The 62,272-nt window shown below is 51.5% G+C and overlaps 5 protein-coding genes across 9 annotated transcripts; 3 read left to right on the top strand and 2 right to left on the bottom strand.

Moving 5' to 3' along the window:
- Positions 1-2,268: 2,268 nt before the first annotated feature.
- On the bottom strand, positions 2,269-9,050 carry PFKL (phosphofructokinase, liver type). The gene is made up of 22 exons (XM_030029108.1): positions 8,909-9,050; positions 8,282-8,355; positions 8,103-8,180; positions 7,827-8,016; positions 7,466-7,631; positions 7,332-7,376; positions 7,137-7,245; positions 6,704-6,799; positions 6,531-6,623; positions 6,043-6,168; positions 5,865-5,929; positions 5,617-5,680; positions 5,384-5,530; positions 5,204-5,274; positions 5,002-5,089; positions 4,706-4,858; positions 4,387-4,551; positions 4,112-4,173; positions 3,638-3,749; positions 3,458-3,557; positions 3,218-3,323; positions 2,269-3,115 (listed from the first exon to the last, which is right to left on the bottom strand). Exons 1-22 carry the CDS (start codon positions 8,994-8,996, stop codon positions 2,968-2,970), a joined length of 2,346 nt encoding a protein of 781 aa, XP_029884968.1. The 5' UTR covers positions 8,997-9,050; the 3' UTR covers positions 2,269-2,967.
- Positions 9,051-9,756: 706 nt separating this feature from the next.
- On the top strand, positions 9,757-12,160 carry PROCR (protein C receptor). Of its 2 annotated transcripts, XM_030028452.2 has the most exons (5): positions 9,787-9,913; positions 10,033-10,269; positions 11,229-11,495; positions 11,583-11,715; positions 11,748-12,160. In XM_030028452.2, the coding sequence occupies exons 1-4, from the start codon at positions 9,859-9,861 to the stop codon at positions 11,693-11,695; spliced, it is 672 nt and encodes a 223-aa protein (XP_029884312.1). In that variant the 5' UTR covers positions 9,787-9,858; the 3' UTR covers positions 11,696-11,715; positions 11,748-12,160. The 2 variants fall into 2 exon arrangements, with proteins under 2 accessions (XP_029884311.1, XP_029884312.1); XM_030028451.2 differs by having other exon boundaries at positions 9,757-9,913; positions 11,583-12,160.
- Positions 12,161-19,397: 7,237 nt separating this feature from the next.
- DNAJB11 (DnaJ heat shock protein family (Hsp40) member B11) lies at positions 19,398-31,548 on the bottom strand. Its single transcript, XM_030028450.2, has 10 exons — positions 31,346-31,548; positions 31,076-31,232; positions 27,454-27,551; positions 26,215-26,347; positions 25,122-25,264; positions 24,483-24,565; positions 23,812-23,869; positions 23,128-23,239; positions 22,564-22,723; positions 19,398-19,785 (listed from the first exon to the last, which is right to left on the bottom strand). Exons 1-10 carry the CDS (start codon positions 31,513-31,515, stop codon positions 19,721-19,723), a joined length of 1,179 nt encoding a protein of 392 aa, XP_029884310.1. The 5' UTR covers positions 31,516-31,548; the 3' UTR covers positions 19,398-19,720.
- A 277-nt stretch (positions 31,549-31,825) lies between these two features.
- On the top strand, positions 31,826-40,913 carry TBCCD1 (TBCC domain containing 1). 3 transcript variants are annotated; one of them, XR_003925418.2, is made up of 7 exons: positions 31,826-32,305; positions 32,395-32,544; positions 34,303-34,669; positions 35,660-35,846; positions 35,997-36,494; positions 36,893-37,032; positions 39,600-39,725. XR_003925418.2 is itself a non-coding variant. In XM_030028389.2 (7 exons), exons 1-6 carry the CDS (start codon positions 31,949-31,951, stop codon positions 39,517-39,519), a joined length of 1,617 nt encoding a protein of 538 aa, XP_029884249.1. In that variant the 5' UTR covers positions 31,826-31,948; the 3' UTR covers positions 39,520-39,524; positions 39,600-39,692. The 3 variants fall into 3 exon arrangements, 2 of the variants coding, with proteins under 2 accessions (XP_029884249.1, XP_029884248.1); XM_030028389.2 differs by lacking the exon at positions 36,893-37,032 and adding an exon at positions 39,462-39,524 and having other exon boundaries at positions 39,600-39,692; XM_030028388.2 differs by lacking the exon at positions 36,893-37,032 and adding an exon at positions 40,377-40,913 and having other exon boundaries at positions 31,829-32,305; positions 39,600-39,763.
- A 103-nt stretch (positions 40,914-41,016) lies between these two features.
- CRYGS (crystallin gamma S) lies at positions 41,017-50,238 on the top strand. Of its 2 annotated transcripts, XM_030028392.2 has the most exons (3): positions 41,017-42,762; positions 47,634-47,876; positions 49,911-50,238. In XM_030028392.2, the coding sequence occupies exons 1-3, from the start codon at positions 42,742-42,744 to the stop codon at positions 50,181-50,183; spliced, it is 537 nt and encodes a 178-aa protein (XP_029884252.1). In that variant the 5' UTR covers positions 41,017-42,741; the 3' UTR covers positions 50,184-50,238. The 2 variants fall into 2 exon arrangements, with proteins under 2 accessions (XP_029884252.1, XP_029884250.1); XM_030028390.2 differs by having other exon boundaries at positions 41,017-47,876.
- Positions 50,239-62,272: the final 12,034 nt, after the last annotated feature.

Raw genomic sequence — 62,272 nt, 5'->3', positions numbered from 1 at the left:
CCTCAGGGATGGTGACAGCCCTGTGTCCACAAGCCTGTTTACTTGACCTTGGTGGGAGGGGGCACAGTTTGACACTCATGGATTGGGTGAAGATTGCTGATGCCTTTAACTCCTCACATGACCTAGTTCTTGCCTGTTGCATTAAACCCAGCTGCATTTAAATGGCCAGTGTGATTTATAATAGACCAGACTTCCCTTGACAGCCAGGGCCCGAGAGACTTACCCGTCATCTTGTTTGCATCTTGCACTTGTGCTGAGGGCAAGTCCTCTCCCAGGCTCTCTCGGCAGCCAGCTCAGTGGCAGAAGTCGCGCCTGTCTGCCTTGTCAGGGAACAGAGGGGAGCTGCAGTTTGGGTGTGCCAAACCCCCCAGCTTTGCTGGGAGGAGAGTGATCAAAGCAAGCGTCATCATTTGTCATCGGGGCTCGTTCGTGGTGAAGGTGGTTAATGGAGCAATCGCTGTGGCCTGAGGCTGCTCCCCTCTCTACTGGAGAAGTTGGGCTGTTAATCCCCGATGGCACGACAGTGCCTGAGCAGAGCTTGCCGCCTACGTGCCATGCTCGTCATACTTGGCCGGTGCTGGTGGTCCCGCTGCCAGGCAAGCTGCCCTTGATGCTCCCGACCACTCCTTGCAGGGTGACCCTGCGGCATCCCACTCGCTCTCGGCACAGCCCCGGGGGGGGGGCTGGCCCCTTTGGCTCACACCTCTTCACTCTGGGGACCTGGCAGCCTTTCTGCTGTGAGATGCTCATGGCTTTTTGCTCTGCCTTCCCTCTGGGGACGAGGGGAAGCCAGGGCTGGGCTGGATGTACCGGGGAGCCTGGGTGCACAGTCACCATGTCCCCTCCTGCTCATCCTTGCAGGGCACGGGGTGGTTACCCCCCATGGAATGCAGGGGCTGTGCCTATCCATCTCCCCCCAGGAATTTGGCACTCCAGGATTTTTTTTTTTTGGGTGGAAATGAGGTGTTAGGGCTGCAGTGATCCCTGTCCCCAAGTGCATGCAAATGTACAGCTGGTCTGAGCGTGGGGACACCCCCTTCCCCATTCACACCCTAAACCTGGCTGCTGGAGGGCTGGAGAAAAGGCATTCTGGAGAGGAGCCGAATGCCCAGGGCCTGCCAGCTGCACCCAGGCATGAGGCTCCACCTGGGCTACAGTACAACCGCAGGGCTTTTTGGCATGACCTGCTTTTGCCCTGACCTGCCTCAGCGGGGGATATGGAGCGGGAGGGCAGACATTTCCCGGTCATGGAAAATGCCAGCGGCTGTCTGCCCACGGGCACAGATCCAGCGCGACTCATGTTCAAACCATCCTCAGGGACTCCCAGAGGCCGACGGTGAGGCAGGCGTGTGGGACCACCATGATGTGGCAGTCCGTGGCTGATTGGGGTGGGTCTCACTTGGGAGCTGGTTGGGGATCCTTGAGAGCAGCACATGGGATGGTGGAAGAGCCCATTTCCCACCCACTGCCTTCCCAGCATTGGGATGAGCAGCCAGGTCTGTGCCTGGGGTCCCCAGAGCAGACACTTGTCCAGGAATAGCAGCGATGCTGCCTCCATAAGCAAGGTCTGCTATTTCTCTGTGTGTCCAACTCTAGCAGGGAAGATAAAATAATTATAATCTTCCTCCAGAGCCTAAAACATGTAATGTGGTCAGCTAGAGGAAAAGCACCGAAATCAAGGGGGTCTTGTCACTTGGGGACAACTCCAAGGAGGTGAAGAAACAACTGCACGTTCAACCCAAAAGACCGTGACACGTCCTCATGCTGGCAATATCCCAGAGGCTGGAGCCGTCAGCCGAAAGCCCAGGAGGAAAGCGGCCTGGGAAAGGGGCTACGCACAGCCGTCTGGCATTGGCCGAGCGTGGCGGAGCTCAGCCAAGCCCAAGTGCTGCACGCGGGAGCCGGCACACTTGGCAGCCGCCCTGAGAAACTGCCTTAACAAACAAACACATTGCCTTGATAAATCACTTCTGCACTTTCTTTGAAGGTGGGAACCAAAACAAGGGAGAAGCAATTTTTCTCAGGGATTGCGAAGTCTGCCCACAGAAGGATGCTGACCTTGCACCCACTGCTGCCCAACCAGGGAGAGGGTGCCCATGATCCCACTCTCCCAGGCTTTGAGGATGCATTAAGCAGATCCTGGCCCGGCATTAATCTGGCTCTGGCAAACCATCTGGCTTTGCTCATCCCCATCCTAACCCCAGGTCTGTCCCCCCATTCCTCCCCATGGGGACTCGGCACGCAACGATCACTCTCCAGCAAGGCAGGTTTGGCTCCAGCAGGTTTTATCTCTAGAGGAGGAGAGCAGCGCCGCGAACGGTACAAGATTTGGGGGGTCACAGAGCAGCCATGAGATGATGGGCATGGCCCCGTCGGTGGCACCCGGGGCCGCACAGTGACAGTTGCAGCCAAGCGTCATGCGAGGTGGCCAGGGAAGAAGGGCTTGCCAAGGACCGGTGCTCTGCGCTGAGCCCTCGAGACACCCCACTGAGCAAACGCCATGGGAGGATGGACCTTTACCGGGGCTCACGGGGCAGCCAAAAGCCCTCGGGACCAGCCCTTACCCGCTCTGGGACAGTGCCGCATCCTCCTCAGCTCCCCTCCCACACGCAGGGCGGGCAACTAAAAGCAGCAGTTGGCTCAGGCAGTCAAGCCGCTAGATAAGGAATCAAGATACCCCATCATTAAATAATAGGAATAAACTGTTAAGGGATGATTAAGGGTCTGGGCTGTGCAGCTGGGCTCTAGCAACATATCTTTTCTGCATCTGCACAGGGACCGGATCCCGGACCAGCGATTTGGGGCAGGATTGTGCTGTTTTGGGAGCTGGGATCAGGCTCTGCCTGCTTTAAGGGGTCGATGGCAAAGCTACAGGGCTACTGAGAACAGGGGGGGACCCGGTGCTCCCCGAGCAGCACGTGGGGATGGAGTGGACGCGGAGGGGGGCTACAGCTCAGGCTGGCGGAACTAGAAGCCCTTCTCGATACTGAGCGTGCGGCGGGTGACATGCTCCATCTTCCCCGAGATATACTCGGTCAGGCTGATCTGGTAGTTGGCGAGCATCTTCAGCATCAGCCGCAGGTTCAGCCACCACTGCTCCTGGGGCAGCCTGTGCCTGTGCAGGGGGGGATGCGGCTCTCAAGTGACCCTGGGGATGACCCAGGAAGGTCCCCCCAAGGACCTGGTGAACTGCTGGGGCATGGGGACAGGGACTTACTCGAAATCAGTGACTTTCTTGAGCTCTGTCACAGGGCTGAAGGCTACCACCTTCTTCCTGAGCCCGATCACGCAGGCAGAGTCACCCGAGTTGGCAAACACGCGCCCTGGGAGGGGGACACAGCCGACCATAGCCACCTCGCCGGGGGCCGAGTGGCCGAGCCGGGAGCAGCAGGGGCTGCTGAGTGCCACCAGCCTCCCACCCCCCACCCCACCATGGGACCCCCAGCCCTCAGCTCACCCTTGCGGTAGACCTCCTGCAGCTTCTCCGACATCCACAGCACCGCCTTCACTCCCAGCTTGGTCCCATAGTTGCGGTCAAAGGGGGTTGGGGCTCCTCCCTGGGGGCAGAGAAATGGCGATGTCAAGCCCACCCAGCTCTTGGGGACAGTGGTTGCCCGTATGGCCCCATCCCCCGTACCTGCTGGAGGTGGCCCAGGACATTAATCCTGCAGTCGAAGATACCTTTGCCCTCGGAGGAGTAGAGGTTGTAGAGGAACTCTGTGGTGTAGTGCTCGTGGCACTTCTCGTTGCTGGGGGAGCAGAGGGAAGGGATTGGGGGGGCTACTCCTTAATCTGGCATCCCCAGGGGGTCCCTCCATGCTCCCCTAAACACCTTTTTTTTTGCTGTTTTGTAGTCCTGAGGCCCAGAGCTCCAGCCCGTCTCCCCAGCAGGACCCTGGGGCCGGGTTGGGGATGGCAGCAGAGGCAGCTAGCGCAGGACTGTCCCCCTGGCTGAGCATGCCATCCCCAGGCGGGATGCCATGCGCCCACCATGCTGAACCCCACTGCGCCCAGGGACCCTCTCTGGCCACAGGAAGGGCTCAGCTCTGGCCTCGCTCCCCGCCATGGGGCTGGGTTTTTCAGCGAATGTCCCCAAGGGTCCCCAACTCACCGCAGCACCAGCCCTCTCTGGATATCCGTCTTCATTTTGTCGGTCAAGTGCTCCACGTTGGCCTGCAAGATGAACACCAGGATGCTGGCAGCCATCCTGGGTCCCTCTGGTCCTCTCGTTCAGATGCAAGTGCCACTAACGTCAACCCAGCGGCTTCATGGGGCTTGGCCATGTTCCTCCAAATCCCGCCCTGCCCCAGAGTCCTCCCTTTCCCAGTTTTCCTTCTTATTTTACCCAAAACAATGCTGCCAGAAAGCAGCTGCTGCCCCGCTTACCTTCAGGTCGTGGATGGTGAAGGGATCTTCATAGACGTAGGCGGCATCGGCGCCCACCGCGATGCCGGTGACGGTCGACAGGTATCCGCAGTAGCCCCCCATTGTCTCTACAATGAAGACGCGGCGCTTGGTGCCTGAGGCTGACTGCTTGATGCGGTCACAACTCTGTGCCGGGAGAAGGGGAGGTCACACCAGGAAAACCCATCTTTGCTGCCTGGGATGGGATGCTGGTTCATTCCCACATGTCATCCCAAAACACGATGGGAGCTGGTGGAACGGGATGACCCTGTGAGCTGTCCCTCCCAACCCTGTCCCTCACCTCCATGGCCGCGTTGACGGCCGTGTCTGAGCCCAGACTGAAGTCGGTCCCGGGCACGTTGTTGCTGATGGTGGCAGGGATGACGCACATGATGATGCAGAGCTCCTCGTACTGCCCGCGGGCCTCCACCAGCTGCAGCACCCCCTCGTACGCCTGCAAGCAGCCGAGGGCTGGGGACATGCTGGCCTTGGGGCCGGATCCACATCCCAAAAGGGACGGCTTGCGGTGCCTGCACCACCTGGGATGCCGACAGCCCGCCCCGGCCCCCACCAAAACGGCTGAGGATTCCCCCGCACCTCGAACCCCCCGATGACCAGCAGCCCCTGGATGTTGAATTTCCGCACATTCTCCACGATCTTTTCCATGCAGGTCTTGGGCAGAGTCCTGCGGTGGCGAAGGGGAGAAGAGACCACGGGGTAAGGACGGGGTCCCCACAATCCCATGGGACAGCGGCGTCCCCTCTGCTACATCCCCTTGCCCTCCTGGTGCTGTGCTTACCGCTTGGTGCCCAGCATGGACCCGCCACGTCCCAGCCAGCCTGCCACGTCGTGCCAGCCCACCTCACGGATCTGCAAGCAGCAGCGCTCAATTTTGGGGTGGGGGAGCACCCCACCCCCCCCAAGCCCAAACCCATCCCCCTGGGAAACCCATGGCACCCAGGCTCACCATCCCCCTCACCTGCCCCTTGGACAAGCCCTCGAAGCCGTCGCTCACTACGTAGACGGTGTGTCCCTGGCAGATGCCGATCCGCACGGCCGACCTGACAGCAGCGTTCATGCCAGCGGCAGGGGCACCCACATTCAGGATGGCGAGGCTGAAAGGGCTCTGCAGGGACAGGGATGGGGACAGCACGTTGGTACGTGTCCCCAAGGCGGAGACGGTGTCCCCTGCCAATCCCTATCCCTCCTCACCTTCTCCTGCGCAGGTTTCTGGTGCGCCAGCAGCTTGTAGATGTTCCAGTTGTTCTCAAAGCTCCTGCAAGGACAAGGCAGCATGGCCCCGAGGCGCACCTGGACCCTGGGGCGTTGCGGGCAGGGGGAATGTCTTCCCGGCTGCAGGAGCCGCTGGTCTCCCCCTTTGAGGAGAAGCCCCCATCCCAGCATGTCCTTTTGGCCACCCCATAGGGATGTCTCCCCCCATCCCAGTCCCTGCTCCTCACCTCCCACGGAGCTGGATGGCCTCCTCAAACCTCTTCTCATCCATGGCCTTCTGCACATCCTTCGTCTTGGGGTGGGGAGAGAGATGCAGCACCATGACACCCAGGTTTGCAGGGAGGGGAGCAGGACCCCCACCCAGCAGGCTGGCATGCCTGATCCCCCCCCAACCCTGGTACTCACCACCTGGACGCACTCCATGAGCGGCAGCCGCACTGACTGGTTCCCCGAGAGGCTCACCACGCAGGCAGGGGTGTCCGGCGTGGCCTCCAGCAGTGCCATCACCGCCTCCATCCCCATCTTGCTGCTCTGCAAAGGGAAAGGGGCACCCACCGCCCCCCTGACACCGGGGCCACCCATGCCAGCCAGGTGGGATGCTCCCCTAGGCTCACACAGGGATGCTCCCACGGGCTTGGAAACTGGTGCAGCTGCTTGCATGCCTGCTTTACAGTCAGAGAGCTGTTGCTTTTATTTAAAAACCCATGAAATTTGCAGCAAACGAGGGGAAACGGGCACATCGCTCTGCCCGGCACAGCGAGCCCAAGACCGCAGGGACCGTCTGAGCCTCATCCCAGTGGGCAAGTCCTTTGCAACGGGCAGAAGCAGGGTTCCCCAGCTGCCTGCTCCTTTCTGCAGGGTGACCCCCTCCTTGAATCCCCCCCAAGACCTACCAGCACGCGGTCAAAGGCTGACGGGGTCCCTCCGCGTTGCACGTGGCCGAGGACGGTGACCCGCGTGTCGAAGCCCAAGCGTTGCACCACCAGCTGCAGGGAAAAGCGAACATCACGCTGGTGACCCGCCGGCCACCGCGGGTGCCAGAGCAGGTTCTGGAGTGGGCGCTTACGTCCTTCACGTAGTTGGAAGAAATGGGTTTGCCGCTGCGGTCGATGGCGCCCTCGGCGATGATGATGATGTTGAGCCGCGACCCTCTGCTGCGTGTCTGGCGCGATGGGGAGGAAAACAGCCACCGTGGCTTAGCCAAAACTCACCAGTGGCCAAGTCTGAGCATCCTTCCCCCCGCTACCGGCTGTCAGCTGCTGCCTGGGGGGGTGGCTCAGGTTCTGGGCGACCAAGCCCCCGAGCCAGCACTGCCCCTGGCACGCAAGGGCTGGATTTGCGCTCGGCTGAGTGCCCCGTTTCACAGGGACAATGGTGGGAGCTCCCGAAGCTTCGCAGGGGCCAGGCACCAGCCGCGGGGCTCAGCCTGGGTCCCTGCAGGGACTCTCTGGGGAGAAAAGGGGGATGGGATTGTAGGACCCCCCCCGTCCCTGCCTCACCTCCCCGAGCCTCTCACACATGAGGTCCTCCCAGCCATCCTCTGGAGGGGATTCGGGGATGAAGAGCCAGTCGGCGCCTGAAGCCAAGCCGGACACCAGTGCCAGGTACCTGGGGGGGACACGGTGGTGGCAGCACCAGTCCCGAAACACGACATCCCGTCCCACTGATGGGCTTCCCCACGCGTGGGGTCTTACCCGCAGTGGCGACCCATCACCTCCAGCACGAACGTCCGCTGGTGGCTGCAAGGACATGGGTGGGAGGAGAAGGAGGGTGGGTGCGATGCCCAGGGTGGGTCCAGCACCTGGCACCCAGCCCCCAGCCCGCTCACCTCTGTGCTGTGGTGGTGATGGCATCGATCACCTCCATGATGCGGTGCAGCGCTGAGTCAGTGCCGATGGTCATGTCAGTGCCACAGAAGTCATTGTCGATGGAGCCCACCAGCCCCACGATGTTCAGGCGGCAGTTCTCCCGCGCCACCTCCTCGCTGATCTGCCCTGTGGGGGGGACGGCCGTGCCACCAGTCATTTTAGGGTGCTCCTGTCCCCCCCCAGCATCAGGCCAGATCCTCCAGTGGAGGAGCCCAGCCCTCCCTGGGGGTCACAGTGATGGAGTGGACCTCTGGACCTCAACATCCCTTGAATGCTTTCAGCTCTACCCACCCAGGGGTTTTGGGAGGGGGGTTCACCCACCATCTCGGACCAGCTCCTCCAGCAGCCCACCCCACTCAGAACGGAAGATGTCAGCGCCCGTCAGGCTGCCGTCCCCGCCGATGACGCAGAGGTTGGTGATGCCGTGTTCCACCAGGTTACGGGCGGCCCGCAGCCGGCCTGCGCGGGTGGTGAAGGCTTTGCAGCGGGCGCTGCCAATCACTGTCCCGCCCTGGAGAGACAGGAGGGGAGTACACAGTTCATCATGCAGGTTTGGGTGGGATTTGGGGGTCCCACGGCTGCACCGGTGATCCTCACCAGCTGGATGATGTTGGAGACGCTGAGCCAGTTGGCTTGCTTGATGTTGTCTCCCCCCTCCACCAGCCCCTCGTAGCCCTGCAGAGAAGTGGGGGGTGGAGGTGAGGGGTACCCCGGCACTGGGGGGGGCCATTCCCCCCTACCTGTGATGGGGCATGGGGAAGAGGGGGTACCCCAACCTCATAGATGAGGAAGACCTTGGCTCCCACATATATCCCCATGCGGGTGACGGCACGGACGGCGGCATTCATCCCTGGAAAGGTGAGACGTGAGCCGGGATGGCCCCGAGGGACCCTGTGCCCCACAGGGGACCGGGTCCTATAGGTGACCTCGAAGTGTCCCCTCGAGTGGGGGGAGGGGGAGGGCCCAGGCAGGCAGAGACCAGGGAAACTCAGTGCACGGGTGGGAGCTGCAGATGAGCAACTGCCTGAGAGCAAGAGATATTAGAAATAGCTGCTTATCCCCGGGTGGGGGGGACCCCACCGTGGGGCTTCCCCCGTGGGGCCCGTGACATCCCACGGACGGTGCTCCGGGGGGGGGATGGGGATGGGGATGGGGAAGCACCGCGGGTGGGATGCACCGACCCTACCCCCGTGGGGTGGAAACACGAGGGAGGGGTGTCCCCCGCCTGCCCGCTCCCCCGCCCCGGGCGCCCGGGGAGGAGAGTGGGCCGCGTTCCCGCTGCGCGCCCGGAGGCCCCCGCAGAGCCGGGCGGACACGGACACGCAGCTCCCACGGGGCGGGACCGGGGCCGAGCTGCCCCCCCGCCCTTCCTCCTCCTCCTCCACCCTCCCGCCGGACCCCACCTTGCGCGTCGCCGCCGCTGGTGAGGACGGCGATGGCCATGCCGGCCCCCGCCATCCGCAGCCGCTCCAGCTCCGCCGCCGCCGCCATCGTTGCGCTCCCGGCACCGGCGCCGCCGGCCACGCCCCCACCCCCGTGGAGACACGCCCCGCCGGCGGCCACGCCCCAACCTCCCCGGGAGGCCACGCCCCTCCCCCGCTTGGCCACGCCTCTTCCCGCAGTCGTGGCGCGCCATACCGTGCTATACCGTGCCATACCGTGCCATGGCAGGCGGTGCCGTGTCCGTACATGCCGCCCCAGGCTGTGCCAGGGGGACGAGCTGGATATTTTAATATAAACTTTGTATTCTTTAAATTTTCATCTCTCATTGTTTTAGGTGTCATTAAATCCAAACGTACGGAGCGAGCCCAGCCAGGGGTTTCTCGGTCCCAACCGCCCCACCACCCCTGCCCCAACCCATTGCGGCGGCTGCGGGGACGCTGCATCCCAAGGGTCGCATCCTTCTGGGGATTGGGGTCCCACTAGACCAGCACTTGCCGGGACCACGGGCGCTGGACATCTGCTCCCCTCCATCCCTCCCTTCTCTTCCTGGAGCTGTCCCCCCCGCCGCCCTGGCCTCGGGGATGGGGCCCGTGCCCAGCCAACGAATGGGAGACTGAGGCAGGCGCTGTCTACTTGCTCCCCCACTGGCTGGAGCGGTGCCGTACGGTGCCCCAAGCCCTGGGCTGAGCTCGGAGCCTCAACCCGCATCACCAGCCCCGGGTGCTGCAGGGCCCGGCACCCCCGGCATGTCCGGCAGGGAAGGGGTGCGGGTGGCTCGGGCTAAGGAAATGGGAGAGACCTGGCCGGACTCCCACTCTCCTCCTCCCGCAGCCCCACCTCCCCGGTCCTGCTTAATTCCCGCCAGGCCAGCTGTGGGGCCACCATTCCCATCCCCATCTCTGTCCCCGGGATGCTCCGGTTGCTGCTGCTCTGCGGGGCCCTGGGCTGCGGGGCGGACCAGGCAGGTAAGGCAAGGACACAGTGATGGTGGGGTTGGAGAGACTTGGGGTTGGCATGGAGGGGACATATGGCTTACGGGGAGGGGGATGGAGGAGCAGCGGGTGATGTCCAGCGTCTCTCACAGCCCCGCTCGCCTTCACCATGCTGCAACAGACCCACGTCTCCAAAGGCAGCTCCGTCTTCTGGGGGAATGCCAGCCTGGATGGGCGGCTCAGCCATCTCCTGGAGGGGCTTAATGTCACCCAGGTGCTGCCGCTGGAGCCCCCGGACATCTGGGCCAGGCGGCAGCAGGATGTGACCACCTACCTGTCCTACTTTGGCCAGCTGGTGAAGCTCTTCAGCAAGGAGAGGCCCATAGACTGTGAGTGGTAGTCCGGGGGGCATGGGGATGGGTCCCACTGGGGAAGGGGAGCCCCCCCTGCACTGCCTGTGCAAGGGACAGCTCTCTGGGGACACCTGGGCAAAGGGACGGAGACATGGCCACATACAAAACCTTGCTCTGGGCAAAAGGAGCCCTTCTGCAGAGCTGGGAATTTCTTACCTGGAGCCCACCCCAGGAACAGGGTGATGCTCAACCTCCTGCTGTCCCTTGGGAAAAGGGCTGGGGGCTGCAGCCTGGGGGAACAGTGAGGTGTAGGCAGCCTGCCTGAACACTGCCTGCACCCCACCTGCACCCTACCTGCATCCTGCCTGTACCCTGCCTGCATCCTGCCTTCACCCCACCTGCACCCTGCCTGCATCCTGCCTGCACCCTGCCTGTACCCTGCCTTCACCCCACCTGCACCCCGCAGCCTTTGCGGGAGGTGTGGGATGCTGACGGCAATGGTTTCGTGTTCCTGCCTGCATTACTCCGCAAGCCCGCGTTACCTCTGATGTTCCTGCCCAGGGTGTGTTTTACCTTCGTTTTCTTTCTTACCCCCAAACCAGTTTTGCCCTGGCTCTGCATTTCTTTACCAGGGCCTTGGGGAGCACTTTCTCACCTCGGGGTCTCTGGTGTGAGCCCCACGCCTCCCCTCGCCCCACACTCCCTGTGCCGCATCCTTCCGTGAGAGCGACAAATAGCTCGCTCTGCACGGAAAAACCTCCTGTCTCTATAAAACTGAAGCTGTGCTGTATGCAGATAAGGAAAGGAAAAATAAGCCTGGCCACCTGGCCGTCGTGGCTGCAGCTAAACCGAGCAAAAACAAAAGCTGTGGGTGGGTCGGGTGGCACAAGGCTGAGACCTTGCAAACTCAGTACATGGCTCAATGCTAGTGATGGCAATGGGCTACAAAGGGTGGGAGCGTGCTGACCCTAACCCCCCTCCCTCTGCCCCCGTAGACACCCAGAGCCTGGGCTGCCACCTGGGCTGCCGCCTCTTCCCCAACGGCACGACCCACAGCTTCTACGAGGTGACTCTCAATGGGACGGCTTTCCTCACCTTCCACGTCCCCAATGCCACCTGGGAGCGGCGCTGGCCCGGCAGGGACCCAGTGGCCACCTTTGCTGAGCAGGAGCTGATGAAGTACCCCAAGACCACCCAGGACCTCCAGCATTTCCTCAACACCACCTGCGTCGGCATCCTGCGGGCTCAGAGCGCCAGGACGGGTCCGTGCCAGGGCTGGGGTGGGGGCACACAGTGGCATGGTGAGGGGTGAACCCAGTCGTCACTTCCATCCCTCTCGCCTCTTGCAGGAAAACAGAGCAGCCGGTCGCATGCCCCGCTGGTGCTGGGCCTCATCCTGGGGACCTTCGCCTTGCTGGGCATGGCCATGGGGATCTTCTTGTGGACGGGAGGGAGCTGCTAGCAGAGCCGGCAGCCGTCCCACGTCACCCCGTGGAGGCAGGGAACGGACCCATCATCACCCTGTGGAGGCAGGGACCGAGTCCATGCCCTGCAAGGGATGTATCTCCCCAGCGCTGCAGGCTTTACTCCCAAAGGACACTGGTGGATTCCCTGCCTGCTCCCAGCTGGTTGACCCCCCCCCCCAGCAGCAGCACCTCACCCCAGGGACGGTCCCCACGCTAGGCTGGCGGGATGCACTGAGACTTAACGCAGAAATACACTTGGCATCGATGGAAAAAAATGGGGAAAAGGGGTGTGGGGAGAAAGTGGCAGGAGAAACAGCTAAGATAGCGTTAAAAAGATGGCATTGAAACCCTCATTTATCCCTGTTCCAGGGGGGATAAATGCCCAGGTGGGAGGATGTCACACCTTTGTGGCACTGCTTCCAGATGTCATGTAATAAAACCACCCATCAGCTCTCACAGCACATTTGGTTGCTCTCATTTTGCCCCAGCAGCACTGGGGCTGCAGATCCATCACGGGGGGCAGGCACAGAGTGGGGGGGCTGCGGTTGTCAGTGCTGGGTGGGTTTGTCAGTGTTGCCAGACCCTGTGTCGGACCCCAGGCCGTGCACTGAGTTTGCAAGGCCTCTGGAGAGAGGCTGGTGGGGTTTGCACCTCCTGAGCTCATTTCAATCTGCTGGTGGCTTTGATTTGACTCAATTAAGTCATTTTTCCAATGGCCGAGTGGCGACGCTTCATTGATTTTTCATTTCCTCATCTTTATATGAGACACCAAGGTTGAGTACTGACAGCTTTAATGGGACAGGTTTTCTGAGCAGATTAACGCATTCACCACTCTCCCATAAGGATGCTGCCCAGAGGGATGCGGGAGTGTGGGGACACCAGGCCAGGGGCAGGCGTGGGGCGATGCGCAGGGGATCCCAAGGCGAGAAACCGCTCCCCAAGGACCAGCTAAAGAAATGCAGAGCTGTATTACTGGTACTGTCCAGCAGCATTCATTGCTTTATTTTCCTTTTCTGCAATCTAGCTCTGAGCTAAAAACAGCTCTTTGACTGCTTAGACTTCAGTTATATTAATAAATTCTTGGCTGCGTTTCCCTTTCGCCCATAGCAAGATTTTGAGCATGACGCCCCTCGTCTCCACTGCCCTGAGGGCAGGAAGGGCTAGGGATGAGCCAGGAGCTGGCTTGGGCCACCAAAAGAGAGGACAGCACAGGGGCAAGGAGCTTTCCTGGATTAACTTCCAGCTCATTCCTTTCTAAATTCCCTTCCCTGCGGCTCAAAGCAAGAAAGAAAGGGTAGGCAGGGGGGAGGATGGGAAAAGAGATGCAGGACAGAAAGGGGATGGGAAGATGACATAGTGGTTGTCCTTAAGGCGGGACAGAGGAGGAGGTCTCTAAAGACCACATCTCATCACCCTGGCCACCAGCCATCACCACTGCCCCCCGCCCCCAGCAGCCCCCCGCCTCCACCAGGCTCCCAGGGCAGGAGCCAGGGTGCTTCCCACCCTTCAGCAGGCTCCTTTGCAAAAGGGAAATGGCAGCCAAGAGGTCAGAGGATCCAAAACAACAAGGCTGAGGCACATGAACGTCATTGCTTGGCCTCTAAAGAAGCACCCTTGGCGGGAGCTCTGCTGCAGGCTGAGCACTGCCTGTCCCCACTGCGGGCATTAGGGGACGTGAAGCTGATGCTGAAGATCAAATGCCGTAGGTTTGCTTCCCACGAAGGGATAAAAACACTTGTAGCCAGCTTCCAGCTAGGAGAAACCATTGCATTCATGGCTCTGCTTTGGTTTTCGGACTTGGGGCATCTCTGCTGCCCGCATGCGGAGGTAGATGTTGCATTGTGGTCCCAAGACCCAGAGTGATTCTGATGCCAAGTCCTGTCCCAGGGCTGCAGCTCCTTGCTCCGGCTGGGAGGGCAGAGCATGGATCCCACAGGAGAGCGATGCCCCAAGGCTGCGATGGTGTGTTGGACACAGACTGGCAGCAGGGATGGCACCTGGGCAGACCCGGGCTGGAGAAACTGGGGAGGTCTGGAACATCAGGGCTCGTTTTGCTTTACGCTTCTGAAATGCATCATCTTTTGGACAGATGAGGAAGTCTCTGCTTTAAACAGCTCTGGAAAAGCCTTTTTCCTGCCACTGGGCCCCCTGTGCGTATCGGTCGCAGCAGGAGAACATTCCAGAAAGAAGCTGACTTTGCTGCTGGTCTCTTGAGTCTCTGCCAGCGATCAGAAGGGCATGGGGCAGCACCCAGCAGCGGGGACCCCCCAAAATGGCAGGATCCCAAGAAACAGTCTCATCTTGAACCATGCCTGCAGGCAACATGCCCAAAGCTGCCACCCCCAACCCCATGGCCACCTCCCTGGTGGTGACCAGCACCAATGCCACGGCGGCCAAGAGCAAAGGGATTATGGCAATAGCATGCACCCCCAGCACATCGTAGCCCCAAAATTTCTCTTCCTTATGCCCAAACTGCCTCATCACAGGGCCACCAACACCTGGCCTGGTGCAGTGTGCTGGTGACATGTGGCCTGGTTACCCCAGCCCACAAGTAGGGCTCCCTCCCCACCACTGCTCCAACAGGCACCATCTCTCCAGCAGCTGGTAGCCACATCCATGGCCGATCCTCTCCCAAATTTGGCTATTCCGCCCTTGATCACAGGTTGGGACAGGCGCCAACACTTAACCGCATATCCTGTCAACCGAGGGTTGTTTTTAATTTTGTCCTTGGTTTTTTTTCTTTTTTTTCTTTGATTTCTGCAAGAGGGTGAACAAACCCGCACACAGACCTTTGGAGGCTTTAACCAACTCCCCCACTCCCCCCACCCCCACAGCATCTGCCCCAAAGCAAACCAGCCTGGTTATCCACACCGATTGCCACGTGAGGCTTTGCTTTCCATGCGCCGCATGGTTTCCATCACTCAGCTCTGCTATCGCTGGCTTGGATAAGGGTTGAGATAAGACGCCCAGCCTCGAACCTTGCTCCAGTGAGTAAGATGATGCCGACGTGCCGGGAACTGGTTTTCCCCTTTGCCCACGTCCCAAGGGTGCTTCAGAGCTGCAGGCACATTCCCTTCCTGCCTAGCAGGGACACGCAGTCCCCCCGGCTGCCTTTCAGACATCAGCTCCCACTGCAAGGTCAGCATCCCTGACAATGTCCTTCGGGATCTTCTGGCTGGTCGCACAGCATCATTGGCTCTGTACTCCAAGCGGCAGCCATGGTGTCCTGCCCATCCCCAGGGGCAAAGGGATGGATGGTTCCAGGAGCTGCCCAAAAACCACAGCGGTGGGGTCCTGTGCCTGCTTGGGTGGGGATGGGGAAGGCAGCAGCTGGGGGAAAAAAAAAAATGAGGCTGATGGGATCAGTGCTTATCAGGAAAATGGGTAGCACCAGATTTAAGTCTGGAAGAAGGGATTATCCTTGTAAACACCCCTTACGCACTCAGTGCCTGTGCTGGTGTCATCATCACTTTTCTGGACTAAACAAGCTCCGTTCTTCTGAATTCCCCCAGAGGTCACATTGTCACAGCCCCAGATGTTTTCATTTCTGGCATCACCAGCTTTGGGACACCCTTTTTAAGCTTGGAGGGTGCACTGGGATGAGGGGAGTTGCAACATGTGGAGCCTCTGGCCAGCCTTCCCTGAGCAAGGGATGCTTTTTTAGGGCAACAGTTTTGGGGGTGGAGGCTGTCGAGTATCTGCTTTCTAGCAGCCTCCTGCTCCCACACAAGAGTGAGCAGGTCCCTGGAAATATTTAACATGAGAGGAAAGGGCTGTGCTGGTGAGTCCCTCCTCGGAGGGCATATGGGTGACCAGGACCCCTCACTGCCCTCTTCCCTTTCCTCTCACCTCCCAGGTCAGCATGCCTGACCAAGACAGAGGAAACAGGAGGAGAAAACTGGCTGCTAGCCACAGCTAACACTGAGCAGGGCTATGCGGCAGTCAGGATGAAGGGAGGCTCCTGGGCAGTGGGATACCACCAGTCCCACCACACCTCCTGCCCTGCCCCAGCCAGGCTGTCCCCTCCCTGGGGACTGCTTCAGTTCGAGCAAGCCATCCCTTGCAAGATGCCCCACCACTGCTCATGCAATGCTGCTCATCAGCCTGATGGCGCAGGAGCAGAGATGGGGGCTGCTATCTAGAAATCACATTAAAGACTCCAGCCAGACATGGTCTTCAGACATTTGAGCAGATGGATTCAGGAACATTGCAAAGCTATGTGTCTTCAGATCAATTTTATCCTGGCACCAGTCACTTCTCCCCTCCTCTCTCTGCTGCCCATCTCTCGGAAGCAGAAAAGTTTAGATATATATAAGTACTTTAAAATAACAAGCTCTTTGGAAAAAAAAAACCCAAAAAACCAAAACCAAGCCAGCCTGCGCTGTACTCACAGAGAAGTTTCCATGGAGAAGAAACCATTGTTAGGGAACACTTTCACCCCCTGCCTGGACCTGGGGAGGAGGGGATGCTCTGTGCAAGCAGTGCCACTTGCTGTGGCGAGAACTAAGACAGCAGTGGTCCTCTGCATGGCTGAAGCCATCAGGAACAAACCACTCCCTTGGGCCAGACTGCTTCCCAGGACCCACGTACCTAATGCTGAAACTCCCACATGCAGCCCCAAAACTTCCACCATCTGGTCTGGGATGGGCAATGTGGCTTTAGATGCAGCAAGCCCAGACTGCGGGGGCACAGGAGAAGCAGACAAGGCTGCTAGGGCATGATGCTTTCTGGAAAAGCAGATGTGAACCCTGAAAACATCTGAAAAGCAAGTTTTTTCACACCCATCCTCTATCTGCTATGGAGTCCTCACCCCAACTGCTCCTTCACTTCCCCTGGGATGGGAGGGATCCAACCAAAGGGTGGTAACATAGTGCTGATGGATGCAATGGTATCTTAAAGCTGAGCCTGTGATGAGGCCCCAGAGGAACACACACAACTTCTGGAGGTGATCAAAACCATTCACTGCAGAAATAAGTCAGGATCCCATTTTAGCCAGGCAAGGACCATGTGCTTGTTTAAACACCACCTTCTCAAAACAGCAAGGACATCTAGAAACATGTTTCAAGGACAAGTGTTTTGCTAGAAGGATTGAACAACATGCCTATATCTAAACCCTCAACAATCCTTGACTTGTGCAAGGATTTAGGGTAAAAGGGGACCAGTTTTTTTTTTTTTTTTTTTTTTTTTTTTTTTTTGATCCAATTTGGGAACACCAGCATTGCTTAGAAGGGGCTGGAAATTAAGCCTGTGCATTACATGATTCCCAGCTCAGAGGTTCACACCTTCAGGATGCTTGCATGGTCCCAAACCAAAAAGAGGCAATATGAACACCTAAGCCTCCTAAGCAGCATATGAGATAAAGGAGTCCACGTGCACTGTGACTCACTCACACCAGCTAAATGTTACTGAAATAGGGGACACAGGATGTCTCCAACACTGAACAGCTTCCACATCCCCCCACCCAGACACCTTGGGGCCCTTGGAGAGAAAAACCTCCCTATGATCCTAGAAGCAGCACAACTTTCCCAAGGCAAGCAGACCAAAACAAGTGGAAGTATTTGAACCAGACCCTGGCAAGCACTAATGTACGCTGCTGCCTGGGGAGAAAGCATGATAACCCTGGAAGCTTTGTCTGAAAGTGGGAAAAGCGGAAGATCCCAGCTCTGCACACACCCCACAGCAGGGAGGGAAAAGGAAAATGGAAGGAAGCAGGGTTGCTTGGTATGATTAGGGGCTTTCTTTACTGTTTTTCTTCTCACACTTGTAAATGCTGGGGCTTTGCAGCTATTGTTGCTGTTCTACATAGCACTGGCTTCTCAGAGTACAGACCCACAATGAAAAAAAACAAACCCCAACCAACCAACAACAGGAAGGAAAAGAATTAGCAGGGAAAGGAAAAGCAGCAGCAGGAACAAGTACTCATGCCCGAAATAAATGCACTGCCTGCTGCTAGGGCTGCAGGTAGGAGAGGTTACATCACCTTCTCCTGTAGAGAGGCTGACTTTGGTGTGAAGTCCTGGCTTTTTGGCTTTATTGCTACAGGTGAGCACTGGCAGCATGGTTGTGCACCAGTGGAACAGGAAGGCAGAAAGGCAATCATCAAACAGACCCTCGAGGGCCTAAGACAACAGCAACCAGCCCCATGCACAGGGATAGCAAAAGGAGAGTTTCTTTGAAGTCTGAGGTTTCTTAAAAATCTAAGCTAAGGGGGGAAGCAGGGGTAGAACTGCCTACAGACACCTGGAAAGAGCTGGTCATCAAATAGGCAGACACTCAAGGTAGCAGCCTCAGCTGGGATTAATGGCTTACTTTTACAGATTTTGAGGAAGATGAGCATTGAGACCAAGCGTTTGGCATCCCAGGCTTGTCTTGCCCCCATCTCTCAGCTGTTCCCGAAGCCCCTGCTTTGCTCTGCCAAGGCAAACGTACAAAGGATCCAACAGGAAACCTCCCCAGTGCTGCTGCTTCCGCTGCGTCAGCTCCTGCTGGAGTTTAAGGGCAGGACAAAAGGGCTGGGCCAGAGCTCTCTCCACCTTTCTGAGCTCAGAGCTGAGCTACTTAAAGTTCACAATGAAGAACCCCCCGCCCCCCGAACCCCAAAAAACTACCTTGAGTCTCCTGCTACTGCTCCCCAGCAAACATTTGCATGTAGGAAAAACAGATTCCATCCACTTCCCAGGCAGGGGATGAGGTATAAGGCAGCAGCTGTAAGGATCCCACTTCATAGCCCCTAAGAGCCCAGAGGGAAGGAGCAGAACACCTTCCTACATGAACAACTGACTCATTTATCTTGCTGCCTATGTCCCTGTCACAGTAAAGCACAAGTCTGACTGACACAGGCAGCTCCAAGAAATTGCTTAGGTACCACTCTTGAAGAACATGTGGAGATGAGAGTTTCTGATGGGGATGCTTAAAGCAGCAGGGTCTTCACAACAGATACCAGTGCAGAACAAGTACCTTCCTGACAGGTTACAAGGCCCTTGGTTCAAATAAAGCAGCAACAGAGCTTTTGCTGGCATTAGCAGCTGTAGTTTCACCCTTTACAGCACCTCATAGCTTAGATGACTGAAGGGACCATTCCTTGTTAGTCCAACAACTTGCAGCTGTCCCAGGGCAAGGGCTGCTGAAATACATAACCAGGTAGTTTTTGCCATTCCAACTGAAACATCTTTATTTCTGTGCTGTTAGCTTCATCTATCCTCACAGAGGACAGAGTGCAGGAGGTAAGTGAGCTTTTCCAGACAAGCTGCTGGTTACATTTGGGGGCAGCGAGGAAGAACCAAGGCCACGAGGAGCCATTCCCATTATTTTCCAAAATCCCACCATGACAATCTGAGGAGTCTTTGCTAAGCTGTTGTGACTTCAAATTTAAAACCAACCATTAACTTTTGGGACAAGCAGACTACTTGGTAGTTAAGAACGTCCACAGGAGCCTTAAGAGACTTTTCCCCCTGCTTTCCCAACCACGTGTCGGGCCTAACATAGCCCATAAGGCTCTCCTGCCAGTCCACTCCCAACAGCACCTGTACTCCTGCCCCAGAAACACAGATTCTGAAGCAATACCACACTCTGGACTCAGAGGGGAAGGGGAAGAAGGGCTGGGATTAAAAAACCCCCAAAAACCAGAAACTCAGAAGACACTGACACAAAGGACATAAAAAGCAGGAGAAGCTATGAAAATATGTTGAGATGGTCAAGAAAAGTCACATGAAAATATATTTAAAAAACAGAAATTCCAATCTGCATGGAATTTAAAACTCCTTTCCCCACCTTTTTTTCCTGCTCAAGGAGTCTCTTTGTTGTTCCAGGATCTGGAACATGATAGGCAGCACCAGTTATGTCCTGAAAAGGGTAGTATTTCCCCCGACTCATCTGAGCACTTCCACCATTTACAAAGAAAAAATTATATATACCTCAACAATTGCCCCACCCTCCCTCTTTTCCATTCTACAGTGGGCAGGAGAAAGGACTGCAAACAAATCTGACTTTTCATTTTCAGTTAAGTCCCATTTTTCCACACATCAATATCCCTGCAATCCATTGTACACCTTCTGCACCGATCCTTGTTTCAATAACTGTTTGAGACCTGCAAGAGAAAAGAAAGCGTTAGTGCACAGCACAAACAGGAGGAGGACTCTGCATTTGTGGTTCCTGCTGCATTTACACATCTGGCTTGTAGGCCCGGTGGCACCAGCCTTTCAAGGCTGAGCCTGTGTATCTGAATAATGCAAACACTGGTACTCTAAAAGCATCATTTAAAAAAAAAAAAAAAAAAAAAAAAAAAAAAAAAAAGAAGGAAAAATCCCCCCAAACTCAGTGGTGCAACAGCTTTACTCCTGCTCCTTCAGCATTCCTACAAGGAGAAACAGGACTTAGGTTAGTGATGCTGTAACAGTGCTTTCATGCACTCTTGGGACCACACCAGGCCAGTGGTTCCAGGGACAAAGCCTCCTCTGCTACAAACTCAAAGCCTGGCGCACCACCTCAAGATCGTCACAGTTCTGTAAGGGATAAAGCCGACCCCCAGAGCTGCTTTGCTGTTGAAGTTGACAACAATTTTTTCATCTTAGGTACAAATGCAACAACAAACAACTTGCTGAGTATTTCTGGAGTCTAATTCATCTAGCTTATCTCCCCAGGCTCCCTCTACAGCCCAAGAAATCTGCTAGCAGCAAGCTTGGGAGGGCTACACTTGAGTCCTTCTGGACTTGCCAGCTACAGAAATCCACATGAGTAATTAGAAAGCACAGGTTTTCACACTGGCATGTGGTGCCTGGGGACACTACTGTCCACTAGAAGTAGTCCCTGAAGGCAGGTAAGAGGAGCAAACTCTTATCCGGGGGCTTAAGTATCCTACTGAAGACCTGAAAATCTTAAGTTTTTTTGAAACCCACTGTTTCACAAAGGAATCTAGATGACTTTTCAAATGCCATCTTCCCCACCCCTGAAAGCCCATGCATAAAACATTTCAAAGAACTGCCTGCTCTAAGATCCTGTCAGTATCAAATTCTTACCAGAGCAGGATAAGAGAAGAGCGAGTCAGCCCTTAAAACCATAATAGCTCATTTACTGGGGTCAGCATGGTCAGGGAAAGACTGGCAGGTCTTCACTGCTACTTAAAGAGCGAATCCGCACAAAACAGAGGAAGGAGACTTGTCAAGAACGGATGTGTTCCACTGTTTTGCCAGAGATAATTGGAGGGGATTCCCTTTTTAAAATCAGCCTGGTAACACACTGCCAGAATTCCCACTGCCCTGGCTATGGGGCCCCTCAGGGAATGGCAGTATCTCTGTTCTGATCAGCACCAGAAACCACTGAGCCTGAGGAGGGGCTGTCAGGACCCAAAACAGAGAGGAAAACTCCCCACAACATGGGTAACTTTCAAATAATAATAAAAAAAATTAAGCTAAACTGCTATAATTCTGCTGTTGGATGTCCCCCAAACAGCATCAGCCTTGCAACAAAGCATACAAACAGACCTCTCTGTTCCCAGGATATCCATAAAGGTGTGTGAGCAATTTTGACAAACACGGAGGCTTCTGTCACTGCTCTTTGTCCAGTTTCTTCACAAACTGCCAAGAGCAACAGCTAGAAAAACCTCACGTCTGTTTGAGAAGTGCTGTTGCTTTATGAAACTTCAAAAAGGGCAGCAGAGCCTGGAATGAGACTTCACACTGATGCGGTCACTGTGCTCCACAACCCTCACTGGGCACAAAACACTTGCAACAAGCAGGAAAGCACAGGGGTCAAAACACAAAACAGGTTCACTCAAAGCACAGCCCAGAGGCATGGACCTCACAGCTCAAACACCTGCAGAGAGAACCACAGAACACCAGTCAACCCTGAAGCTGCAGCTCCCAACTGGGCTCCAAGTGGTAGCTAGCCCAGCATTGTCAACACAGCAGTAAGTGCCATAGGGCTGAGAAAAGCCCACCCAGGGCTTGGCTTCCCTCTACAAACTTGAAGAGTCCAGGGAAGCTGCACATTTGGCTCATTCCACCAGGGCAGCTGCCAGAATCCACTAAAAAGGGCACCTTCAAAAGAAGTAAGTATGATAGTCCTGACCAGCAGAAGTTCTGGGAGTGGGGATTTTCTGAAGAGTTGCACTGGTACATGCCAGGAGCTTCTTTGCCTCGTAGCTAGGATGGGGCCTACTCTGATGCCTTATGCAGAGCAGAAGAACCTACCGCAGAGGCTGCTGAAGCAAAGAGGAATTTCCAGCTAGAAGTACAGTATTTACCCTCCTGCCAATTCTAAGATTTCTACACAGTTCATCAAGTTTCCATTTGAGCACTGAAGCTGAGAAGCAGGTCTCTCCTACAAAATATCTGCATTGCACCCTTCTTCCCTATATGATCGCAAAGCACTTTGAGTAGAAGGAGATGTAGAGAGGAACAATCCTTTTCTTGATGCTGCATGACACTGTTTACCCTAGACAGCAGAGGGATTTTCACAAGTCTTGCCTCCAAGAAAGTAGAAACAGGGGCTGGAAAACTGCTTGTGATCCCACTCCAGCAAAGGCAAAGCAGACAGAGGCTAAGCCCAGTAAGTCTTTCAGTTCAGACAGATGGCCAGCTACAAAACAAAGCACCTGCAAACTTGCCAAGTGCTACATCCCAGCAGTGGCACATCCCAGCCTAATCTCGTTCCCTACAACTGCAGCAGCCAAGCTCACTTGTCCTGTGATTAACTTCCGTTTCCCTTTGAAGCATTGGCCAACTGTGATATGTTGTACAAGGGGCACAGGGAAAGGAGAGCCCCTCCTGACCACTGCAGGCCATGGGTTCAGTTGTGCCAACTTCTTATCAGCTTTGGTGAGAGGTCTGTGCAGCCTGCTGCTGTGACAGAGCTTTAAAAGACGCACCTTCCCGCTGTTCGTTTGTCAGCTGCTCTTTGGGGAACTCCACATCAAATGTTATTATTAGTGAGCCTTTGATATTATTATTATCAAAATTTGGAAGACCTTCTCCTTTCTTCCACAGTTTGGCCCCAGGTTTCGTAATTTTATCCCGAGCAACGTGAACCTAGAGACAAAAAAAATTTCAGAACATTACTAGTGTTCTTGTACCCCAATACTCCCAATGCCCATTCCAAAGCACTGGAAAGCTTCAAATGGTATTGATCCCTTGCCAAAGTCGGTAATATTCAAGGGGTCCAGGCAGTATTACTGGGACACGTGCCAGAACTAACACCACCCAAGACGGCACATGCAGTAACTGCTGTGACAGCCTGGAATTGAGACCCACACTCTGCACCCCTTGTACAGGGCCTGTTTTGGCTCCATGGGAATTGGCCTGGAAGGCTCTAGCAGAGGGGATACTGTATACAACCAGCAGCTGCACAGACCCCAAGCAAGCTAACCCTCAGCACAGGAGACCTGCAGTTAAATTTTGTTTACACACAGCAAGAAAGCAAACCATTGCTTCACCTTGTGCCCATCTAAGTGGGCGATATCCATTTCAAAGCCTGTAAGTGCCTCGACCAGCGAGATTGTCACGTTTGTGTACAAGTCATCTCCTCTTCTTTCAAAGACTGGGTGCCTGTGGAAATAAGACATTGAAACTTTTCTCCTTCCCCATAGGGGAAATAGGTCCTCTAGCTTCCTCCCCTCTATTTGCGAGTTTGGAGAATTCACAAGTCAGAGAGGAAGTGAAGAATGAATGAACTTTAGCTTCATTTTCCTGTGCTCGAGGTATGTACTACAAAATAACCTTTCTATTTCTAGTGCAATGAGTGGTGAGGCGTGTCAAGAAGTTGTGACTCACACAACAATGTTCTTAGTAGTGCACTTCCTTACAACAGAGAGATAGTATGTTTATGGAAAAAGGAGGTATTTCTTGTGATTCACACAGGAGCTACTAATGCATGCCAGAATTCAAGCCAAACAAAATAAAAGTGGAATTATCACAGCATATTAATGGTGAATCCAGCTACTCTAGCATCATCAGTGTTGAACATCCTGCACAGCCCTGAGTACCAGACCCCTGGCTGCACCAACTCTGCTGAAGAGCAAGCTACATGCTAACCAAATGGGCAACACTAGCCAGAAAGTTGTTTGCAAGTTTCCTTTACAGCAACCAGAAAGAGCGGTCTAACTAGGCCAGTTACTTACTTAAGAACTTTTATTCGGAAGCGCAAATCACCTGGCTCCCCATCCACATGGGGTTCACCTGTGAAAAACAAAGAAGAGCTCTGTTTAAAGCAGGTAGGTAGTAACAACTGAATAAACAAGCAGCCTATTAAACACAATAGAGATTTGCAGCTCACATGTTAAAGGAAAAAAAAACAACTAGTTGATCTTTACATGACTAAAACCTTGCTTATACAAAACTGTTATTAAAGAGCCTAGGACTTTCTGAGTATTGCCTCAATGAGCTCATACCTCTCTGCTGTTCTGGAAGACTTGCCTGCATGTTAATGATGTCTTTTACTTGTTAAAGGACTTCATCTCCTTGGGCAGAGGGGATTCCCTCAAATACTCAAGCCTTGAACAGATGCTCCTACTCAAAAGTTATCCGAAACATCAGATTTAGAGCTTTTTTTGTGTGTGTGCGTGCCACCAGTACCAGCAAAGGGACTGGAACTCAGAGCATTATCCAGACTTAGCAAAGAGTATCCTCCTGGATTTCAGCAGCATGCAGAGGACACAGCCCTTAAAGCCACATGTGCTGATCAGTTACCCAGAGCTGGGCTTGGACACTTTCACTGCCATGAAGACCCGCCTCACATCACAGAAAAGGAGCAAGTCAAAGCTGAGCAGCAGGGCAGCGCTCATTTACATACCTTCACCAATGAAGGGATACTCCATACCATCCCTCACGCCTGGCTCTATTTCCACTTCTAGTGTTCGCTCCTCGTTCACAAGCCTGCAAAGGGGAAGAGCAAGCAAGCGCTAGGTTTTCAACAGTAGGTGGTAGCACCTATTTATGTTACTGGGGTAATGAGAAGACCCCCACAAGTTAACACATACTTTCTCCTTGCTCACATCTAAAACTGGAGGGCAAGTGCTGCCTTTCTTGTGTGCTGATACTCATCTAGAAGAGAAGGCAAAGTTAAGCTCCTAAATGCACAGTCAGCATCTGGATGCGTGACTGCAACACAGTATTCCACGTCCAGCTGTTCCCAGCTGGAAACCATGGCCCTCCCTGACTTTGTTTATTCAGATTTAGTTGTGGAACTTCCACTGTAGTATGACTGATTGTTCAAGGAGTAAGAGGCTGAAAAAGCAAATTGGGGAGCTCTACATCTAATGGAGCTGGCCATCTCTACTGTAAGAATAAAGACTGGCTCCTTGGAAATGAGAAACCTGAATTAAGTTTTTCCAAATTCCCCAGGTCTTACTGGTAGTACAGGCACTTTCCTCCATCTAGTGGTAGGTTTTTGAATAAACATCCATATAGCAGTAAAGTGCGTAAAACTCACTTGACATTTGGACATTCATCACAAACAACTTCTTGAGTCATCTGGAAACGTCCAGGACCCAACTGGGTGGTCCTCATCTCCTGCCGGCAATTGCATTTCCGTTTGCCAGGTGCCTGTCTTGCCACTGGCTTGTTCCTGACAACCTGCATGGAAGAGGAAGAGGTTGATACCAGCACACAGGCCAGCACTCTTGGGTCTCCACAAGGGTCTGGATTTCTCAAACAGCCTGAACGCAACTTGGTTTTGTGTGCTGCCTCCACAGTAGCTCCAAATGGCCTCAGCAAAACATTCTGACAACAGTTTTCACCTTGTATCTCTTGCTAATCACACATTAAATACCAGAAAAACCTGCTCTGACACCACTATTACCATTTCCTTTCTCATTCCTGCACACCTTTCTAAATAGGAAAGGTAACACTACGATGAAACACCTGACACGTGTGGGACAAGGAAGCTGTCGTAACCACAAACTGGCAAAATTGTCTGGAGTTCCCTATTTACCCAGGCACTTGCAACACAAATACAATCAATGCAAATTCTAACACACAGAATAGCAGGGACTGTCAGCACCAGAAATGTAGTTTGCTTAAAAAAAATAAAAAATAATTAAAAGGCCACCATACATTTGCCAAGTATGCAGTCCAGAAATTTGCAGTGACATGTTTGGCCATTTAAAGAGGCTATGAAAAATCCTGAAGATGGTTTTGCAAGAATTGCAAAATGAATTTGAGGCTTATGAATGGCCCCTCAAACATCACTAAATTCTACAGAGAGACCACTTACACCTTTTCCAACCTAGCTACTGCAATAAAAAAAGCTACAGCCAGTCACTGACAGCCAAGAAATAAGCTATTATCACAAGAAGCATCCCTTTATCGAGAAATTGCCAGACAGCAAAGATGAATAAATGTATTGTTAACTACTAGCAAATAGCATCACAACATCCTCCACTGTCACTGCCAGATACTAAGAAAATGAGCATCTATTTTAGTTCTATTCTTGGGAGAAGATACCATTCTAAGCAGTGGCCAGGCCAGGCATCTCAAACCTGAGAACACACTGGAGAGACTGACAGGCAAGCAGTCAAACTTACTTCTACGAAGTTTCCTGAATACACCTCCTCCAGTGTAACCTCCAGGTCCACAATGATGTCACTTCCTCGGGGAATGTTCCTGTCTTGTTGGCGAGGGTTACCTCCAAACATGAATCCAAAGTCCCCAAAGAAGCTAGAGTAAAGCACATCAATTAGTTTAGGAAGGAATTCTAATCAAATGAGGCTTTGACGAAGACAGCCACCCAAGGCAGCAGCAAGGTGCTGCTTGGCAAATGCTTCTAGTCCCCTAGAGAACAGCCTCCTCACAGTACAAAAGCACCATAGTAAATCCAGATACCTCTTTTTGCTCTTCCAGGACACAAGCACATGCCTTCAAACAAAGCACTCCCTTTGGAAGAGTTTTCTGTACTAAAGAAGAAAAGCTTTGGAGCAGGAGTTGAATGCCAACACCTCAAAATCTGACCACTGCCTAAAGGAAGTCCTCTCTGTGCTGCACTGCTCCTCAGGTACCATCACCACAACGTGCAAACTCTGAGTAGCACTCCATCTCTGGCACTGCAAGTCAGTACTAACAGGCTGGTTTTCAGTAGTCTGAGGACAAGGGGGATGAGAAAAAATTTCCTAGCAATTCTACGTATTTTTCCTCAAAACAGACCAGCAATGTGTGACTTCTCACCCAGAAGGATTACATGAGATGAGCAACTTCAGGAATTGTTTTAGTAAATTTGTGCCTAGCAGAACCAAAGGGGCCTTAAACAGAAAAATCAGGTTCCGCCTGAGCAACATGCAAGTGCCTTCAGATTTTAATGATCCAAATTCTACAGTTGCTCTGAAATGTACTATAAGTCACTACAGCATTACTTTGCAAAAGAAAGAGTGACCCCCAAAGGGCATGCATGATCTGTGACAACAGGTTAAACATCAATCACATACCAGATAACACAAGAAAGTTCCTACATGTTTAATGCAACTGCAGCACCTTACAAATCACCCACACTGGTGACACAGCTCACCAAGTGAGCAAGAGCTGCCCATGTGGGAAGACAGCACTGGTTCCTACTCACTGCTCTTGAAGCAAGGACTGATGCAAGACAGACAACTGAAAACTGCACATGGGATACCCACTGTAAATGTATTTCTTCAAATTCTCAACTGTCACTTCAGATCAGTGCCTCTGGACTGGGTAACGTAGAATTTGCCCACATCAAACACATGCACGAGCATCACAAAATTAAAGCACCAACTGTAGAATAGCCTGAAGTGGCAAAATCCCCTTACTGTGAGAATATGTCTCCATGGGAGCTCTGGTGCCCATCCTTCAATCCCTCCTCACCGTACGCATCATACTGCTTCCTCTTCTCCTCATCTGACAGCACCTGGCAAAGGGATGCAAGCAGACAAGACATTCACCCACAGCCGAGCTGAGTTATTTAAACAAGGCTCTGAGAAGAAGCTCACCAGTACTCTTCACTGAGAGACAAGCAGCAATGCTTTACATTACAGAAGCACTGGCTAGAACTTGCTTACTGAACTAGGAAAGTTAAACATTTACCAGTTAAACCCACAAAAAGTATGGTTAGTTTATTAAAACAGCAGAAGCAAACCAGAAAATATAAACAATGCTGAGTTTACCTTAAGGATTAAAAAAGAACCAGAAGGAATAATTCAAATCAGTTCCTACAAAGCAGGACACACTAATACCACCCCTGTTTCTCAGTTTGTTCTTCAAGCACAAAGAATGTGTATTTCTCCGGCTACTATTTCTTAACAATTAGCAATGATGGTAAGTTTGCCTACCAAGCTGAACCTACCAAATATGGTAACTCTGCACCAGTTTGAATGCTGGCCCTCATCTCTAAGGGCAGCAAAAGTTAGATCTAACTTCAGTACTGAGACAGAATAACACATCCCAACACACATGACTTTCAAGACTGTAAAGCTTCAATTTTAATTCTCAAGTATTAATCTTTGCTCTTTCCTCCCCCAGAGATCCAGAAGTTTCCCGTCACATTTAATCCTCCTTCCCCTTCCTCCCCTATTGATCATGTTTGGGAAGGTTAAAATTGTCAGGTTAGCTTTCAGAAGGCTAGAGAGGAGTGGAAACAGGTGGAGAAGCTGGCTAAACGATGAAAACCAGCCTGAATTTGTAACCAATGACAAATGCTAACAACAGGGAAAAAAACCAACAGCGGCTTTACTAGCTTCATCTAGTGGGTAAGAGTTCAATTCTCCCTTTGCCACTTCAGATTTTGCATTAAAACACACATTTCCTAAAACCAGGATGAGCTTTCCATTTTGTGATCTGTTGGCATCAGAGCAAAATTATTCCAGTAAAGTACTGCACAGTACCAACAATACCACAAGCAGCAAGAAAGGAATTATGAATACAAAATATTTGCCTTTCCATTAATTTTCCTTCTTTCTGCAGGCTGCTGGAGAACACAACTCAACTCCAAGAACACAATTTCAAGCACTGTGAATAGAGTTCTTGTTTGATGTTAGGTTGCCTTGAAAGTGAAGCAACTACAGTGGATAAGTTTAGAAAAAAAACACCCATGAAAACACCACCCCCAAACCATCCTGAAGCTAATGACTATACCCAGAGGCGCCTCAGTTCCCTCACGTGGGATCAGTCTCCTTTCTAATTGAACCAACTGTGTTCAGACCACACAGCTGCAGGGTGGAAATCACTTAGGCTGTTAAAATGAAGGAGACAGAGTAGTTTAATTAACCTACTTTCCCCACAATTTTTTTTTTAAGACTTGGCTATAGATAGTCTGCTAGCCAAACCCTGAGCAGCAGTACTACTGACAGTGGCTGTTGTTTTATGGCAAAAAGCATCCTGGTTTAGGTTATAAGGGAAACAATTCTAGCTCCCTTCTGCCCAAAACAATCAAATCAACACACTGCATCTCGTTGCTAGTTTAGCAGAAGTATTTGCAAGCTGTGCTGGCTAAACAAAGAGACAAAGACCTTGCGGGACATCAAAACGTTACTTCTTCCAAACCTATTTGAGAAACCATGTACATCAATACTGGATTTCAATATTCTGATGCATCTCTCTTCAGCAAGAAGCACATAAATGAAAAATTTGAAGGGAGGTTTCCTAGTTTAATCTTCACTAGCACCCGGTGAGAGCATGTTGCATTTGTACTGTCTGTGTTAGCAGTAGAACGCCACACTTGATGTTGAACACGGACACTGTTGTGCTTCAATAATACCCTGGTTAGGGGGAAGCAGACTCAGTCACTGCTCATAAAAGTTAATATTCAGCTACTCCTGCCACCACATCGCCTGCTGATTTGATTTTACAACCATTTTCTCCCCAATGTTTTTAATAGAAGGAGTACTCTCAACTGTTACTATGGCAAAGACTGAAATAAACTGGGACTCAGGGAAGAGGTACAGAAATGCTTCCCATGCATAAAGTACTGTCAAATGTGACAAGATCCCGATTCACAGAAATGACACCAAGCTCACAGCTTTGAAGTAAACTGCATGCATCAATCTTCAGATGCTGCAAATCACAGGTAACAAATACTTTTTTCCACAAAAAAATTCTTTACACTCACTGGTTTCCCTGTGATAGTTCAGCCAATTTATTTCAGAATAGATAAGTCTGAGATAAGAAGAGGTCCCAGCTCTGATACAAAAATAATGTGTTTTCTTTCTGACCAAAGAGGAGTGCATTCAAGCTGTTTCTCACTTCCTCAATCATTTTATATTTGCATATCTGAAAAGCAGAGAAGCATCAGGGACGGAAGCAGGAGTCACGCTACAGCTGTAGGCTGAGCGGCACGACCAGACTGCAGCGGGAACGCAAACCCTTTCCCCTCTTGAAGCCCAGCTCCCCAAAGAGGACACAAACCTCGCACCCAAAGAGCCCACCAGTGCAGGCAAGCTCCCAGCAGAACTGCTGCTACAAATTCTTGCTGGTCAACGCCATCTTCCCCGGGGGCCCTCTGCTCTATGGGGGACGGCAGGAACAGATAGAAACCAACAGTGACAGAAGGGAGATAAAAAGGACAGAGAGTGTGGAAGAAACAGATCCTATCACCCTACCTAAATTGCGTTAACATTTATGTATGTGGTGGAGGAAGTAGGCTTTGACTTAATACATTTAGCTAGTAAAATAATCTATATGTGATTTATATAGTGCAGTGTGCTGTTAGTGTCAGGTATCATTCATATGCTACTATATTATCATGGAAACAACACGAATCATTGTGCGTATGTGACCCACAATTATTTTTCCCACCTTAATGTCTTCTAAAACGCAAGCCGACCATCTTTTATCTCCTAACAACTCGGACTTACAGCCAGTCCCTATATATACAGACACATGTTCCTGTGCTAATACTTAGAGCTGATGCAACTCTATTTCTTCCTTGATAAGCTATTAGAAAATACCAAATAACTTTAACTTGCTGCCTTCACTTTCTCCTGGCTAAGGGAGCTAAGGTCTTTTACTGTCCTCTGACAGAGGGAGCCCTCTAATCAACCTGGCAGCCTCTCTACCTTTGCTTTTTATTTGGTAGAATGTCTGAAATTCGATATAGTAATAGGGGGAGGACAGATTGCACCTGTGCCTTATAGAAGGGCCTTTACATTTCCTAGAAGCCCTGCTTTCTCCTTCCCCTAAATGTTATAGGATGAAGCCTCATGAGACTACTCGTTGACCAAGCTCAGCTTCATGCTCCCAGCATGTTTTACCGCAAAACCCATCCACCCTGGCGAGGGCTCGGAAGACTCAAGGTTCTCCAAATCCTTCACAACAGGGTGCACAACTTCACCCCTCTCCTTCCCCAGCAACTACACCGGGCCCCCCTACACCGCAGGTAGTGGTGCGGCGAACGAGCGCGGGGGGGCGGGGGAGGTAACCCGCAGCCCCGGGCCTCACCTCGTAAGCAGCCCCCAGGTCCTGGAACTTCTCCTGCGCCCGGGGGTCGTCGGGGTTCCTGTCGGGATGGAGCTGCAGCGCCAGTTTCCGATAAGCCTTCTTGATGTCCTTGATGGAGGCGCCGCGGGACACCCCCAGGATCTTGTAGAAGTCCCTCCTGCCGGGGAGAGGGGGGGGGGGGGGAAGGGAGCAAGGCCCCGTCAGCACTGCGGCCGAGGAGGCAGGCCCGGCGCTGAGGGGACACCACACACACAGGCCCGGCGCACTCACCCAGCGGCGGCCTCCCCGCAGAGGCAGAGCAGCAGGAGGCAGAGGCGGCCGAGCCAGCCGGGGGCCATGGCGAGGCGGCCGGGCCTGCCTGGGGGGCGGCGGGGAGAGGGGGCGGCGCTCTCCGGACGGGTCCGCAGCGCCGCAGCCGCCCGACCCGGCCCGGCCACCATTAGACGTGAAGCGGGACCCGGTGACGGCCGCCGGCCAATAGGAGCGCGGCGCAGCCCCGCGCGCTGCGTGCCGCCGGCCTATCGGCTGCGAACACTTCACCGCCGGCTCGACGCCGTCGGCCAATCGCCTGCCGGACGTCGGCTGTGAGCCTGCCGGGCCAATCACGACTCAGGGCGTCACGCCGCGCCCTATCCTACGGCCGCTCCGGGCCTCACAGAAGCATGAGTTCGCCCTGCGGCAGCCAGTCAGAGGGCGCGTCGTTTATTCCCGCCTCCGCGCTGGCTCGAGTAACCAATCGAAACCGGCTTCTTGGGAGGGGGCGGAACTGCCCGGCCCAGGGGAAGTCCTCCACTATGTGAGGGAAGGGCCGTCTCGTTAGTCCGCGCTGCCGCCGCTCTGCGCGGGCACCGGAAGCGGGCGGCGGCGGTCGCCATGGAGGCGGCCCCGGTCGCCATGGAGGCGGCCCCGGTGCGGCTGTGGGTGAAGACGGAGCCGTTCCTGGTGGGGGTCCTGCCCGTCCCGCCGCCCGCCCGCCTCGGTCCCCACTACTTGCGGAAGATGGCGGCCTACGCCCGGGCGCGGGCGGCCGAGGGCTGCTTCCCGCGGCTGTCGTGGCCCCGCTGGCGGCACATCGCCTGCGGGAAGCTGCAGCTGGGCCGCGACCTGGCCTGGCTCTACTTCGAGCTCTTCCACAGCCTCCTCCGGCGGGACCCGCCGCGCCATCTCGAGTGGGCCGAGGCCGAGGCGGCCTGCGCCAACGCCGACGAGCTGGAGCGGGAGCGGAGCAAGGCAGGAGCCCCATCCCGAGCCGGGCGGGCGTGAGGAGAGCCCAGCCCATCCTAACGCCTCTTTTTGTTTTTTCCTCCCCTCTTGGCTAGCTGTCGGTAGACACTCTGCAGTTCCTGCTGTTCCTGTACGTCCAGCAGGTGAACAAGGTTTCTCTGCGAAGGTCTCTGATCGGGGAGGAATGGCCCAGCCCCAGGACCAAGTCTCCTAGCCTGACTGGAAAATCTGCCAGCGAGAATAAGGTATTTGTGCCTGTAGGAGTCTCCTTGCGCGGTCGTGTGGGGAAACTGCAAAGGCCTGCCTTGAGGTGGGTTGAAAGGCGGCTGGTTTGTTCCTGGGAGGCTGTAACCCTGCCTGTGGTAAAGTCTATGCTAGAGTCAAATTGGAGATGCGTCACTCAGTAGTAAAGGAAATGAAGTTGGTGTGTTCTCTGCAGCTTTACCAGCAAAAGTTGTTCACGGGAATTTCCTGGAGTCTGAGACCAACTGTGAGAGTTCTCTCAGAGTCTTGGACATTCTCTGTTTGAGAAGCAACTGCCTCTCTGCTTTTTCTGTTAGTCAAATGGGAAGCTTTTCTTATGTTGGAGGCTGCTTCCCTGTGATCCACTGTAGAGTATTAGGATCCCAGGATGATCCCTAGCATTAGGTTATATTTCAGAGACGGGACTTGGTTGCTCAGCTGTAGATCAACCATGTGGAAATGCTAACATTTCCTTTTGAAGTACTGTTGAAGTATTTTGAAAGAAGAGAAGCGAGTTGGATGTATTGGGTGCAGCTTGTGGGCAGCTCTGTATCTGAGAGTGAATTACAGATTGGCAACATCATTATAAAGGCCAGCTGCAAACCTCAGTGGATTTGTGTCATGACTGTGATGCTGTGAGCTGTATGACCTAGTGAAATGTAGCTTGGGACAAGCTGAAATAATTAGAAATAGGAACTGGGTGAATTTATACTATAAGACTGAACAAATGAAAAAAGAAACGAGAGGAACTGACACAGGGCTGTGAGTTGGGTGGCCATGGAGCATCCAGTGTTATTTAAAAGCTGATGTTTTCTTTTAATTGTAGCCATTACATAAAATGCTGGACAGGACGGAGATGCGTCTTGGCTGCCATGGCACCCCTCCCAGAGGTTTTGGTCCCGATGGGACTGGGGCTGTCTCCACTGGTGTTAGTTTTCTCTGTGCGATTGGGTGAGATTTCCCCAGCTTCAGCGATGCCTGATGTGAACCATGCCCCCTTTTGAAATGGTGCAGCGAGGCTTGTCTGGTGCGAGATGGTCCCTGTCCCAGCGCAGGGATCTCCAGCTGCTAGACAAGACACTCGCAGCTGCTTGTTAAGCCCTTTTGGCTACAGCCCTCGCAGATGGTGAGGGCAACGTGTAATCACAGCCGTGTGTTGCTTGTTCTGCAGTTCGCAGGCCAGCAAAGCTTGTCTTTATTAAGGTCTGCCATAACTTGTCTTCTGCTTTTTTTTGGTCTGGAGCCCTTTAGAATTTGAGCTAATGATTCTTTCAGAGGTCGTTTGGTTTATTGGTCCGCTGGCTGTGAAGAAATGACCCTCTGCTTTTTTCCCCGCAGCGCCTCGGAAGGCGGCACTGAATCATATCTGAAGGTCTGGAACAGATGCAGCTATTTTCCAATAGACCAGTTGCAAGACCTTGACTGTCAGTTATTGATTTGTTTCCTACCTTCAGCTGCCGGCAGCAGCTGGCTGAATTTGTGTGGGAAGGATTGTAGGAGAGTCTGTTTCTGCTTTCTAGAATGAAATATTTGGTACTTGGAGTTAGAATAAAATGTTTTTTTTCTTTTTGGGGGGAGGTTGCTTTCTGTGTTTTGGAAGAGCAGAGCAGCAGAAGCAGTGAGCAGGAGAGAGCACCAAGTTTGACTTGCTTTCTCTCTTTTAGAACGAGTGTAAGCAAGGATGTATTGTATAGTGTCAGTGGAGCTTGTCAGCTCTGTGAGAACTCACTGCCTTCTTGTGTGTTTTTCTGCCTGCCAAGAACTGGAATGATCAGGACCACCGTGCCTTTGTGCAGAGCCACCTCTTGGATATGCTGGAACTGCTGCTGGAGCCAGAGCAGCTCACTGCCTCCTCCCATTCCACCCACAGTAGCTTGGTGTCCTACGAAGCTGTCTGTGCCCTCAGCTTTCTTATTGAAGGGACCGTGAAAAAATCCAGGACAGTCCGTCCTCTGCATGAGCTTGCCCTCTGGCAGCCCTGTCACGGGCAGAACGGCTACTCAAAAGTCTCCAGAGCCTTCTCTTTCCCCAAGCTAGAGAGCTGGCTGCGGTTTTGCCTGATGACAAACCCTTTTGGAATGACTGCCTGCCTCAAGTCTGGGAAGAAACTCGCATGGGCACAGCAAGGTAGCTATAGGCCTTGGCTTTTATTTTTAGAAAAAACTTTTCAGTCTCAGCACCTCTTGCTGACCAGGGATCTGGCAGTGGCATGGGGGTTTGCCTCCTTTTCCTCCTGTTCTCAGTGGAGATGGGGAAAGTGACAGCTTAGAGGCGAGTCTGGGGGACTAGAGGGTGCTGTGTGACATCTGTGTGTATTTTTCCAGTCCTTGGATCACTTCTGTGAGCAAACATTAATGACTTTATTGTCAAAGGCCCCTCTGAATGAGGTCAGTATTACTACCCTCATTATTCAAGTACAGCTGGACACAGAGAACAGATAATATGATGTGTTTGTGGCAAAGCTGAGAACTGGTCTAGGTTTCCTTGTCTTAAATTGCAGCCCCTCACCTGCAGGGACATAGCAGTGGAGCCAAGGCATCTTCCACCTTAGGAGGAAAAAATTCGGATTAATGTTTTGTTTCTCTGACTGCACAATCCTAACAGTGGCAGCACGTTAGCTGGGACAGTGAGGTTGCTCAAGGATTGTACTGTAGAGGGAGCATTTCACTGTCTTAAAATGTACAGTTCCTGCTTTTAACATAAAACTTGGCGTAAGGATCTTCCTGCCAAGCTAAGTCTTGTGTTCGGGAACAGACTTCTGGAAATGGAGATGCCTAGGTCAGGGCTGTCTGTAGCTTGTGGGAGCCTTTGGCTGCCCCTTGAATAATCTTGAAGTGTTTTTGATCTTTCAATGTGCCCTGACTTCTGGAGCTTCTGACTGCTATGTACTGCTGACCTGCCTAGTAGGCATCAGTGGATGGTATGGCTGGTGCGTGAAGTGATGCAGTTTGGTGGTACCATCCTTGAAGTTTTGGGCTGATTATTTTCTTGAGGGATTGCTGAGTGATGTGGACAGCGAACCATCATATCTGTGTCTCTGTAGGAATCATGTATAGACTTCTTTGTGCTTTTTTTTTTTTTTAAATTTTAAATGCATTGGTGAACTTTATTTTGCAGTTGAAGGAACAACCAGGAGAGCAAAGATTGCCTGCAATACTCATGTGGTGCCTGAGGTGTTCCCCATGGTGATAATGAGCCAGGTGTACAAGCAGACGCTGGCTAAGAGCTCGGACACCTTGGTGGGGGCTCATGTAAGAATTCATCGCTGCAACGAGTCCTTCATTTATCTTCTCTCTCCTCTCCAGTGAGTTTTTGTTCTCCTGGGACACAGCTAGACGCCTTTTCAGCAAGTTTGTTCAAGCGCTGAGCGCTTGTTAGATGGACTAAGCAGTGAAAAAGTTCTGGTTTTGCTCTTTCCTGCTCACTGTGTCCTCGCTCTCTTGTTCTTTTGCAGATCTGTGACCATTGAGAAGTGCCGGAATAGCACTTTTGTCCTTGGCCCTGTGCAGGCGTCTGTTCATGTCCACAGCTGTGACAATGTCAAGGTCATTGTGGTTTGCCATCGTTTGTCCCTTTCTTCCACTGCTGGCTGTACTTTTTACATTCTCACGCCTACCCAGCCTCTCATCCTCTCGGGGAACCAAGCAGTCAGCTTTGCCCCTTTCCACACCCATTATCCAATGCTTGAAGACCACATGGCTCAGGTGGGCTTGGCTACTCTGCCAAACTACTGGGACAGCCCCATGCTGGTGTGCAAGGAGAGCGGTGACACAAGTGTCTTCCGCCTCCTGCCACCCTGGGACTTCTACACCTTCGTGATTCCTTTTGAGATGGAAGGAGACACCACAGAGACGCCAGGTGGGCTTCCCCATGCGTATCAGAAGGTGCTGAGTCAGCGAGAGCAGAAGGTACAGATCTGGCAGAAAACTGTGAAGGAAGCAGGTCTGACCAAGTGAGTGCTGCATCCGAACAGGAATGTGTGAGTTGTGTTGCAGCTCAGCTCAGGCATACAAACAGAAGATTCATTTGATGTGGTTCAACAAAAATAATGCTTTAATAATGGGTTGATTTGCATGAGCCATGTCTTGCATGCCATTTCTAGAGCATTAGTAATTAGCAGTCTTGGGATCCTAGTCTTTGGTATTATTATAGTGAGAAGAATAATGCTCACATTTGTAACTCTGAAGGAGGTGCTTTGTCATGATTGCATTTTGCTAGCTTGTGAGACTCAAGGAAAAGCATGCCTAGATGCTGTTGAGGGCTGAGGTGAGTGATCCACCCTGGCAGTAAGGGTTTACAACTTATCTCATGCTGGGTACTGTCTCTCTGCTGTCTTTGTTCTGCTTCCAGTGTCGCATGGGTGAGATCTGGGTGCATGCCCTGAACAACAGCTCGACTAATTGTTGGCCTGCAGCTGATAGGTGGTCATTCTTAGCCCAACCTTTACATTGAGATTGAAGCTTTAAATTACTGTCCCATCTGTTATTGAGGTGAGCTCAGAATGTGCATGTGGACCATTACAGTAGATCACCTCGTGGACAGTAGCTTTTAAAGTCCTCTTTATCAGATCGCATTGAATCCTCTGCCCAGCTTTTACTGTGCTAGCTAGGCCTGTCCTAGCCCATCTCCTGTACTGAGGTGCGTCTGTTTGCTTTCTCAGCACCCGTTGTGGAGTTCTGAAAAAGTTCAGCTTGCTTCCTTTGTCAGCATGCTTTCTTCTGCAGCCAGCCAGCCAGGGCGAGGGTACAAATCTCTGCTGGCTTCAGTTTAGCTGCTTTTATCTTTTTGTGAACTGTTTTGATGCAGCAGCCTGAAGGACCTGGCTTCTGTTGCAAATACAGAATGGGGATAGAAACCCAGATAGTCAATCGTAAAGACCTGAAGAGATGAGGACAAGTTTTGTTCCCTAAGCTGTACTTAAGCTGTATAGATTTTCTTTCTGTTCTGTGCTCAGTCAGAACTTGTAACGGGTGTGTAACTGGGTGCTGATAAGCAGTGATCCTGGAGGGGTTTATCCTGTGGGGAGCACAGAATATGAAAACCTCCTCTTGGGTCAAACTATCAACACTTCCCATCATACCAGGCTGAGGAGTTTTAGTCCATTTGATCGTTCATTGTTTTGAAGGAGCTCCCTCTGCTTCCCTTGTTCCTTTCTGAAATGCAGGTGCCTCTGTACTGAGCATGGAGGAGCCTGCAGTTTGAAAGAACTCTAGACTGGGAGAGAGAAAAGATTCTGGGGCAGCATTTTGCTACAGGTGGAGGGTGGCTGAGCAGCAGTGACCCAGTAGTGGTGACAGAGGTGTAAAAACCTTCAAAACTCTCAGCCCTGAGTCTTCAAGGGAAGCAGAGAGGAAAGTTACAACTTCAGCCCTTGTGCTAGGGTCATCCATTCTGTCTATCAGCCTCATCTAAGGTGCTTCCCCCTCCAGCCATTGTCCTCCCAGGGCTGCTGCTTCTCATCCCTGGGTTTTGTGAAGGTGTTTGGCCTGTCAAATCTTACTGTTAAAGAAATGTGAGGTAATACGGATCATGTGCTTAGATTTAACATCCTCTACAGCAGTCACAGGAGGCCAGAGCTCACTACTGTGGTGGCTTATTTCATAAAAGGGGGAAAACTGTGCCAAATTTAGAAGCTTGCTGAAAAGAAACTGGGCAGCTGACAGTGTAAAATGTTTCGGTCTTCTGCAGGCAGGGAAACAACTAGGAAGCTTAGAGCAAACAGGATATCAGACTTGTAGAAAGAAAAAAGCTGCCATGCTTGAACGGAGAGGTGAAAGAGAATGTTAGAAATAAGAAGACATCTTTCAAGAAGTTGAAGTTGTCTGAATGAGGAAAGTGGGGCAAAAAAAGAATGTAAATCCTGCCAGGCTGAAAGTAAAACCCCCGTAAGACAGGACCAATAAGACAGCTTGAGGAACAACTTGCAAAAGCATAAAATCCTGTTTATTCATTTTCCGAGCATATCAGACAGAAAGTCTTTCAGGGTCAGTAGCAGATCAAGGTATATAAAAAGCACTTGGAGAAGATAAAACCATAAGGGAAGAAAGAAGTGACTGCCTTTGTGTTCACGTTCACTAGGGAGGAATTTAGGTTAGCTTCTGTCCTAGAACCCTGCTTTCTGGGGAATGTCTCAAATGAAAGCAATAGTACAAAGAAGAGCCTTTAACTTGAAAAAAGGGTCTGGGTACACCGAGCCTCTCTGAAGCTGAGTGGCACAAAAATTAATAGGGTCAGTTTGCTGCTTTTCCCAGTACAGGATGGGATCAGCACATCAAATTAGGAATGGGTTCAAAGCAAAACCACATAAAATCTCCACAGGATATTGAAAGTGTTCATGTTTTATGTGGGTTCAGAAAGGAATTGTGTAAGCTCACAGAAAAAAAAGTCCATCAGGAGCTACTCAACACCCATGCCACCTTTGGCTTAAGAAATTCTGGAGCTGAGCTCATCACAGATGGCTGGATGCTATTCTGGAGAAATACTGCTGTGAGCCTGTGCTGCTCTTGGGCATCTGATCAGTGCCAGAGACAGAGAGCCTGAGCTAAGTGGTATACCCTGTTGTTGCTGGTCTTACCAAAACCACCCCCCCAGTTATTTAGCAGTAATGGGAATTATTTGAGTAGTGTTGTTTATAGATGCATTTTTTTTCCTGATCTCCATCCTCTCTCTTTCAGATGCTGTCAGAACAGAATTTTGTGTCTCTAGTGCTTGAAAGCTGGTTACTAATCTTCTTTTTCTCCCTTTTCAGATGGTTTTTAATCTGTGCTCTAAGAGTAAAGCGGAGGCAGCATTGTAGAGCAGGGTTGCTGTGCTAGTGGGATGGGGAGGTTTGCATGACTTCTCTAGCTCCACCAAGTTCTGTCTTTGGGGTTCATTATAGTCATATTCACTTGGTAAAAACCTTTTCCTCCTGGTACAGACAGTTCAGGAACCAAGCCCAGCCCTTAGCTGATATATATGGAGGCTCGTTTTGGTAGTGAAGGTGAGGTTAGAAGTATAATACTATAAATAAGTGTGACCTTTACATACTTCCCTGCTGATCTTCTTTTCATTTCAGGGATCAGAGGAAACAGTTCCAGATACTGGTAGAAAACAAATTCTATGAATGGCTGGTTCAGACAGGGAACCGTCAGCAGCTGGATAGTCTTGTTCCTCCTGCAGTGGGCTCCAAGCAGGCAGCAGGATAGCATCATGTTCTTGTGCAGCAAAAGGAAAAGAAGGGTGAGTAGAGGGCCTGTTTCTCTTGGTTGTTCTTCTCTATCTAAAAGAATTGTCCCATGTTTGTGTGCACAGCCTAGGCAGAGGTAGGAGAAGTAGGAGGCTGTTCAGTGGACATTCTCCCAAGAGCTGTGCATTTGGTTTTAGTTCTTACTTTGCAGTCAAAACCTCTTTTCAGTTTGAATCTCTTCCCTGTGTACTTAGCACCTCCCTTGTTCTCTGCAGGTGTTCTGTTTGATTTGTCGGGGACATCTGTGTGTGTCTGTAAAGGCAGATATGCATATTGTACATAATCTGATGTAAAAACTTATTCGAGTAGCTGCTCTTTCAAAGAGGCTGCGTGCATTGATGTCTGTACTTACCTGTCTCACTTTTTGCTTAAGAGAGTCGAGTGAGACTTACTCATAAGTAAATAATTCTTACTCTGTAGTGTCTTTCTCTTCCCAAGCTGAAGTGATTTAGAAGCTGGAGGCAAGCCCTTATCGTGCTTTTCTGCCATTGTGTGTTTCAACCATTAGAAAGTTGTGGGGAGTTTTTTTCCTTTTCTTTAGTCTTTGAGTTGCTTTTTTTTTTGCTACTGTTGGGAGTAAAATTTGCTCCTCTTATTTTGTTACAGAGTTCTGGGAACAGGCAGCAATACACTGAAAACTGTTCTCATTAAGACTTTGCGGCCATCCTGCCTGAACACACTTGATGTGGATCTGACACCCAGCCTCAGTGTGGATTGGACTGTCTGTCTGCTTTAGGATTTCTAATTGCTGCCACTTTCCCAGGAATGTGCTGTAACTATTCCATTAGTAACTGAGAAAATGCATGTCGCTAGAGGATGATGAAGTATGCCTTGTTGCAGATCCTTTAGTGGGGAAGCTGTCATCATGGTTAGTGTCCATGGTGTGCAATTATCCAGCAAAAGAGCCCTTCCTGGTGCAGAGCTGGACGCAGGGCCCTGGGCATCGCGTGCATCTTTACGGTACGAGCCAGCTGCACTGTTTTTGTAAATGTGAAAAAGAAGTGTTTGATTTTTTTAATGAACTAAATTCAAGGGATTTTTTATATGAAGAAGGCACTTAAGCAATGTGATTTTTATGGAATTAACTTTCTTACTTGTTTGCATTGTTTTGACAAATGTCAATAAAACAGAGTTCTCAAATAAGCCTGGCACGTGTCCTAAGGAAAGTGTTTTACCTGTACAGTGGGTGTTAGAGGGACACAACATCTTTGCTGCTTAATGAAATGTGAACTGGTCAGCTGAGAGAAAAGTGCTAATTTGTTAGTAGCCATGGAGTTGAAGGTTTTGAAGGCTGCCCTAGCACAGCATTTTGATACAAACACTGTTTCCTACCTTTAATATTTCTTGTAAAGAGTATCAACTTGAATGAGTACCATTTTCATGTGCTAGCGGAACCCGTATTGGGGAGATGTGCTCATAGCTGAGCACCTAAATAAGCTAGGCAAAATAGGCAAAGGCATTGCATGGATGACCAATGCAGCAGCCTTGTGAAGAGCTATCCAACCTAAGAGTGAGAGGAAGGCGGGGGCATTTAGTGCTCTGGTGTACACAGCTATTGTGATGCTAGGATTTTTCTGAAGGTCCCTCTTGCCTCCTGGGGAGGCAGGTGATGCAGTGCAAGGTGAGTTTATTATATTTAACTGACTTTTAAAGGAGGGATGTGCAAAGTGACTGCAGTGGAGCTTTGAGGTGTCCTAGTGGACATACTGGGTTGCCTTTCAATAGGACCTGGATTGTGGTTGAATTCTGATCTTCATAAGACAGCATTTGAATAAAAAAGAAAGTAAAATCTAAATGGCCTCACAGCTTTCTAGCAGTAAGAGCTGTAAGCAACAGCACTAGGCAATTCAAGACACCTAAAATGGGAAGAGGACAAGATGCTGCTGAGCATGTCTATCTCAGGCTGTCATACCTGACTGCATTTAGCAGAGCTGTGGCAGTGTACATGGGGTGGCACGCAGAGCTGCTGTTGCGAGACTGCTTGTCCTGACAGATTTGAAATAGGGTCTGTGTGTTTCAGGCGCTGTTGTGCCAAATTCGTTTCCCTTTGTTTCACTAAGCCTTTGGGCTGGTGCAGTGAATAGCTGCAGAGGTGTTTTTTCATAATGCACTGGCGGGGGGGTGTGGGTGTACATAAGCCAGCAATCCTCACCCTCCCTGCTCAGTGGGCCAGAGTGTGGCTAAAAGAAAAACTCTTTTGCTCAAACCTCAGACAGTGGTGTAAGAGTTTTGAGTTGAATTTGTGACGCTAGCAGATATGGTCAGAAATTTGGGCATCATTCTTTCCTATTTGATGTGTGAAATCACTCACTTTGGGGGTGTGTGGCCAGACATACTTCTTTTCCTCTATGTCAGGCACCATTTGGAGCAATATAGCTCAAGCTGAGGGTGTGGTATAAAAATATGCAGTCCCTTTGCTGCACAGATATTTCCATTGTGAGCTTCTGAAGCAGAACCTCTACACAGAGGCTGGTCTTTGCAAGCCTGTGGTGTCTGCCCGGAACACGTGTTGACCGTTTCCTAGCTGCATCCTTTGCTGCATGGGAATGTTCTCTGATAAATATTGGGTGTCTTCCTTACATATGGGGATGGGCCTTTTAGAGCTGATGAGGATGCCTTCTCATTTAACATGCCTGAAAGGGAGAGAGCAGCCAAATTGTCCCCCGTCCTCCAGGACTTGGCAGGGGGCTGCGTGTTTTGAGTGCGTTTGGCAGAGTTTTGGTGTTCTGACTCAGCAAATGGTAACAAAGGGAGGATGGCGAAGCCTTCCTTTATTCCATAATCCTGTTTGCTTTTCTGGAAATCGGCTATAGCCTCAGAATCACTGACTCAATTTTTGGATCCTATTCTCATGACAAAGCGGCTGTCTGGTTTAAAACAAGCCCATTATAAAAAGGGTGCCTCGGATCCAGGCTGTTTGTAACAGCTTCTGACGTTCCTCCAGCACTGGGGAGCTTGGCTGGAACGGAAAATGTCCAGAGCTGGAACCAAGGTAAGTTTATTTGCAGCCTATACATGATTGTGGCTAGGAGTACAGAATTTATCAGGGGTAAATTGTGGAGAAACTTGGGTTTCTTTGTTCTGCTGACAGCCTCCCCCTCTGTCAGTCTGTTGGCAAGAGGAGATGCTTGAAATCCCTCCTCATATGGAGGGAAGCTGAAGCTGAGCCCTCCCTAGTCTTTTCCCAGATCTAGGTGTGGCTCTGCGAGAGGATGGAGTGGAACACAGTGAGTGGCGAGGGGATATTTTAAAATGCACCAGGACCTGATGCCTTGTAAATTGATGGCAGAGGCTGCTGTGCCAGCAGCGAATGTGACGAGCTGCATTTGCAGAACAGAGTCTCGTGGAAGGCTTCCTTGGGAGGACCCGAGTCCCAACACCAGCGGCAGCCGCCACATCCCCTTTCCATGGTGGAACAAAGGATGTGCTGCTGCGACAGAAAGATGCCTGAATGGTGACCATAGCACTGAAGGCAATAGCATTCCCTGAGGGATGCGAACCGGCCTTGTGATTTGGTGGAATTGGCAGAGATTAATTTAAACTGGAGAAGGAGGTAGATCAGAAAGCTCAACTTCAGCTAGAGTGGTGTGCATCAGGTGGCTATCCAGCTCTAATGGTGTGTTCTTCAGTCTTGAAGTTAGCAGAGCTGAGGTGGTCATGCAGACCTTGTTGCAGGGTTGGGACTGGGCAGGGATAAACAACTGGGAAAGGAGGGCGACAACTTTGGGCTACTGGCCATTTTCTCCTGTGAAATGTTAAACAACTGTTAAGAGGCTGTGGACAAACGTGTATCTTTCCATTGTGTGAGTTTTGCTTTTGGGTTACATTCCTTTTAACCATGGAGACCATAAGACCTAAGGGGGCAGAGGGCTCAGAAGCAGAGTGACTTTGTAGTCACTGGCCGATGCTATGGAAGATGTGGATTCAGTCTCTGCTTCCTCGCTCCTTTTGACTGTCACCTTAGCTCAAAGTGGTTTGACTATTTATGAACAGTCTTTAGAAACTGAGGATGGTGTGCTGCTTGCTTCTAACGTGGTGGCTGTCATATTGCAGTGGTACAGTCTTTATGTACCTGTGCATAAAGAAGGTGCTGGGGAAATGTAACTGATTCATGCTCGAGTCTCCTGTCTGCTTGAAAAGACTTAAACATATACTGCCTTTACCCTTGCTGAAAGCTGTGTCCCCTGTGAGCGTGCTACAGGGAATTCGTTGATTATGTGCCGCTGTGGTGCAGCAAAATGTTCAAGAGGAGTTAAGTAAGTGAAAGATTGTGAATCTCATCTTTTTTGTATGCCATGCTCTTGTCTAGCACATTCCAGGGAGAAGAAAAGGGCAAAGGAGAGAATTAAACACTGTTTCTCACAACCTAAGCAAGCGGTCTGCCCTAGAAGGGGGTCACTGCCCCCATGCTCCTTACTTAGAAGGCAGTGGCCACTACTAATTATTTTTTACAGTTATTGTTTACAAGCTTCCTTCTAACAGAGCTACTGTTGGGAAGAAATAGAATAACTGCTATGAGGTGGCCAAGGGAGTAAGAGTTTTACAGTCCCGTAAGGAAGATCTGCTATGGCAAATCTATTATCTGCCAGGTAAGCCCCAAAAAACAAAGTGTGGGCAGTGAGCAGTTAACAGGTTAGTGCTATAGGCAGAGCAACTTGATGGCTTTACTGAAGGAAGGTGATTTGCATTAGAGTAAGATGCGACGAATCTGGAATTGAAATCTGTAATTCACCTGCCATTATCCTGCAGGTGAAAAACGTCAGTCTGGTCTGTTTGTGCCTGAATCATTGGAGGAAAGCTGAGAAGCACTGAGTGTGAAGTTCTGAAATGAATTGAGGGTGTGTGCAAAGAGCTGTGATGGAGAAATGAGTGGGCAGAAGCCCTCTCCTTAAGTCTTCCTATAAGTGGTCTAAGAATAAAACAATGAACAACACTTCTGGTTGGTCACTGTTTTGTAGGAATGGCCATACCCTTAACGTGCTCTTGGATTTCTTTGGCTTTGTGGCTTTTTAAGTACAGGGAAAGTACCCTCCTAGGAACACCAGGTAGCTTTGCCAAATTGAAGTTCATTTGTGTTAGGCTGGGTGGGGAAGGGACATCAAATGAGATTTTCTTTTCTGTTACAAAATTAAAGGCCAACTTAACCAACTTCATGCACAGTTGCTGTGGTAGGGCATCGCAAGAGGAGCTGGTGCTGCTGGATGCCAGCCACAAAATCAAGGCAGCTCGTGAGGAGCCAGGACCAGAGGTGATGGAGACCCGTTCTTTTCCTACTGCCAGTCACCCTGCTGTGAAGCAGGAGAAGGCATACCTCTGCCTGGGCAGGCCGCTGCCTGCATGGAGACCAGACCTGTGGTCTTACAGACATTGGGCAGGGTTCATCATCGGCCGTGCTGGATGCTTGCTGCGTGTACAGGAGTGGGACTGCAGATCAGAAGGGGCTGTAGAGCTCAGGGAGTGAGGTTGAAGAGGGTGAGAGCTCATCAGCTCTCCCAGTGGGGAGGGTAATGGCTGAGCCACGAAGAGATGCGTCCCTGTGTACTGCCCTGTGGAGGGTATTACAGGGGTGCTGTGGCTTCCTTGACCACTGCCTTCAAGAAGAGGATTACTGGTGGTGAGTGACTGCCAAACCTCAGCGAGCAGGGCTTTTGGTATCACCTCTGGGCTCATGCTGGCAGATTTTTCAGGTGATACCTCTAGGGACAAAGGTCCAGAAGCAGGATCTGTAAAACAACAGCAGGGTTGTGGCTGGCAAGGGCTGACCAGCATGGTTAACTACCCAATAGTAGAAGTGTGGGAAAACAGGAATTGGACATTTTAGTGCACACCTTTTTACAAACTTCAGTCACTTGCTGGAAAGATGGTAGTGATCTCCCAACTCTCCATTGCACTGAAGATGGGAGGAGCTTGCTCAGGAGGGAGAGATGTGGGGACAGGTCGCTTTGTATGCGCTGGCTGCTTCGTAATGGGAGATCAGTCTCTTGAAAGTAAGAGGAAAATGTGAGGGAAATAACATTATCCTAATAAAGGTCTACTAACAGGCCACAGGACCAAGGACATAAATCCTCTGGCATGATTAGTCTGACTCCACAGGTACCTGGTCAGGCTGGTGGGACACACTGACCAACCAGCTCTAGGAAAACTGTGGCAAACTTATTTTTTAACACAAAGCGAGTGGAAAAAAAAAAAAAAAAAAAGAAGAGTGGGTTGTCCTAGATTTGAGTCTATCTCCTGGGTTGAAACTGTGACAATGAACAGTATTTTTAACAGCGGTGATGTTAGATGAATACCAGTAGCCAAAGCACCACAGGTGAAGTACAACCAGCTAGGAGCAAAAGGTGATCATGTATCTTAATACTCAAGCTATGGAAAAACTATGGGGAAAATGGATTATGGAGTACTGCATGTTAGATGTTTAAATCACCGTGGCCAGAAAAACTCTCTCCAGAGCATCTGGGGGAATTGGCTGAGGCAGTTGTAGATGCTACCAAATAACCCAGCAGCATGTATAGGGCTGATGCTGTACTGGAAGGCTGGAAAAGGTGAAACGCTGTCTTGAGTATGCACTGCATTGGATCAACTAACTTGCGCATCAGTTGATTCAGTGCAAGGCTCTAAAAGACATTGGAGTAAGTAATCAAACTCCTGTTAAGGTTGAAGACGGGCTGGTGGTTGGGTGCAGCTGAAAAGGATCTGCTGAGATGGATTCACGTCAAACTAATGTAATTTTTGGCATGGTCTGGCACCACATCATAAGCAAGCAAGGGATATAGTCAAAATAGACATGATGGTTTGGGAACCCTTACTGCAAAGAGCAGCTTTTGATGAATAATTGTCATCTGGAAGGATCTAAAAATGGGGCTGTACAAAAGACTGGTCTGGGTCTAGGGCTTGGCCATATTTCCATAAAGGGCTTTTTGAACAAAGCATGTGTCGCTGCTGTAGGGCTGGCTGGGTTGGTGATACCTCAGGCAAGAGGAATGGGATTTGCTCACCAGCTCTTGAGATCATTTTGAAAAAGTTTGCGATCAAGTAGGGAAAAAGTGTCCCTTAGCAAAGTGCTTTACAGTCAGCTGCCTGGCTGTAGAGCAGCTCTTGGGAAAGAAATGTGGTGGTGGATCGGAAATTTGTCAGCCGTATAGCAAACTTGCAGCAACCAAAACGGAAGAAGCCAACTGCAAATGCAGAAAACAGAAAAAGCCAACTTTGGATGTCTGAAGAACTGTGCTATCCACCGCATATGTGGAGCACTCCTTTAGGTTTTTTTGGCACTGGTAAAGCTTACGTGATGTCCAGCTTTTGGTGTTGATTTTTGAGAAAGCAAGCTGTGGACTGTTAGAGTGGGAACAAGGAGAACAATCGCAGTGCTAGAAGACATGACCCAGGAGGAAAGAGAACTCAGCACCCCCTTATCAGTATAGGTCTAACTGCAAACACTAGGTAAGCCAATATAAATGAAATGCTGCTTAGTACAGTCCATTGACTACTTACAGCTTCCTTGGCCATAATCTAGTAACTACTGATCTGGAGAAGGTGGGAGGGAAATATATTAATAGTGTTTTGCTGCAAAGAGGACAGGGACTTCACCAAGGGAGCTTTGGGTTGGATTGGGACAGAACTAGGTGCTGGGAAGGGCAAGACATTGGTGGCAGCTGGAGGCATTGGGGCCACACTGGTGAATTGGCTGCCAGGGTTAGTTGGGATGCAGTTGATCCTGCTCAATGGTTAGGCTTGATGACTTTTTGATATCTTGAGGACTCTGTTTTCAGATACTTCACGCCATGATGCAGCTAGCATATGGATGCAGGCATGTGCTGGGGGACGAGGAACTTCCTTGCTTTCCTTCCTCTGCTTGTGTTTCAGGTCACCTTCTATGAAGACAAGAATTTCCTAGGCCGTTGCTATGAGTGCGACAGCGACTGCCCTGATTTTCACACCTACCTGAGCCGCTGCAACTCCATTCGGGTGGATGGAGGCACCTGGGTGGCCTATGAGAGGCCCAACTTTTCCGGGAACATGTATGTTCTGACGCACGGGGAGTATCCTGACTACCACCACTGGATGGGCCTCAACGACCGCCTCGGCTCCTGCAAAGCCGTCCAGATAGTAAGTGTGACCTCTTCCCAAGGGACGTTTTAATTTACACACCTATCATTAAAAGGTTTCAGTATGCTTGTGGGTGGCCCCCATCTTCCTGGGGACCCATGGCAGCTCCCTTGGAGAGGATGGCTATAGGCGGTTTGCTCCCACAGTCCTGCTCCAGGAATGACAAGGTGTTCGGTGAGTGGAGAAGATAAAACTCTTCCACTCGACTGCAACTGGAAAAAGCAGATCCCTTTGAGTGCTTTGTAGGTGAGTTCCATAACAACAGTGGAGTTTTATCTGCATGTTCCTCTAGGGACTTCAGTGTCCGGGCAGGTCGCTCTGAGGCTCGCCTCTTGCCTTCTCCCCTGGTGTGCTGCCAGCTGATCCAAATCTGATGGCAGGCCCAAGGCTTGTAACAGTGGGATGTAGATTTTGCAGGAGCACTCAGAATGAGGGGCAGTTTGCCTGTCTAGCAAGCCAGGGCTCCCTTCTGATACAGGGAACTGAATCTCAGTGTCACCAAGCCCTTCTGGGCATGGGGAGAGCAGCTGCAGGTGCAGACCTGGAGTGACCAGGAGTGTGAGGGATGCCTGAAGCCCTCCTTGGGCGTGCTTGGAGCAGCCTGGTGTCTTCTGGTATTAGGAGAGCACAGAGCAACACATGTCTCCCCGCTGCAGCACAGGACTGTGCTCATCCCCTCCTAACTGATGATGGGAGTGTGATTCTGCAGCCTCCGGCAGCACCTGTCCTTCCACCAGAAGGAGACAGGATAAATATAGGTTGACAGTGAGCAGCGTTTGCACCCTGTGGAAATGCTGGTGTGGGAGAAAGGAACAGAAGGAACGATTCCTTTGGGAAGCCTATGGGGAGAAGCACCCTTTAAAACTGGCAGGGATGGGAGCGTGGATGGAGTGTGGATTGGGGTTGAGACACTGAGTGCTGCTGCTGTGTTTTTGCCAGCAGTGGGGCAGACATCAGTGGGGATCTGTGCATCGCTGACTTGAGTAGCACAGCCATGAATTCCCATTGCATGGAGCAGGTCTCACAGCTGAGAAGGGGTTTTGCTTTCATGTCTGGAGGTCTAATGCCACTTTGAGCCTGTTCTGGGTTTGAGCTAGGTCTAAATCCCTTTGCATAGGGCGGGGAGAGTTTCCAGCCAGTTCAGAGCACTGATCTGGCATGAGGGTTGGAGCCAAAACCTGTGGGAGCTGTAACAGCAACACAGCTTCCTCCATCAGGATGAAATGGGGAGGTCTTATCCTGCATGTCCGCCTGGTGCCTGGCTTCTCCTCCTGCGCTTGGGGAGGTTGCACGGTGACCCGCTGTTCGCAGGTGTTAGGTCAGAGTGCCCTAGAGAAGCCGCAGCAGCAGCACACGGATCTGAGAGACCCCGCAGAGCTCGGCAGGGGCTGGCTATGAGAGCAGGCTCGGGCGGATGGGGGAGGCGGGGGAAGACGGTGTCCAGGCAGCTGCAGATTAAAACTGCCGCAGTGCCTTCAGGCAACGCAGTACTTCAAATCACAGTGGAAAATACCTGCGCTGCGTTCTCCTGTAATACAACCCAGCTGGGGTCACCAGCTCATTAAACTCCTCGTTGCCTGGAGGAGCGGGGAGTGGAGGGGGTCCATCTCTTCTGATGCTCGTGTGGAGTGGCTGAAGGGTTCAAGCCAGCAGCGGGACGGGCAGGCTGCCTGGGATAGAGAGCCCAGCACTTGCTGATGTGGCCTCATCCCTCCCTGCACCCTTCCTGCCTGCAAAACTGGGGCTGCGGTGAGGGTTTGAGCTGAAAGTGCTCTGCTCCAGCTCGGTGCTTTTATGCCCTCTTTGCACATGATGCTTGGTCAAGAGTTACCCCAGCTGCCTCCCCCGCTGCACTTTTGGGGGCTGATGTGAGCTGTTTAGCCCTGTCCTCGTGTGCTGGGAGGGGTGCGGTTTATACCTGTTCTGAGTCTGACTGTGCCTCAGCGCTGCTCCCATCCGCTGGTGACTGTCAGAGCTGGGAACATGTCAGTGCCTCCCTCCAGTGCTCTGCCGTTTTCTCTCCCCTTTTTCTAGCCAAGTGGAGGCCGGGGCCACATCCAAGTATTTGAGAAGGGAGATTTTGGCGGGCAGATGTTTGAAGCCACCGAAGACTGCCCTTCCGTCATGGAGGAGTGGCACATGCGCGAGGTCCATGCCTGCAGAGTGCTGGAGGGCGTCTGGGTTTTCTACGAGCATCCCAACTACCGGGGCAGGCAGTACCTGCTGCCCAAGGGGGAGTACCGCAAACCCGTGGAGTGGGGAGCAGCGAGCCCTGCTGTTCAGTCCTTCCGCAGCATCGCCGAGTGAGGCAGCCCATTGACTGGGTTGCCGGAGGCCGTCAATAAAGCAACTGAGTCGCTCAGCTCATCCTGTCCTGCTTATTCCTGGGGTCTGTGTGCGAGTTATCCTGCCCTGGGGGAGCTGGTGTGGAGCTGAGCCTTTTCTAAGCCAGCCCTGGCTGTCTCCATCTCTGCTGTCATCTCCTTCCTCTGGGTTGGCACCCTCCCCTCCATCCCACTGCTCCTCTCCAGGGAAAAGCCATCCTGAAGCTGGAGCTTGTGCTCCAGCATTTGGTCCCACTGCTCCACTGGACTGGCCACCTGTCCCTGGGACTCCAGTTTTTGGTGCTGGCTGTGGGCGGCTCAGTATGTCGTGACCCTGGGGAGTCCCTGCTTGCTCTGTTGCTGCTCCGTGGTGGCTCAGGAGAAGGGGCTGCTGGTGGCTGGGGAGAAGGAATGAGGTTTGCATCCATGCCACGTGCAGCGAGACCCCTCCAGGGAGCCTGAGCAGGCAGCAGATGTCCTGTTGCTGGAGGAGCATGTCCCTCTTGTGATGCAAGGGGCAATGGGACCGGGGCGGAAAGTGGAGATGAGCGGCAGGGATCCCAGAGTGGGCAGGAGGGAAAAACATCTGCTATCTTCATGGGGGGTACTGGGGACCCCGGCAGCCCAGTGTGTCAGGTACAGGATGCCCCTTGTAGGTGTGAGGCAAGGGGTCTGGCTGCTTAAAATGGGGCTAAGCACTGCATCAAGCTGGGCAGCTGGAAGGGGAAGAAGAGGCTGGATGTGGACAGAGATGGTGAGTGCCTCTGAAAGCTGCCCTGGGGTGGGAGGTTGCTGCTGAATGATCTTGAAGGGTAGGAAGAGGTCCCTGGGCACCTGAGGTGTGCAGGGAGCAGAGGGGGCCATCGGGCTCCCAGTCAACCCAGTTTGCCACCAGCTGGAGCACCCCATTTTGCCCAGTGCTGCTAGATGTCAGGCTGGGTCCATGCCGCTGCCGCATGCCCATGTGCAGCCTCCCGCACAGGAATAACTGATGTCCGCTGCACAGGGCACTCTCCTCCCAGGCACCCCAGGGACCCGCAGCCTGTTTGCATATCAAGCCAAGGGGCCTTGGGATAATGATGCTGGATGCAGATGCAGAGCCCTTCTAGCCATGCTCCGCAGTCTCTTCCTGGTTGATGTATGAGGTTATTATGGAGCAGGGAGGCAGGTTAAGTGATGCTTGTCAAGCCGTGGCATCGCGACCCCCCTGGGAATGCAGCTGCCGGTGGGGAGTGGGAAGGGGGTACCGTGAGGGGCAGCTCCAGCCCCGCGGGCTTCCTCCAGCACAAAGGTGGGCTGAAGAGAGTCTTCCTCCTCCTCCTGCTGTGACCCTGCAGTTCACCCTCCCAACCTTAGCCCCTTGCCCTGTTTCAGCTCTTTGCTGCAAAGGGTGATGCATCTTCTTGACCAACTTCTGTCCTGCCTTGCCTTTCCTCTCTGTCACCTCTCCATCACAGGTCAGCAGGATGGAGGATGCAGACAATTTGGTGTTACGGTTGGGTCTTGCTGAATTTTTCCCCAAATTATTTCTCCAGGACCAACCAGCCCTGCCAGCACCCATCTCCAGCTCCCCTTTTTTCTCTGTCTCCTGGCAAAGCTCTCCAAGCACCTCTAAGGGCTGCCGGCTCCTGCCTGTGCAAGGCACCAGCTCAAGCATGGCCTGGCTGCTGTTTTTTTTGCAGAGGGCTTGTTGCCCGTCCCCATTTTGGAAGGAAAATCTCCTGCAGGTAGTCTTTCTCTGGCCAGTACATTTCCAACCATCTCCCACCTTTATTTTGGGGAGTGTCTACCCGGGCAGTGTGCTTCCCCATCCTATGTGCCCTGCAGTGGGATTTGTCCCACCCTGCAGCGGGTGCCAGAGCTGCAGCAGGCAGGTTTGGGGTGCTACAGTCCCATGGCTGCTGGCGTATATCCACCACAGAGCATCGGAGGAACCAGACCTGGTTCTGGTTTGCCCTTACGGTAATATTTCCTCCCCACGTCCTTCCCTTACATCGCTTGATCTACCCACCGCGAAAACACAATTATCCCAACTCTTTTCCCCCCTCCTCCTCTGGCTGGCTCTTGCCCTCCAGTGAATTTTGCATTGTGCCCTGAATGTTGGCAACTAACATGAGTAACAATAAAATATGCTAGTTGGGTGGGAGTTTTTTTATTATTTTTTATTTTATTATGATTCTAGATTACTTTTTCCATCGGGGGCTCCCTTGTCACAGCTGCACGCCGAGCAGAGTGCATATGGATATGAGTGGCGGCGAGAGCGAGTGGGGAGCGCAGGCAATCCAAACCCAGCCTGCTGATGCCGTTTTTTGCTTGACAGCTAATTTCCATTTTTCAGTATCAGGGGGTCTGCTCTGGTAATTGGCATGCAGATTGTGTCTGATGGGCCTGTTAGACACGAGAAAAGACTCTGCTAGTTAGAATAAGCCAACCCCAGGCTGATGGATGGGGTGTAAGGAGGTCATTGCGAGAGAATATACAGATGCCCGCCCGCATGCACACACCTACGAAATTTCACATTTCGTGCCCTCCCCCCACTCCTACTTTCTTTATCCAGCAAACTCTAATCTATCATATTTCATTGAGACAAATCCTGCTCCATTTCTCTCTCCTTCCTTTTTCCCTTTAAGGGAAATGTGATGGAACCTACTCCTGGATTTAATAAGAAGATGGTGCAGCGTAGCAGGAATTAAAGCAGTGCCATGCTTCATTAGCAGCTGGGGATCACATGAAGCTGGCCCAGATGTTAATTACACTTTGGGAATTAATTGGTATAAGGCGTTCCTCTCCATCATCTGTAATCTGACGGCTGTGCAAGGACTTCTGGAAGCGGAGACTGCCAGGCAGGCATCTGTTTCCCCTCCTCAGCCTGTCCAGCGCTGGCTGTGACTGAGGGGCACTGGCTGGCTTTGAAATCTTGAAGCCACCTTCATTTCCATCCCCTTGGTGCCCAAAGACCTGCTGCTATTTTTCCCTCTTTTCCTCCCTGTACCACTTTTCAAACTTTTTCTCCAGCTGCTGGGGAGAAGCAGGTCCAGGCAGGACTGGGGAATGGTGGGAGGTGGCACCGCTTTGAAGGGGGAAAGGCTGTCCCCCTTGAAGCTGGCCAGGTCCCAGGGGACCCCAGGACATCCTCTACGAGGGCTGGCGGGATGGTAGCTTCCCTTTCTCCTGCTCCCCCACCCATCCTTGCTGGCCCATCCCTTCCCTCCAGCTCTGGGTGCAGACCCACGCTGTTCCCCGCACCACATGGGAGAGCCTCAATCTGCCCCTGCAGCACCTCTCTGCCACTGAAATCTCCCCAGTTCTTGAAAGAAAATGGTCTCCAGTTTCTTCCCTCCCCTTTTGCACCTTGGATTCAGCCCGATGAAATGCAAAAGCTGCTAAAAAGCTGGGTGGGGGGGCTTTTTGCCAGAGGACAGAAGCGATATGCTTGGAAATTAAGAATATTCCTCTGAATACCGCCAATTTGTTCCTTTTCTGAGCTGGCTGGTGGCGGCCCAGCATGGGGCATGGTTATCTCCGCGACGGAGCATCACATCTTCAGGTTTCTGCCTGGGCTGGGAGAGATTGCTGCACAGCCCCAGTGGGATGCTCGCGCTCAGCTTTGCCCCTGCCCCAAATTGCTCCCAGGCCCTAATGGTGCAAGCTTGCTGGCACCGCAGCCACGGCAGAGACTTGGCCGGAGCTCTCACCGTGATGAGTGTGACACAATCAGCCCATGCTCCTGTGTTTGCCCTTCTCTTCCAGGCTTTCCAGCGGTGATGCTTCCAGGTTGCAGCCAAAATCCTCCTTGCTGCTTGCTGTGTGCACGGCCTGAGCTTTTGTGCTGCCCACAGTGCTCCTCAGGGTTTTGTGGGTATTCTCTTGGTGTTGCTGTTGCTCTTCAGTCTCGAGGCATTAGCAACTTGATGAACCTTTCTTCTGCCAGCAAAGGTCATTTAAGACCCCATAGTGTCCCTTCAGGGCGATGCTTCATTGCCATTTAGTTCCCTTGGAGCTCTGCTGCTTTGGATCCTGCAATTCCCATCGTCTCCTTGCTGAAACCAAAGGCCCTGTAGGTTCAGCCACTGTCTTAGACCATGCCTGGGCAGTCTCTGAAGGTCCTCACCAGCAATTACAGCACGTACTTTGGTTTTGCCAGTCCGGCCCTTCCCGATGTCCTGTTTTATGCATGAACCACCCTACACATCCCCTGTTGACGCCGGCTGAAATGCAAAGGTTGCACAAAGCAAAGCATCTCAGGAGGTGATGCTCAAGACTACCTCCGTCCAACCTGCTTTGAGCTTGTGGGTCAAGTCTGGCCCAGCTCTGGGTGCGCAGAGTTTTGAGCTGTGCACAAGTAGGTGCAATAACAGAGCTGAGCTGCTTCTTATCTCACACATGTCTGTGTACCCACATGCACGTCCTGGAGACCCCTCCAGTGTCATGCACATCCTCTCGGCCAGATGTGCTGGCCGTGCGCGGGGTTGGCTGTGTCCACAAGCGGGTGTGCAGTGCTGTGGGTGAGAGTTGCCTCTCTGGGACATGTGAGTGGTGACGAGGGATCACTGCTGCGGGGAGGGGTTGGGACGCAAATCTGTGGTTCTGCGTCTCCCCTAAAATTGCAGAGGGAAGACGGAGAGGAGAAGGCACTGCCCAGGGGATCAGCCTTCCCTTTGACAGTGCCCAGCAGAGGGCAATAGAAGCAAAAGGAAGAGACAAGACCTTGCAAGTGATGTGCAAGAGGAGCAGTTTTCAAGCCAGAGCAACCTGCAAGCAGAGCGATGTGCAAAGAGGAGCGATGTGCAAGAGGGGGCAATGTGCAGACAGAGTGATGTGCAGTGTTTGAGGGGGGCTTGAGAAGGAGGTCAAAGCAAACCAGAGCAATTCAAGGACATTTTGGTAGAAGTCAAAGCGAAACAACGCTTTCCTAAGTCCAAAATTATTTGCTTTGGGTTTAGATAGAGAAGGAAGAGGAGATATTTAACTCTTTTGTTTAAACTTTCTTTGATTTTAGATCAGTTTTTATGTGAAAAGCTCTGCCTTGACAGGCATGGCTGAGCACCTCCAGTGAATGGTGCTGGAAAGAAAGGATCCGAGAGTTCCCAGCGTTGATTATATTCCACCTGGTCAATTTGTGCCACTGAGCTGAGCTCAATTTCTGGGTCTCTTTCTGGATGCTCTTGGTCTCTTGGAGAGCAAATTCTACAATAGCCACATGTGCCTGGAGAGTGCGTGCTGGCCTCCGCCCTGGCCAGGGGGATGTGTTGGGCTGGGGCTGGTGCTGCTTGCAGGCTCCCTTCTGCCCTGCAAAGGGAAAACCGCAGCGGGCTGCGGGGGTGGGGGGGAAGCAGCAGGGAAGAGGTGGGCAGAGCATCCCTTCCACCTCCCTGCTGCTGGACCAGCTTGGGCAAGAGCCTCTGCCCCGTTGCATTACTGCTCCCTGCACCCTTCTGCCTGGCTTGGCAGGTATTTACATCCTGCTTACAGGTTTCCTACATATGGTTTTTCAGCTTTTTTTTTTTGTCCCAGACTACTTGGAATTACACAGGGATGTTTTAGCAAGGAAATCTTTCCATGGCAGGAACATGATCCTATAGATGCCCTCCCAGCCAGGACAAGACATCTGCACAGACACTGCGGTATTCCCACCTGGGTGCAGACCCGAGACCTGGTCTTTTTTGGGGAAAAAATGCAATTATTTGAAAAGGAAAGGCAAAATCCATGTGGCAGGGAGCTGTGAGTGCTGGGGAGCAACACCCTGCCTGGATGCAGGGTGCCCAGCACGGCCGGACACCCCAGCTAGCAGCTGGGAAAGTTATTTGGGCAGAGACCCACACCATGGTGCTGCTGCGGTGTGGGGCTGGGGGCAAAGCCATGGGGAAAAGGACTGGTTTTGGGGAGTCTGGGGTAGGCCTTTTGATGAGATGATGCTGCTTGGAGAGGACACAACCAGATGCCAGCACTAAAGGAGAACGAAGCCGGCTCCACCACCTTTGCTCCGTGGAGCCCCCTGATCCGCCTCATTAAACCCCTCCTTACTGAGACAAGCAAGGCGCAATCTCCCCATCTTGGTGTTATCTCCCCATCTCCCTCCTCTCCTGCCATGCTTCCAGATGCTCCTTATCTCCTCTCACCTTCCCCAGAAACCCGGCATGCTTCTCCCGCTCCCTCAGCTGGAGGCAGAGACGGCTGCCTGCGCCGAGACTCTCTACCTGTGATCTCCTTGGCTCTTATCTGCCGCCGGGAGTTTTGATTCAGCCCCTGTCTCAAAGTCAAACGGATTTCTGGCAGGGTGAGCATGGCGAAGGTCGGCGGCAGGGAGGCAGGCTGGGACCATGCTCTGTCCCTCCGCCCCGCTTGAGCCAATTCTCCAGGTAGCGCCTATCCCCGTTTATTCTCCAACATTATCAATTACATTTGGATTATTATTACTCATTCAAGCCAAAGTGAGTCGCAGACAGCTATTTCCTAATGGGGAAATGTTACAGGCAACTTATTAACGAACAATGCATCATTAAGGGGGGAGAGCTTCAAAGGCTCATAAATGCATTTCAAAGGACACAATGTGAGCGGAGCCTGCAATCGCATATCTGGGGGACATGGGCAAAATTTGTAACAAGGAATATACTGGGCCCAATGTAATTAACTAATTCTCGATCAAAGGGGTTTTAGAACTGAATGGTCAGGGAATTCAATTATGGGTTTCCTAATGAACCACTGTGTGCCAAGGCAGGGGGATGTTTTCTCCTGGAAAAGAAGGGCTGAGGATCAGGACTGGGATTTCCAGGGACTTTTGGGGAGAGAAGCACCAGAAAAGCTCATCCTGGGCGGATTTGGTGCAGGGGTACAGAGCGATGCATCACAGAGGGAGGCACCGTCCAGATCCCCTGTGACAACTGCCTGTCCCAGAGATGGCCCACGTGGTGGGACATGTTCACCCTGAGTCTGATTTTTGGCAGACTGACAGCTCTTTTGAAGCCAAGGCTGGTGGAAGGGGTTGGGGGAGGCAGCTCCCCAGCCCCTAGGAGGGCAGAACATCTGCCTTGGGGCTTGCACCAACTGATCCCCTCCCTGGAAAACCTGGGCAAGGGAGATTTCCTCTTCTGCCGTCTGAATCCAGCCTCCGGTAAAAAGAACATCGTTCTCCATTTATGAAAGTAGCATCTTCTAGTCTTCCACTAGTTTCTCTTATTATAGAAAGTTGGTTTGCTCACTTTACAAAGGGAAATGTATTATGAATTTTCCCTTCATTCTCCTCCTTTTTTTCCCCCGTTTAACAACCGATTTGTATGTTGCATGAAAGTTACACAGTTCTTTAGATGCATTTGCTATTTTATTTTCTTTCATTCAAAAATATGTCAGTAATCTTTTTGTTAACATGAAAGATAAAGGATTAGTAATGCAAGATGCAGTTTTCTTGTAACCTTCTTGAAAGCAGACTATAGTTTCTTATCTGGCTCTAACATTCATTTTCCTGAAATGAAAAAAAAAAAAAGACTTCTTAAAATGAAATAAACTATATTCGATTCAGACAAGCAGTGCTAGCAAAGAAATTTATTGCAGCTGGCAGAATGGAGCAGCTGCACAGAAGTCCCTCTGTTGCAGCAGTGAGTACCTTTCCAAGAAAACAGCATCCACGCGCGTACACACATGCATAGCCTGCGTGGAAAATGCTGCTGTGAAGAGAAAGCACCAGGCTCAGGCCTTGCATTGCTACCACAACATATCCCAAGAGATGCCTGTCCGGTTGACTCCAGCAGCTGTGATCCTTGCCTCAGGGACATCCAGGAGCAGGATCCTGATGGCATGGCCCAAGCTGGAGATGGGCCACCAGTTTCCTGGGCTTGATGCTCATCGCAGACGCGCAGCGGTGGGCTGCCTGCCCGCTACCTGCTGTGTGCACCACCGCATCCCTTCTGGGTTTGGTCCAGAAGTGCTTGTGAACTGGGGTGTCTTTTGGGGCTACAATGGCGTTGGGTGTCCTGCAAGCCCTGGAGACCACAGAGGCCAAGAAGGAGGAAATTGGTGGGTTTTTGTAAGCCGATGATCCCTTGAGAAACGTTTCTGATGGAGCCATACATGTGAAGGAAGGTTTTCTCTGCCACAGGTCTGGCAGGTCACTGTGGTGGTCATAAGCACAGCCCCAAACCATCTGACAGGCTGTGGAGCATCGCAGGGTGCGACATGTGCAGGCAGTGCCCACCGCATCCTCCTCCTGTTGACGATCCGAGGCACGGTGCTCTAGCTAGTGTTTGCAAGTGGAGCTGTGGTATAAAGTCACTCTTTGGCCTCTTCTGGGCTGTCTCTGTCATCCCCGTTAGGCTCCAGCAATTTCTACCTCAGCATCTTCTGCTCATGGCTCATAAGCAAACAGGGTTTTGCAGCTCTGCCAGCTCCTGATTGCTTATTCGAGTGTCGCTGGGTCTCTGGAAGGTCCCACCTTGCAATACCCCACTTGTCTTGGCTCAGAGGTTCCTCTCCTCCCTGCCAGCCAGGGACAGGAGCTCCTGCTTTGGGCTGTGCAAGCTGGTGATGGCAGGCAGGGAGGAAAGGATGCAGAAAAATGCCAGGGAGGGGAAAAGAGAGATGGGGACAGTGCGAGGGGCTACCAGGGACCAGCAGGTCTTCAAGCATCACCTGCTGAAGCAAACAACTTCAATTTGATGGAGTTGATTTCTTTGTAGATGCAGAGAATGAAAGCAAACACAGGGCAAGCAGGGGCTGTTTTTCACAGCACCAAAATCCCCCCATTAAAAACCCACTGTGGCAATAGCAGAAGGGGGATGCAGTAAGCCCAGGAGGAGAAGTGGTCCATGTGAGCGCACCGGGATGCCCCCCTGCCCACCCTGCCGCTGTGCCGGCTGCCCTCTTCCATCAGTTTGACAGCTCCACAAGGGTTAAATCATTATATAAAATGCCAGATTTCTATGGCAATTAGCTAATGGGTCCTCAGCATGTAAAACAAAGTACTTTTCCCTCGTCAGGTGGATTTGGTTAATACTGAGTTAGCATAATAAGGAGCCGGCATTTACAACTTTGTTTATAACCTCATTTGCAGGGAATACTTTGTTTTGCTCTGGAGAAACTTGATATTTTCTATTGCTGATGGAAATAATGATTTCTGTCGCACAGAACATGGATTGCATTCTGTTCCCTTTGCAGGGCTTAACAATTAAAAAAAAAAAAAGCGTCATCTTTTGGACTGAAATCTTCGCCTTTAGTGTTTAATGGGTCTCTTGTCCTATGCTAACAGATCTGTGGTTTCGTTTGAGGAAAAGTGTGTTTTCATATCAAAGGAGCCCCCCCTTACTGACCCAGCCTTCCCTTCCCCCCTCTCTGCCCCAGCACACACGCTATTTTAATATTTCATATATTTCATAAGCTTTTATGCCTCTAAAAGAGAAGTGAATTTGTGGAGAGTTGAGCTCTCCAGAGCTGTACTTCAGAGCTGGGAAGTAATTCAGGGTGAAGCCTGTATTAATCTCAGGTGAGAGAGATATTTAAATTCAGGCTACCAGTGTGAATATAAAATGGGGATCTCTTTACAAAAATTTCAAATTGTAATATGCAAAGCTTAAAGAAAAGAAACCCCAAGGGAACAGCTTTCTTCTAGAACATTTTGTTCCAACCATCATCTCTTTACCTATATTTTTTTATTTAAAAACCCTCCCTTTGCCATTTTGTATTTTTAAATTAAATCTTTCAGTTTTTAAAATGAAATTCTTTATTGCTGGGAGATGGTGGCGGGGGGAGGGGGTGCAGAACGTAAGTGCCTGGCTGTGCAAAAGAGTGCATGGGCCCAAGTTTTAGCTGGAGCAGCAGGAATAGTGACCAGTGGGGAAATAAAGCCCTACCTGGTTGGCCCCATGTGTCCCCAGGAACGCGAGGCCACCTGCCACCTCCCCACCTGGGGAATGCTGCCTGCACCCAGCTTTTGGGGAAGCTGCCAGGCAGGAGAAATGCTGAAATCTCTGCTTGGAGGGAGGGGACAGGCAGTGCAATGATGTCCTTGCTGTCCTCCTCCAACAGCCCTGGGGCAGCACTGGGCTGAGCTGGTCCTTCCCCATCAGCGCCTGGTGCACGTTCAGCCTTCTCCTTCTAAGCAGATAAAATTTTAATATCGATTTGTGATCCTAGGCAGCAGGCAATTTATTTGTGTGCGTTTTGGTAGGGGTGGGGATCAGCTTGCAGATGTCTGTGCCTGGCGTGTTGAGCAGTATAACCCAAATCCCACAGTACCACTCCTGGGAGAGCCGTGTATTTGCATCCATGGCAAAATCCTCAGGCTGCAACCAGCTCCCAGGTCAGGAGAAATAGTGACAGATGACATGCTATTATCAGCTCTGTCAATTAATTAAATTATACATTATGCTTATGAGGGTGATATACTGAGCCACTCTAGATTAAGTGTCTCAATTAAGTCTTTAATTTAGATTTAATAAGTAAGTTATTATATGTTAATAAAAGATCAATTAGTTGTTAAACGAGCATTGATCCAGGTACAATAAGTGTGTCAGGGAGACATCAAGCTGACACTGAAGAGACTGGTTGATCGCATGCACAACACGTGTACAATTAGGTTTGTAATATAGTCAAACTGGAGTGGACACGGAGGCATCTCGCTGGCACTCAGCCGTGGGTTCAGGATATCGCACCATGCTGTGAAACCTGGCTCAGCCCAGGCTGTAAGGGCTGGGATAGGCAGGGCAGACCCAATCCTTTGGTCTCAGTGAGAGCAAGCAGTTCTCCTCTCTGGGATGACCCCAAGGAAGGACCTTCCATCACAATCGGAAGAGAGGTCTCTCCAAACCCGCTGTTTTTACTGCTTGCTCCTATATAAACGATGCATTGCGGCGCCTTTCCACGTGCCTGATGCACCTCCCGCTGGGACCCCCTTCCTCCATGATCCCCGGCTGAGCCTGCTCATTCCCACCAGGAAATTTTGGGTGAGCGCAGACCGCTTGGGAGCCTGCAGCTGGGCTGCCAGGGGGAGGGGAGGGAAGCGCTGGGCTCCAGCGGAGCCGAGATTTCAGCTGAATATGGATGACATCATTATACGGGTGATCCTTTCAGCAACAGCGAGCTGGGTTTTAAAGTAGCGACCTACAGCATACAAATGATGGGTTTAAAGGAAATAAAAAAAGAGGTGATTTGAATAGCATACATTTATAGAAGAAAAGCCTTCCCCCCCTTCCATTTCTAATATCTTTCTACGGGGCAGGCGCTGTGCATTCAAAAAGAAATTAAAACACTCCTCCTAAATACACTCCAGGCAGTAACAATGGCAAAGTTAAGAAGGTTACGAGACTTAGTTGTCCCAGCAACATGTCATCAAGTTGAAATGAGCAGGAAACACAGATAAGGTAAGAAAGAGGAGGGGGGAGGAGAAGAATAAAACCACAGGAGGAAAAATGCCAAGAGATTGAGAAAGAAAAGGGAAACCCCTTTTTATTTGCTGTTTCGTTAGGATGAATCTGATTTTATAGTCTCTAAAAGAGGCTAAAATATAATCTCCTTTTGTGTAATGCGCGTGTTAGGAAAATGTGTCATCAGCAATTCTTCTGTACACTACAGCAATATTCAAAAAATTAGCAGGGATATTCAAGTTGAGCTACAAAGAAAAACAAACAGAAGACTCACATTTCAAGCCTGAGCTGTCATTTAAGAATGTTTTCAACTTTTTTTAACCTTTTTGATTGTCCCTTATGGTTTTGCTCTGCCACAGCAGAAGAGCTCTGAGGTTCAAAAGGAAGACAAAGCACACAAGAGAAAGAGGTTTGAAACGCAGCTCTATCTGCCTAGCAAGCCCAGGGCTCTCTTGACTCTTCCAGCACGGCAGGTTTTTGTGCTTGGCACTGTATGTGGGCACAGGGAGAAAGCACGCTTGCCTTGTGCGGTGCAGCACCTGGCAGAAGATGGAGAAGCAGTGAACAAAAAGAGAACATCTGAGCCATAAACCCAAATCTGCCTGGTCAAACATAGGCTAGTTATCCTTATTCAAGGCACCAGCCCAGTGCTAAGGCTGTATGGCACATCAACACCAGTTTTCTTCTATTTTACAAGGGCAAACACAAGTGTCATGGGAGT

This window comes from Aquila chrysaetos, chromosome 10, assembly GCF_900496995.4.
Source record: "Aquila chrysaetos chrysaetos chromosome 10, bAquChr1.4, whole genome shotgun sequence".
Taxonomy (NCBI): Eukaryota; Metazoa; Chordata; class Aves; order Accipitriformes; family Accipitridae; genus Aquila; species Aquila chrysaetos.
The sequence above is the reverse complement of the archived record's forward strand: the minus strand, read 5'-3'. Positions and strand labels throughout refer to the sequence as shown.

Coding starts and splice junctions, on each gene's coding strand:
- PFKL (XM_030029108.1), bottom strand. CDS start 8,996: ATGGCGGCGGCGGCGGAGCTGGAGCGGCTGCGGATGGCGGGGGCCGGC. Junction 8,017..8,102: donor TCTCCAACATCATCCAGCTG/GTGAGGATCACC, acceptor CTGTCTCTCCAG/GGCGGGACAGTGATTGGCAG. Junction 3,750..4,111: donor CAGAGAGGGCTGGTGCTGCG/GTGAGTTGGGGA, acceptor CTGCTCCCCCAG/CAACGAGAAGTGCCACGAGC.
- PROCR (XM_030028451.2), top strand. CDS start 9,859: ATGCTCCGGTTGCTGCTGCTCTGCGGGGCCCTGGGCTGCGGGGCGGAC. Junction 10,270..11,228: donor CAAGGAGAGGCCCATAGACT/GTGAGTGGTAGT, acceptor CTGCCCCCGTAG/ACACCCAGAGCCTGGGCTGC. Junction 11,496..11,582: donor GGCTCAGAGCGCCAGGACGG/GTCCGTGCCAGG, acceptor CGCCTCTTGCAG/GAAAACAGAGCAGCCGGTCG.
- DNAJB11 (XM_030028450.2), bottom strand. CDS start 31,515: ATGGTGGCCGGGCCGGGTCGGGCGGCTGCGGCGCTGCGGACCCGTCCG. Junction 23,870..24,482: donor GTATCCCTTCATTGGTGAAG/GTATGTAAATGA, acceptor TGTTTTTCACAG/GTGAACCCCATGTGGATGGG. Junction 19,786..22,563: donor GACAAACGAACAGCGGGAAG/GTGCGTCTTTTA, acceptor TTTCTCTTGCAG/GTCTCAAACAGTTATTGAAA.
- TBCCD1 (XM_030028388.2), top strand. CDS start 31,949: ATGGAGGCGGCCCCGGTCGCCATGGAGGCGGCCCCGGTGCGGCTGTGG. Junction 32,306..32,394: donor TGGAGCGGGAGCGGAGCAAG/GCAGGAGCCCCA, acceptor CCTCTTGGCTAG/CTGTCGGTAGACACTCTGCA. Junction 32,545..34,302: donor AATCTGCCAGCGAGAATAAG/GTATTTGTGCCT, acceptor CTGCCTGCCAAG/AACTGGAATGATCAGGACCA.
- CRYGS (XM_030028390.2), top strand. CDS start 47,568: ATGGATGCAGGCATGTGCTGGGGGACGAGGAACTTCCTTGCTTTCCTT. Junction 47,877..49,910: donor CCTGCAAAGCCGTCCAGATA/GTAAGTGTGACC, acceptor CCCTTTTTCTAG/CCAAGTGGAGGCCGGGGCCA.